We start from the raw sequence: 70034 nt of genomic DNA, 5'->3' as shown, positions 1-70034 counted from the left end.
ACACAACAATCCACCTATTGTGTCTTCAGTGCTCACTAATTAAAACATCTTCCCTGCTGTTCCATGCATTTAACCCAGAAAAGTCTTTGCTATTGATTCTCAGATGAACACTCCAATTTCTGCTGGACCCAAAGACAGTAAGGTGATATTGATCTGTTTTCACGCTAATCTTCCAACTTTTCCAAGGTGAAAAATAGACCAATGGTTGCCAATCAAGAAACGAAATTATGTGACGTTGATCTCATCAAGTCATTTGTGGGGTCTTGCTTCTTTTTGGCGAGTGTTTGTGTCTGCTGCCGGTCCCATCCTGCACCTTTCAGATGGTCGTCTCTTACCGGGTTCAGCTCTCCTGACTGTCATCATGTCCACACGTCCACAAATAAGTATGATCAGTAAGTCCACTATCAGTAAGAGCTTCCCTCACCACCCATCTCCAGACTGAACACCTCACATCACCACCAGCACTTACCCAGAGAAGGTCCCACTGAACAGCTCACACCAGGCTTTCAAGCTGCGTATCAGCACGTTTCATCATGTGTGAGGGACACTCGTCAGGAGATCACTCTGGGCCTGTGTGTTTCCCTCTCCCTCAGATGGAGCGAGGCTCCACACAGGTCCGCCGAAGGATCGGATGGTCCAGAGCAGCTCTCACAGGCCTGTGGTATCGGTGTCAAAATCCCATGGTGATACGAAACACTGAGTTTTTAAGCGTTGGCCTGCGGGTAGAATCGCATGAGCCTGCAGACCATCACAATGCCAATAAGCTGACATAGGAAGGGATCGCACCAGAGATATTGTCCTGTAAGTGGTTTGGTTAAAATACAGCCTTCTTGGTGTGTGGAAAGGGTGTGCTCAGCATAATTACTAATTCCAGCCACTCGTGTGAGGGCTTCCCGCATCATCACACTGAGCATCCACTGGAGTTCACAAATGACTCGACTAAAACAGGATCAGTTAGCCATCCATCTATTTTCTGAATTCGCTTGTCCTATTCAGGATCATAGCAAGGGGGGGAGGGCTGGAGCCTATTCAAAAAGTTATAGATGCAAGGCAGAGAATCACCCAAGATGGGGTGTTAACCCATCTCAAGGCACACCTGCACACCATTAACAACCTGGTCCCAGAGGTGCTTACCTCTGTGCCAACCCAGTGTCAGTTATAAGCCTTTGAAATGGAAGATGACTCATGTACGGACTCTGCTTGTTTGGACTGAGACCTCTGCCCGGCTACTGGACGAGCACATGTGCAGGTATATGGTTTCCCTCACTGCCCGTACGTGACGTACGACCCTACGAACGACGCGGCAGCATTCCCATAATACAGAAACGGCCGGGAAGGTTGGTCGGGCCTAATTAGCGTTGATGAATTTAGTCTTCAACAAAAGCTGACACGACAAAGGTCCTGATGACATTTTAAAGGAGGGTTATGCCTTCTGCCGTCAGCCCTGCGTTCGCTCACTCTGCCCCAAGCATCCTGGGCGAGTCAGAGGGCTGAGCCGCAGACAAAGGGGAGGACAGCAAGCTGGACGGCATGGAGGCTTCTGGTAACAGTGGACCGATATTGATGTCCACATTGTCAAAATATCTGATGGACACAATACCAGTAACATGCATGCATGTTAAGCCAGCCTGTTTGTTAATTGCAGCTTATCCATATAATAAAAAGCATTTTATTAAGATTGCACGTGACCCCACCGGAGTACAGCATACAGTACCTGTTGATGTAAGTCAGATATTCTGGCGTCTGCTGCTGCGATGTCTCCCGTAAGGAGCCTTGGCAGGAACATCCCGGCACATGGCAGTATGGGGGGGGGGGGAGGCGCAGAGGGAGAGGAGGGATCACAGGAGCTGGGTCCAAGCATCTTAACCCACAGCTAAGGTGTGTGTGTGTGTGTGTGTGTGTGTGTGTGCGCACACGCATTTGGAGCCCACCACATACAGTGTCTGCACAAACCTGCTACTCCCCCCCCATCCCCCATCAGCCAGCCCCCGCCTCTAAGCCCGCTGTCCTCAGTGCCACTCAGACGTGTTATTAGACGGCAAATTGAAGTTGACTGCACACGCTTTCAGAAAAGAAGCACAAAAAAAAAAACAGAAAATGAAAAACAGCGTCGCAAAGGAAGGGTGCCAATTTTATAGGAGTGAGTCACAACAGTGGGGGGAGGGGAGTTCGAGGGGTTTAACCCCTTTTCTGCTGGGGGACGAGTCTGGCTCCTATGATCACTGCCTTCCCTCTCCCAGTGCGAGCGGCAGTAACGTGAGAACTAATCCACATGAAGAGTTATAAATAAAATGATGCCATATTCACCGGGTATAATTAATTTGGTGCAGGGCATAGTTATACAAGTGAGATGAGATTAAAAAAACTGAAATAAATAAAGGAAACTGGAGACATCATGGGAAAAAAATAATTTGTATCTTAATTACTGCATGTGACTTCTTAAACAGAATATAAAGAATATAATGAAAAGATGTGATATATCCCACCTGACTGAATGGGGAAGTGACATCACACCCCACCAGTGCTGCTCCATGAGCTCAAGGCAGCACCCATAGGGGGCGCTCTCCTGATTGAATGGGGATGTAACGTCACGCCCCGCCAGTGCTGCTCCATGAGCCCAAGGCAGCACCCATAGGGGGCGCTCTCCTGATTGAATGGGGATGTAACGTCACGCCCCGCCAGTGCTGCTCCATGAGCCCAAGGCAGCACCCATAGGGGGCGCTCTCTTGGCTGAGGTGATGTCTTTTTTAATCAACAGAAGTATATAAATAAATAACAGTCAGTCATTAAGAGGGAACAGAGTTGACCAAACGTACATAAAAAGCTTTCGGGATTTCCTGCGTTTGACATCATTTCCATCGAAGGGCGCGCTGAGGTTTGCTGCTTGCTGGCTGCAGATCACTGTAAACTGTAACTAAGACACCCTTCTGACATCGCCATTAACCCTGACCTTGACCATATTTAAATCAATCCAATTAAACCTGCACGCCCAGTACGTGCGGTGACCGGACCGCGGTGGTTCTGGTGGCGCCCACCTGCCTCGGTCTCTGAGAGCGGCAGCAGACCTTTCCGGATCACGCGCGGCCTTTCAGGGCCAGGTCTCCCGGCCTGGGATCACAGGCATCTGTGACCTCTGACCTTTCGATGCCCCTGTAGCTGGAGTCCAGCTCCTCGTGGCGACTACGTCACCGAGTCACTGCTCTTCCGTTGCTGTGTATGTGTACATTAGGAATAATTGTTTCGGCTATAAAAAGCAGTTTGCTCTGTCACAGCGGCTGGTTTTCAGAGAATCACTAGCAGGACATGATGTTCCTATTTCTCAGAATCCCACCGCTTTCGAACTTCGCATGTCAGCATTAAAGCACAATAGGCACGTGCTCTTTTAGACACTAACACACGACTCTACTGATCTTCTGAGACACAATAAATGGCATAAATAGTAATTATTATTATGGCACAAGCAGGCTGATGTGCTCTTGCTGAACCTTCAGGACTAAATGTTCCTGCCAACCTGTTATGACGTGGTGCCCATGGGCCCACCGGCAACAGCAGACTGTCCTCAGCGCTTTGCTGCAATCGCAGAACTCTGGGCTGGAGACCAATACTAAGTAATCTCCACATTCATTGACACAGTGGCAGGGCACCCAATTCCATCAGCAAACATTGGGTGAGAAGTGTCTCACCAGTACATCAGCATCACTGTCACCCTCGAGAATATGCCTGAGTGCTTTGTGTGTCGATGCTGTATTCCTGGAGATGAAGAAGAGTAGGACACAGGCTACCAAGGAAGTCATGGTCACAGCCTATCCAGATCTTCTGAACAATTCTGTTTAATAGTTGCACTACTACTGCCCCATATGGACTTACAAGGCCCTGACAGGAAAAAAGAAGCATGCTATTTATTGTTTTCCGTTATATAAAGCTGTAAATAAATAATTTTGACTCCTTGTGTAAAATGATGAGTCGAAGCAGGCGGGCAGGTGAGATTGCGCTTCCGACTGAGAGACGAGCTTTGGCAGAAGGGTCCTGATGTTGGAAAAAATGCAGCCTTCAGCACAGCATCCAGGGCTGCTATTAATGCCAAAACCCGAACATCCTGCTAATTGTGTCCTAACACAGTGGCCTTGGAAAAGCATTTTCAACAAGATGCAATTAGCTGTTTAAAAGCATCCATCTTAAAGATTTTTCTCCCACAAACGACACTGCGCTCTCCTCCTCCTTCTCAGAGGAGACTGAGAATGCAGTTATTTTGGTCCAATAAAACTCTTTGCTTACAGCAAGACAAAGAGTTCCCTGGATAGGCTGTTTCCCCAGCTCGTCATGACTTGTGCTTTGATTTTGGAAAGTATCTCAGTAGATGTTTCGAAGTTTTACTGAAACAGAAAGATTAAAGAACAAGCAGGAAGTATGCGGGGCCCGATGATTCACTGGGCAGCTCTGTTCACCCTCTGGCACCGGGAGTCCGCATGTTCTCCCCTGTCATCAGGGTTTCTTCCCACAATCCTCTGACACAATAACGGGTCTCTGGTGTCTCTGAAGTGCCCTGTCTGTACCCTGCAGTGTCCTGGGTTTCCCGCTGCCCTTATGCTGCCGGGGACAGGCTTGGGGTCCACATGACCCTGTGCAGCTGAAAGGGAACATATCACTCACTCAGTCTCTTCAAACAAGGTTGACCCTGTTTATGCAGAGAGACCTAAGTGCAAATTATTTCCAGAATTTTCCATAAATATTTTCAGACCACGGTTGACCAAGAGTAACTGAGACCGTGGATAAGGGGGGACCGCGGTACACTGGCAGTTGCTGCAGCTGTAATCGCTTCTACCCTAATTTGACTTCCCTTTCCTCTTCGGAGAGCGGCAGCGTGTAACACAGGGGATGACAAATGAAGGGCAGATTTGTGGGGGAGGGGTTGCATTTTCAGGGGTGACGGGGTGGGGACACGGGGGGGCGAGGCCACATCAGACACAACCCAACAACAAATAAACTACATATGAAAAATATTGGACCTGTTTTGGCAGGTGTGATAAATCGAAGCAGTTTTATGATTAGCACTGGGACTTTGATCAGGGTTTACTGGGAGCAAAGCTAAGCCGAAGATGGGAATGAGAACTGGTGAACCGACTCACCTTCAGTAATGGCACGATCACCAGATCAGCCTTCATGCTATTGCTGAGTCCGGGCACGTAGATAACACATGTGAGATCTTTGCAGACTCAGGTACAGATAAACTCAGGGCCATTATAAGAATTTGGAGAGAATTGCCAAACATAGTATTTGTTTAGTGTAGTGTGTAAAACAGAATAGCAGTTCTTAATTCATCCCTGTGAGGAAATTGGATAGTTTTCACGAGACTCACGGACACACACATACATACGGGTGACAGCAAGAGTTGGGGTCCGATCACAGGGCAAACTGGTGTCTCTGGAGTAGATGGGATTAAGGGCCTTGCTCAAGGGCCCAACATTAAGATGATTTCCCTCAGCTACAGGATTCAAACTCATAACCTAATAGACATGGGCACAGATCCCACATCCACTCAGCTACATACCAGCCCAAACCCTCGGAACGTTTAGCTTGCACTCTGTGACAACGGATGCAAGGATCTACGGAGATGACCCCATGAATTTTCTGGCCCCATAAGAAAATTGAAAGCTTACATCATCACAACAGTGCGGGCTTTGTGAAACAGTGAACGGTGGGGGCAAAATCACCACGAGTGTCCAACCCCACACTGGAGCACAGTCTGTGTGGGAATACCGGAACCTGGACTGTGAGAAAAGTGGTGCTAGCAGTATGACAGAGGACGCGTGCACAGACCGAGGCAGGTCGGACGTCTTGGGAGGAGCAGCGGGACCAGTTTGGACCAGTTTAGACCAGTGTCTAGCAACTGTGCTCTGCGTGGCTCCATGTGAAGCTCTTTCCTGTACTGTGAGAAAGTGACTGCTGACAGCACATGGCAAACAGTGAATCTGCAGTGAGGACAGAACGGGAAGAACGGCAGCAGTTTGACTCAGTGAAAATCCCATACTGGCTGCTTTTCTGTCTAATTTCATGGTTGTCAAGCTAACAACTCACTATCGATCCAGTCCAGTAATACCCCTCCCCCGAAACACCCACATGGGCTGGAACCAGACCTCATTTGCTCTAGTCACTTCTCCAACCTCACTGGTTTTAAATTGTCCCCTTTAGTAGTTCCCATGCCTCGTTTTGTATTCTTCCTTCTTTAAGTAAAGAGTGACCCCTGTTCCTGCTTCAACATCCGTGTGATTAGTGTCTGATAGTGTGGTTAGTGTCTGATGTTCCTTTGGAGAAATACTCATGAACTTCAAATAAAATCCAAGAACGCTAAATTAAAAGTGAATAATTAATAAATGAAGTGACCTTCCTTGCCGCTGCATTCTCTGAAAGCTTTGTGCTTTTTTTGTGTGCCTGCTTGTGCAAGATGTTCCCACGACAGTGGGATTGCGTATCTACTGCCCTCTAATGTAGACCTCCAGGCATTGCACTCCGGTCCTGCCCTACCTCCAGACTGCCAGGCCCTGCCACACAGTAACAGCACAATCTGGACGTCTGTTGCTTCCGTCAGTCGCATGCCGCCACTCGGCGGCTGACGCAAAGCCAGCTAGACCTCAGCACCTTGCCAGACAGAAGCTGTGAGCTTAGGCTCTTTTCTCAGCTTGCTTATCTTGGAACTGCCCGCATCTGTTGCTCTGGCCAGGGATCAGGCGGACATCGGTGCTGCCGCTTAGGGGTGGGGGAAGACTGAGACACACGACGACCCTGGGGGGGGGGGCAAACCCCCAAACAAAGAGACGAGGAAACCGACGAGGATTCGACGTGCAAGTAACGGAAGGCAGATCCCGACGTTGACAGTTACATAACGCAAGTCACTGAAGAGCTTATGGCTGTTTAAGAATAACGTATTCGCAATATTACATGCTAAATAACAGACATAACGGTGATGTTCCCAAGAGGATCTGAACTGCTTTTATACACATGCTGAGCTGAGTCTCCAGCTTTTTGAACAAAGTACAGATGTGAAGGTGTTGGGGTCTCACTGCTACCGACGTCACTGTCACTTACCCCCTGAACGTGAGCGTCATTGGGCCATATCTCTGTAGCCTGCAAGGTCCTGGCTCATTGTTTAGTCCAATGGCAGCAGTGACCTGCATACATGGCCGGTGCTCAGGAAATTCACGGCGTTCAGATCGCCCTACTGAACAGATGCTTGCGTTTCATGTAACACGCAGTGACCAAACCTGGTGCTATGATGACAGCTGTGGACTCACATGTTACTCACTATTATCCCAGGGAGAGTGAGAGTGAAGATCAGGACATAATTACACTGACTGGCTCCTCGGAGCCATGGTCCTGGGGGGCAGCGTGCAGCTGTACCACCGACAAGCCATTTAATTAGGTTCCTCGGAAAATGCCTTCTCATATCGGGCTCAGGTTAACTGAAACATCTATATTACTCGCTCATCGTAAATAATTAAGCAGGCCCCTGTCTTGATAGCACAGGCACGCACACAAAAGAGCCAGCCGCCCGCCCGCTAGTCCCACCTGCCCCCCCACTTCCATTATATCCTATCATCTCTTGGAATCCTTTGGAAAAACAATGACATCATAATAGGGTGCAGGGAAGTTGACGCCGTACCCACCAGTCGCCATGGAGACAGCCCGCGTTATTCATTTAGTCATGGCACAAAAAACTTGGGGCAAACTACATGGGCAGGACAAAAATTCAACACACATGGGTGTGACCGGCCCAGCTCAGCTGTGGAGACTCACATATCTATTCTAAGAATGTTTTTTTTTTAATATTTTTCCAGGGGCCACTTTGGACATAACTCCAGAGGTCAGATTCCTTCACAATAAAAAGATATTACTTACTGCACTGTTTCCACTGAAGTGTCCGTCCTCAGCATAGAGTCCTTCTGGTGCCACAAATAAATGAAGATAAAGGGTCAGAAGATGGATGTATGACCAAATATGTGGTGGAGGGATTGGTTCTGTCATCCTGATTCAATTTGGAATGAAGAAAAGAGCCTTAGATTACAGCTGGATCAGAGCCCAGTTCACAGTACAGTATCAAGGGAGGACTCATAAAGACACGGAGGCAAAAGTTAAAGGTCATCTCGATAAATATGGAGTGACTGATGCAAAAAAGGAGAAGATATGAGCAGGCCTCACGCTGGGGAGAAAGGCCTTTCTAACCTCGCGCCTGCAGCCACAGGGACAGGGCAAGACCTGCAGGAGCAGGGAGCCACCGTTGCTCTGTCAACCCTGGATGACGCGCGAGACCCCCGGCCGATGGCGCAAAGGACAGAAACATCTCAGATCATCTGCTGCACTTAGTGGAATCAAGTCAACCATTTCCTTTGATGATGAAACACATAACCCTGGATCTTGGGGGGGGGGGTCACCTCCACCTCATTCATATAATTTGAAATAATAATATATAGGTAAGAAGTGCTACAGGTAAGGTAATAACAGTATAATGCAGCATCAACGTTGTCTGTTGCCGTCCCAGGAGTCTCCGCCTGGCTACTCCAGTGTCCTTGACGCATTTTGTAGAGCGAGTGACTCAATATGGCGTGTAGCACTGCACCGGTCACTCAGGAAAGGAGAAAGGTCCAGAAGCCTGCGTGGCATAAACAGACCATGTCGCTATGCCAACCAGCTGCGGAATGGTTGGCTAGGGGGCTATTCTGTAAAATGACATCACTCTGTAAGGCGCCCTGCTGGATTCTCAGCTGCCGTGGTCTCAATGGGCTCGAGTGAAACAGAACACCTAGCGGATGAGGTGCCTTTTATTGCTGGGAAGTGAGGGGGAGCCGTGTGAGATCACCAAGTGCAGACACACGGGGGAGAATTACATCAACGTCTCCTCACCTGTGCATCCGCACTCACACGACACCAAACAGCTTCATCGCTATAATGCAATTAAAACAACTCATTTTTATGTAGCTGAACCAAATGGCAAAGGGATTGGTCTTCATTAAGACTTAACAGCAGCTGGACTGAGATACCGGAGTCAGATACGGTCAAGCACATTGACCCCAAGAATATTCCACACTAATGTCCCACAACACAGAGGCCCAGTTTGCATAGAGAGGATTTTGAGCCAATCCTGGGGCACAGGGCTGGGGAAGACCTTGGACAGGATACCAGTCCATCGTAGGGCACGAACACACACACATGCCAACGAACCAAAAAGCACGTCTCAAAGGACTCATTTTAGAAAAACGCAGTCCATGGCATTTCCGTGATACGGATGACAGGATGCTGCCAGACAACAAGAAGACAGGAGAGACGGCCACATCACCCACGGCGACTGTCCACCTGCGGAGGTCACACTAGCCGGAAGCTTAACGACCCTAATTAAGCAGGGAATCGCTGTTATCAGGTCGAGCCCTGAGGGAAGTTAGAACTGGGTTGCTTTATTCTCAATGAGGGTCAGAAATGGGGCTGCTTAAATGGTCAAGCTGACCTTAGATTAATATGGCGTAGACTCACCACTCATCGAGACAGTACGCTTTTCTTTATTAAGTAAAATTTGTGCTAGTACACAAGACCTGTGCTGGCATTTATTACAGAACTGCTTTGTTGAGTTCTCTGCACTGTTCCTCCAACATGCCTGACTGACAACAGACGCCAGCTGTTTGTCCTGATGCTTTAAAATTTAATTTCCTCACTTTTAAAGCTGACTGGTCTCCAATCCAGAACACATCCGGCAACACTAGGCCCTGTGTGTGAAATGCGAGAACTCTGCAACAGAACATGCTTTCAAATGTCAAGTTCTCACCTCACATCACTCCTACAGACTCCTGACAGGGATGTGTGGTATACTGCCCTTGTTTGGCTGATCAGTGTATAACCAGATATCAATACCTTCACATCAGTATACTAACCAGAAATTGACCAGTAAACCAATAACCTTTTCAAGAATTCATTATAAAAGCCTGAACTCCTCCACACTTGGCAGTACTAAGCACTCATCACAGGTAAGAAACCAAAGAGAAAAAAAAAAGATACCTGAAATACAAATCTTGCAGAGATCATTATAAAGCTGAACATGACTATCACCAACTGCCACCTCATACAGACCTGTGGAAAGATTACTGCATACCTTTTGTTGCAGCACCCCCTAATGGACAGTAAAGGGTAATGGAGCCACAAGTCTTTTCATTCATATTGTCAGGATTGTTGATTCATTTCATTACCAGAAGTTAGTGAAATGAGGTATGTAGGTAAAACCCCTACACTTAAAACAAAAATAAAAAGCCAGAAGCAACTGAAAATGAACCAGTGAAAGCAGCAGCTACCAAAATGCCTCCCAGCCCAGGAAGTCCTGACCTGAACCCAACTTACACAAACCATATAAAACCCATGTGCACATAAGGGAGGCCTCGAGAAAAATTCAGTTGAACCCACCCCAATTCAGGCCAGAAGCACACAGCTTAACCATGCAAAAGAAAAAGGAAAAAGACAATTGGCTTTTCAAAATGTTTATTTTTTTCCCCCAAAAGTGGCTCATCACCACAGATATTGCAAACACTTGGCAAGCCTGGACTTGTCCAAAGCCAAAATCATTAAGTCCAGACGGAGACCTGCAACTAAGGGGGGGGACGGACAGGGGTTCAATGACACATAGGCAAATCACCCCCCCGAAACACAAAAGAGCATGAGACGCTTATAACAGGCTAATCCATTTGGATTTGTCTTCCCTGGACATGTCATTACAATCACAGCGATGGCCCAATGCGGAAATTACAGAGCAGGGTAGGGATTCGGCACGCTGCACACAGCACGTACATGCCGACTCACACAGTAACACCCAGCACTAACCGCACTGAGAACAGTCCTCCCAGTCCCCCCGGCAGCACTGTCAGGGGAACAGTCACCTGCAAGAGGCCGACATGACAACATTACAACTGTGCACTGTTGAAGATGGTTACCGATCCATTTTCCAAGGAGTGACCCACATGGGTGGCTGGAAAGGCTGGATGCCGAACTGTACCCTCTTCAGGACAGAAAGGAGAGCAGCCAGGGTGCAATCGGACACCAGGGGGTCATTCAGATTGTCCAGTATGAACGGTCCAAGTCTGAAATGAACTCAACCTGAAGGGACACTACACATTGATTTATACAGAGCAGACAGGCTAAAGAGAATGTTCTGCTACCCCCCACCCAGAACAATTTCCACACCTGAAACGGCCAGCACACCACTGGTCTCCGTCACCACATGCCAGAACGCCTAGGCTGGATCTGACAGCTTTACCTGCAGGCCACTGGGTGGCAGAGCAGAGTCGGACTCAGTCGGCCGGCTGGCAGCGAAGCCTGCAGGCGGATGAGCGAAGAGCGCCCTCTGCAGGCAGCGCCAGGTGCGTTGCTGTGGGACAGGGAAAACCCAACTGTGAATCCCGAAACTCAATTCTTTTACAAATGGTGGCGGATGTCTCTTCTGAAAAGCAAGTGACAGTGGTATACGGTCGATTTGATTACACCGTACAAAGCATGGACAAAAGCTATTCAAGTTCTGAACGAGACTACATAAATTTCTCACATAAAAATCAAGTGCCATCATATGGAACCGACATCTCTGGGCATTATAACAGCATTCGCACACCTTTGTACAAAGTCAACTCGTTTTCGGTCTTTGAAACGTCTCAAGGCGAGTCTGCGTAGGCCGCGAGCATGACGTCGAAGTCCCTCTCCTGGAAGTCCAGGGTACTCTCGTACCCGCGGTCAGGGGAGGCGTGCAGGCCCCACGAAGGCAGCGGATCGTTGCCCGTCTCCTCAAGGTCGCGCAGGAGGTCCTGGTAGGCGATGCGCATTAGGTACTGCGTCGTGTTCCGGGGAGCCATAAAGCCGGGGGTTAGCTCCTCACTGGGCCACCCGCCTTCCGCGTCCGTGCCGAAGCTTCTAGAAGTGTCGACAGATCTCCGCTTCCGGCCGAAAACTCTGCATCTCCGAGGCTCAGCCCTCATGATATGGACCCTCCGGCGAACCCATGCTACGGGGGGAGCCGGACGGCGCCTCCCGGGGCCCCGCTTGGCAAACTTCACTGACCTCCGACATGGGCGATCATCAATGCTTACGAAAATCTTACGAGCTTCCATGATGTCCATACACATTTCACCTAGAAAATAAGCACTAGTGAAAAATCCGACCATCTAAAGCGGAGACAAAACTTTAAAAACGAGACTTTAAACCAAAAATTCCAAAACAGATTACCGATGGATACGATAACCACTCCACGCGGCAAGCTGGGAAAATGCGGTGTCCAGACGCGGAACGAACGTATTCAGTTGTGGAAAAAGGGCGGGTACCGGAAACTCTGCAAACTGCCAGCGACAACCACCAATCAGATTATGGATCGTTCAACGACCCACCGCCTAACCCGGAAGTGCTTTTCACACTCTCACCCTACCTCCACTCTGCTTCCGTCTTCTTGTTCATTTTGGCTCAGATCGGAACGCTCCCTATGACCGAAATAGTGCACTATATAGTGCTGTTCGGATCCCCAACGGCAAGTCTCATTCCCTGTATAGTGCACTATAAAATACCCGCAAGGAGACGTCTGCTGTCAACTGATCGCACCTGATTTAAACAAGATGGCGCAAGAGGGCAACTTTATATATAAATGTAAGCACATTTTAAAAAATATTTTAAAAAGTAACCCATGTTGATACTAACGATATCTGCAAAGACTGAACATTGGATTTCAATTTTAAATAATAAAAAATAAGTAAATGTATAAGTAATATTAAGTATGTTTAAATAATTTAGTCTTGCACATTCATATTTACTTGAGCTGCTTTTTTCCGCTTATGTTTTCACCCCAATTCGCATTTCTCAGCTCAGATGCCAGCATGAAACGTCTTGTGATACGGTGTCCAACACCGTCTCCCTGTTGCATTAATTTTCTCTGTAACTAACTACCCAGAACAGACGTTCTTGAGAGTGAAAGATTTCGAGCAGCCCTCGCGTTTCCCCTTTATCCGTCGAAAAAAAAAAATGACCATACAAACAGTAAATCTGCATGACAAAAGAAAGCTATATTACACACAAAACAAGCAGTTAACAGCCATTTTTAACGCGTCGCCATTTGCTAGGGATCTTCCTTAAACTTCCCTAAAGACTGGAGACTGCTTGGATGTAAGAATCCAGAATCTTCACCTAGTGCACTTCGGTGGCAGAGTGTGCACTTCGGGGATGGGCGTGGGCCAGCCGTGGGGCATCCGCGTGAAAGCGCAGAAAAATGCACCATATGATTATATAACTATATATATAATAAAATTATATATTAGCGGAGAGGTTTGGTTATGTTCGCCTTTATTTTAATATAAGTATTGTGCTTGTTGCTTGTAGAGAGCTGGAATACGATTTCTAATTTAAATGATTGGTTTTCTAACAGTGACAGACGAGGACACTGCGAAGTTAATCAAACTGCGCGCAGCAAATGACGCTCTTTTCACCGGCAAGAGAAATGCTGCCAAGTTTGGCTGGAGGTACAAGAAATACTCAGTGATCAGATATTGTTTTCGCCATCGTTGTAAAACAAAGTTTAAAACGAACAAAAGTCAAAACTGCATATTTTTTTTGTAGTCGTAAGTTATAAAAAAAAAAGAATCACTAGAGTATAATAAATACAGTTTTCCAGAACCACCGCAGTACCATTACGCATCTATAAAATATCTTTATTGTTAACGTGCTTGATGGCGATGATATCTTATTTGTATGATGCTCCTGTTCTAGAGCAATACTAAAGGAACTGGGCCTGCAGGGAAAGATGAGGGCTGACCAGGCGGCGAAAAAGTGGGAGAACCTGAAGAAGAAATACAAGGTGATGCATTCATGTGCTGCAGGTCTCGAGCTGTTTGTGAGCGAGCGAGCGCCCGACCATCTGGTGCTGTTTGTGCGCGAGCGCGCGCTCGGTCATCTAGTATTGTTTGTGTGCGAGCGCGCGCTCTGTCATCCGGTATTGTTTGTCTGCAAGCGCGCTCTCGGTATTTCGGTGGTGTAAATGTGTGCAAGCGCGCGTTCGATCATCTGGTATTGTTTGTGTAAGAGCGCAACGTTTGCTGCTTTGTGCCCAGGACCTAAAGTACCCCCCAGTGGGCCACGGTATACAGACTGCAGAGGTCACCTCCTCACCTTGGCAGTGGTTTCACCTCATGAATGAAGCTATGGAGGGCAGGCTTGCCGGGAGTGCCCCAGTCCTGGCGGCCATTTCGTGCAGCACTGACGATGAAGACATGTTTGCCATGCCAATCAGGAAGATACGGAAGGTGGAGGAAAAGAGCGAAATTCTGGAGTTCTTGGCGGATGCAGCACAGGAGGCGATAGTGACAGATGAGAAGGATGGACTGGTCATGGAAAACAGATTAATAGAGATGGACAGTGAGAAGCTGGCCCTTGAAAGAGAGAGGGTGGGAATAGAGAGGGCGGGGTTAGAGGCAGAGAGGGCGGGGTTAGAGAGGGAGAGGGTGGGGCTTGACAGAGAACAAGCCATCCTGGATCGGGAGCGTGCAGCACTGGAGAGGGAGAAGGCGGCACTGGAGAGAGAGAGTGCTGTAATAGAACGGCAAAGAGCACAGCTGGAGAAAGCACGATCGGCATTGGACAGGGACCGGGCTGCCCTGGAAAGGGACAGGGGTGCGCTGGAGAGGGACAGGGCTGAGCTACAGCGGGACTTAGCAGCACTGAAGAGTGGCTCGGTGGAGGAGCAAAGCAGCACAGCTCCGACAGGTCTGGACATGGATTCTGGGAACAGGAGAGAAAGATTCCTGGTCCTGTTTGAACAGCTCATAAAGAAACTGTGAAAACAGAACAACAGAACTCCAGGTGTTGTTTTTAATACGTGAAAAGTACATAAGCAACTCACAATATGAGGAATTGCAGAGTATGAACACATGCCGTTTCAGCCTGTGATGCTTTACTTGACAGACACTTGGCAGCCATTGAAACATGACTCTCCTGCTTCACATCAGTCTTTCAGCACCTGGCAACACTAGTTACTTAACAAGTGAAAAGTGAAAGTCTGTTTACCTGCTGTATTTATTACAGGGAAGAGTTAAGACAGTCACTCAAATACTATTATGTCCCATTCAATGAGGAATTACAAATGAAGATTGATGAGTTTTGTCTTTCTGCTGGAAACTTTTAATCCAAAGTGACTCATTAAAGCCATCACTGTAATAATTCCGTGTTGGCATTTCGCTTAAGGGTATGACTGCGAGACCTTTCTCAGTTTATATAAGCACAATGTTGGCAGCTCGCCCAGATGAAAGTCAGCTGTTTCCCCGCTGGATGGTGAACCCTGAAAGTGTTGTCTTTTAACTAGGGCTGTTAAAATTAACGGGTTAACGCGGATTAATCCATCATCATGATTAATCTGATAAAAAATTTTAATGCAATTAACCCATCTGCAGCGCAGAATGATTCAAAATCACTGAAATGTCTCTGTCAACCCATTTCGGGTAGTTTTAGTGCGTTCCATTTCCCCTCGGAACTTGTATTCCGAGTCGGATTCCGGAGTTTTGAAGCCGGAAGTGACTATATGCGCTCCCGTTTGTCGGACATCCGAGAAATATCTCGGAGCAGCACAGAGGATCCCGAGTTCAGAATCCAAGATGGCCGCGCCCTTTATCAACAGAAGGGAAAGTTGTAGTCTTATACTGTTTAAGCACTACTTCTCATTTGTGGCTCATTAAATCGGTCGCACACGCTATACCGTCCAACTTATCTGTGGATGTGTTGCTACGGAGTTTTATATGTAAAGCACCGCACGTAATGTGTTATCAACTGATATTGCTAACAATGGCAATTAACTGGGACAGAATTGGACTTCATGATTAGTTGGATTATTTGTCGGATTTACGGTAGTTCGTGCTAATTGTAAGCGAACGAAGATAAAGACCATTTAAACTGAGGTACCTTAAATCTGACAAGTTGTCCGGCTAAGCAAAAAATCTTGCTTTTTGATATGGGTCCATGGTATTGCACTTCTGTGGCAGATGGAATGCATCCGACTCATGTTCAAGATGTTCAATAAACATGTTAAGTGCATATATATTCCCTTTTTTCTTGAGTCTGTTTGCTCATGCAAAATTAAATGTGATTAATATAGATAAAAAATTAATGATATTTAATCATGATTAATCAAAATTAATCCACAGGAACCCTGTGATTAATCTGATTAAAAATTTTAATCATTTGACAGCACTACTTTTAACCAGTTCACCACCAGCTTCATATTGAATTTGTAATCGTGAAGTGACGTTTCACCTTGCACTCCAGAGTTCTAAATGACCACCGGTCACTAATAGTGCCGGTCTCTCTCAGACCACCAGCTGACGGTGAATTATTCAGACGTGTAGAGACCACACAAACATAGAGATCGTTTATTGACACCACTCATATTGTATATTATATTATACAGGCATTTATAGTGTTTTAAAATGTTGTGCTGTAATGTGTCGAAATGCCACATTAAATGTTAAGAACATCTCTGAAAATATTTTATATTTTGTGCATAAATGTGTCTTTTGCATTGTGTTCACCTTTCAGGGACATACTTTAAATTCCACTTTAATTTCAATATTCTACTGAAACCTACCCTTATACTGTCGTACCACTAGTAATCAAAGCCTGCTGTAGATAGAAGACATTTGAAATTAAAACAAAAAATGTGTGAAAAATAAAAGTGACCAAAAGTGATTCTTTGGTGTGTTTGTTTATCTGCATGTTTTGGGTAAGGAGAAAATTAACCAACAAGAATACATTATGTGTGTGTTTGTGTATAATCCTCCACAAACAACATTACAATATCATGTGTGTGTGTAGCCTGTGTGCTTTGCAACATACCATTTTTGGTCTGCATGTAAGTATCTACACCAGTCCACCCACTGGCAGGCGGGGTAGGCATACGTATGCCTGGGGGGTCCTGCTCAGATTTATGGGGTTCCCGTCCAATCGGATGTCCTCCAGGGCCCTTCGGATGTAGTTGAGATCCTTTAGGTTGCAGAAGGTGTCATCGAGCATCATCTGAATGTTATTGTTCTGGAAGAAGAATCATGTGGAAATGGTCTTGCACACCGTTCACCAGTAAATGACAAACCAAAGTCTATGTATATATTTTTTCAGACTTCTGTGCCATATTTGCATTAATCACATTAATGTATTAAGGGTGGGGGCGGGGCGGTGTCGCAGCAGGATAGCATGTGTTTGGAAAGTTACTGGTTTAAAGCTGTTAAACCCATAACACCCAGTTACTCCAGGGACTGGCTGACCCTGCTGTCTGAAATGTACGCCACTTTAGATAAAACTGTCTGATGAATAAATGTAAATACAGTCATCCCTCAGTGTTTGCAGAAGATTGGTTGCAGGACCCCCCGCGGATATCAAAATCCACAGATGCTCAAGACCCTTATATAAAATGGCATAGTGTTTGTGTATAAGCTACACACATCCTCCCATATACTTTGAATCACCTCTAGATTACTTATAATACCTGATACAATGTAAATGCTATAAATAGTTGTTGTACTGTATTGTTTAGGGAATAATGACAAGGAAAAATAAGTCTCTAACTGATACAGGTGGGAGGTTACAGCAGGGTATGTCTACACATCACTTTGTTCACGCGGATTCAGCGTACGGCTCGTATTTCTGTATGGTTATCTGCATTTCACCAAAATAATATATTTATCTAGAAAAGGTACATCAGACACTTCTGGTAAGAAAGTTCTAAGAATGATCACGCCATTGAAGCAAATCACTGCTCGCCACCTTGAAACCACAAGCCTTTATTGGCAAGTGATGCCACAAGGTGGTAGCACTGGGGCAAATTTAATTGTACACCACCACAAGATGGCAGCATTGAGTTATTTTATTGTAGTGCTACACACTGCCAGCAGATAGGATAGAGACGCCTCTATGCTGGCCGCTGTATATCAGGAATGAGAAAATCACAGGCGTACCTGTAAGTGCAGAGAACGGAGGCTCTCCGGCAGTGACATGGGGACGTAACCAATATTGTTGTAGGAGAGGTAGAGATTCTGCAGATTGTGCATATCCTAATGAAAGAATGATGCACAGGCTTTAACTAAAGAAGAGACAGCTGCACTGTTTTGACAACATCTGCATTTGTATAGATTTGAAAATACGTCCCATTTTTCCAGTATCTGGTGTGGTTGTGCTCACCTTGAAGGCCTCCTTGTGAATGCCCCTGCTGCCCAGCTTGTTGTGACTGGCATCGATTACAATCATGCTGGCGGGCAGGGCTGGCAGTTGTGCCAGCTTATTTTCTTCCAAAACCAGCTCCTCCAGGGCAGGGAGGCCGAGAAAGGCATCGTCGTCGATCCGTGAGATCTGGTTTCCGGTCAAATCAATCCTCTTCAGCATGTCTGCGGGGCAGCATAGCACAACATTTGATGCTTTGTTTTGCTGTTTTTGTTTATTTGTTCTTCTTGTGTGCTAATGCTTACTGCTTATATTTGTTAAAGCTCTCATTGGACGCTCTTCTTGCCATGAAGCAAAACTGCTCTTAATACACCTCGAGTAAATCAGCAATAGACCAAAATAAGGAAGCAGCATTGGGAAAAAGATGATTATCTCTGGAACTCAAGACAATAATCAAGTTCAACCCTTGAGAACAGTTATAGCTCCCCCTAGTGGCCGCTGGTGAGCCAGCAAGCCAATAGCCATACTCATGTGAGCGAAGTCATTCTTCTTGATGCTGGAGATCTTGTTATAGCGTGCATAGAAGTGCGTGGTATCCTTTGGCAGCTCTGGAATGGCCTCCAGCTTGGCATCGTCACAGTAGACGGAGCTGCCAAGGCAGACACACAGCAGGCAGGTAGGAGCCCCGGGGGGCGGGACTGTGGGGGACAAGGTGCCATGAGGGGTGATAATCAGGCATGGTTCAATACAACGGACCTTGGGCTGAGGCACACAAACACTCCACCGAGATGCTACTGCAGACCACTTGGCCTGAATTAACATATCACATTTCAGCTACAGTGTCTCAGACAGGATTGCAGAGGCCTGTAGTTTTAAAAATAGGTTTCAAAAATCCATTTTGTAGCTGGAAAGTATTGGACTGGTACACAGTCAGCCTGGATATAGGGTCAGACGGGTAGGCATCGACTCAGATAAAGTAGCATGATAGACTCCAGACTGATGCTGACCTCCACTTATTTCTGGGCCAGCCGGAGCTCCAGACCCCCCGGAGCTGTGGGTGGTGGGGAAAGGCCTCAGTGGCAGCTCGTCTTCCTCCTCCCCTTCGTCGAAAGATGCCTCGCGACTCAGCCCCAGGGGGGGCAGCGTGCCAATCTCCACCTGCAGGCAAGAGGGCCACACAGTGACATGTTTGATGTGATCAGGGTGGCCGGCTCCTCAGTGCTTGGGAGTATGCGATGGGTCCAGCGGTACATCTCCAATCCTTGATCTGCTCAGTATCAATGTACAGTTAATCTTGAAAATGGGCATTCTCAATAAGCAGAGACTCGTTGCAATACTTTCATAAATGATTACAAATCTCACTAACCGCTCCTCTCTGAAAACCCAGGTCTCAGCCTGAAGATCTACCTCGAGAACTCACTTCCAGAATAATTTGCTCCTGTACTACCACCACCAACCACACGGGGCTGCTCAAAGAATGTGCTTGGCTTGAGCGACGGCTGCTAGGCTGCAGTCTCTCTTCCAGGGATGGTCCTTGTGGGACCAAGACACTCATGGTAGATGTGCACTTTGTGTTTCACATTACTCAGCCTGCCAGCGCGATCACCTACGCTCCACCGATGCTCCAGGCTAAACTCCGGCTGCCCAAGTATCAGTGCCGATGCATTTCCAGCATGAACAAGGACAGCAATCTAGGAGGCAGCTTCAACTTCTCTGTTTAAAAGTGTAAAAAAAGCTCTGTAGGTGACTGCATACATGATACAAGTAAAGGTCAGTGATGGACATATTTGGGATACTGACTGGCGTCCAAAACTAGGTAGGTCTTTCATGATAAATAGAACCCTGCCCCGGAGAGAAAAAAGCCCGCCATCTCAGGAGACCCCAAAACAAACAAACAAAAAACTTGAAATATACATCCCCAGTTAAACACACCAATGACCAGGATACATGAACTTATTCTATGCAAAGTGTTGGAATGACCCACACATTTGGACTTGTGTCAGTCCGTCCTCGAGTTCTTCACAGTGTTTCGCTAACTCCATCCATCTCCCGCTTCGGTTCAGGCTGAATCTGCTATCATCATCATGGTTTACCTCAAGAGGCAAAGGATGGCTAAACATTTAGCCTCTGCGGGTTTTGCTTTTGGCCAGTATCATTTCAGCAGTGATATTTCGGCATTTTTGCTGAAAATTACAGACATGGTGTGTGCATGAGACTGGGGATCGTTCTCCCATCCTTCAGATCTTGCCATCGATGGTCTGAATTCTCCTGAATTTGGAATGGAAACAAACTACAGACGGAAACTTGAGACGGAAAAGCACCTCGCTGCAGGAGGAAATCTCCACTGGCTTTGCATTCCCTCAGTCACAGAGAGAAGAGAGAGCGAGGTAAGGTCCCAATGAGCACTCGAAAATGCCAGAAAACTGGAGCGAGTGAGCCTCAGCATTCCTCAGCTACTGACCTCATCGTCCACTGCCCTCTGTGCTTAAAGCAGCAAGAGGTTATTCCTTCTGGCTCTGAAATCTACGCAATAGGGATCAGCTAGTCCATTTTGTCTCATATCTGAACATGATAAGCACCAACTATCCCATGGGTCTGTCAACTGTAAGTCCTGGAGATGGGAAATTCCAACAGCTTCTGCACATGAGGAGTATATCTTCTATATCTGCAGTGAACAATGCCAGAGGTTGCTATTCCATTTCAAAACTTAAAGGGAAAAGAATGAATTCATCTGCCTTAGTGACGGAGGTGAGCTGCTGCAGCTTCTTCTCAGCTGGACTTAACTAAGACAGGCTATTATCTCTGTCTCTGGACAAGTCCTGTCCCAGCTGCACTGAAATCAGATTTTTTCACTCTTTTGGGTGCATATTCCAAGAGCGCAAGTGACCAGCCCACGCAAACAGGAGAAGAAGCCGGAGTCATCTGTGTTATGAAAACTATCGTTACTGAGCCCAGTCTGGCCTGTACTTTCCAGTCTGCTCTGGGATGAAGGGCACTGGTAGCTCCATTGTGTCATCTTCTCCTGGCTCCTTGCTCCCCAACAGTGAATCTTGTTTGCTTCAAAAGTTTCGCTTGCCGAGGGGAAGGAGCCACAGAACGGGTTTAGCTTCCCACCGCATGGGGAGCCTGCTCACTTACTCCCATTCCAGCTATTCTGGAGCACGCATTCTTATGGTTAATCACCGACTCACACACATACATATTGTGTGTATCTTACACGTTTGTGCACAATGATTGCCTCCTTTAAGTTACATCAGCAGCTTGTAAATCCATATGGTTTAATATTGATTTGAATACAAACAGCATAGAGGTTCACAAGGACTTGTCTGAGGTCAAACAAAGGCTGGGAGACCAGGCCTGATTTTTCCACATATGCACGTAGTTAGGGTTGCTGTATTTGGTGCAACAAAAAAGAGGATGTGTCCGGAGAGCACATTCACCGACCAATCAGGTAGCACGTCTTATGAATATGAATGAGTTTTCCCTATCCACCCTGTAAAATGAAAATTTGCATCCAGGGCAACCCCTACATATGGTAACCTTACAGTTAACTGTCATTTTACAATCTACAAACAATTGACACTATATTTGGTTATACACGTCTTTTTCAACAAAAGCTAGAAATCGCTAAACTAAAGTTTGTTTAACTTCAAGCAAACAATGTGATTCACTGTTCACACGAAAACAAAAATAGTGTCAAAGTGCCAATGGTTTCTGGAAGCTGACATCACTCGTGAGCAGTGTGACACATAGGCATGTGCATATCATTTAATTTTTAAAGTAATCGTGTGCATGAGCCGTGCAAACACTGTGGTAATACTGAGTGGCTGCTTTATATTGAAAATTGTTGCTCTAGAGGAAAAGTGGACCAGGAGAAACATGATGGTTCACAGAGTTCGTGGCATATCATGTAAACAAGCAAATAAGCACAGGTCTCATACCTCAGGTTCGCCAGTGATAACGTCAATGCCATAATCGTATAAGTCTTCATTCAGTAGGTTTGGGTCTGTACCGTAGTTATCATAGACGTCAAGATCCAACAGCCTGGACTGCATGGAAGGAAAGGCCGCAAGTGTCTTCAGGATGAAGAACCCACACACGATGTACTCCAAAGTCTTCATCGTCCAGCACTTCCTGCGAGAGGCACACACATCTGTCATGGGTCTGACAGAGTAGCGCTTTAATATCACTAGAACAGACCCTTTTTTAGCATTATTTCGCATTTCTTTGGGTTGGAGTGCAGAAGTACTTAACTGAATGTAAAATGCACGGACTGATTCATAAACCTAAACATTTAACATTATTCTCCAAGATGCTCTCTGTTAAATGAGCTTTTCACATGAGCACCCTGTAGATATAAGGTGCAGTTCCTTTGCCAACATGTGATTTAAGTAGTTAAAGGCTTCAGGGTCACTACACATTCCATTAAACGTTTCCTTTGTCTCAGATTTGAAGATGATAAGAACTGGCTATCCTACTGGTCTCTGAGCTGAATGTCACAGGGATTGGCTATTCCATATAAAGCAATTATCAGTACCTGTGCAATTAAATGTGATAAAATTACATTTCAGGAAATGCGGTGGCACTTACTCTACATTCGCCACTTCCTTATGAGAACCAGTGACATGTTCATTTCTGTTTAACTTATGAGTTACCTGCTTTCTCTAACAACACTTAAGCTGATGCTGATGACAAGCTCATGTAGCTTTTCAAGGTTTTGCTAACGCAGGAGGGATGCTTTACTGCCCTGCGGTGCCTGTGTTGTGAGCTGGCCTGTGATCCACCTGAACTCCTTGAGGGGATCTCATTTTTTGTTTTAATTTCAAGTCTCCCCCATGGCAAAAGGGTCAGAGTTTATCTGCTGGGATAGCAGTAGGAATGCAGGAACTTATCCTTGACTGTTGAGCTTCTGACTTTGCCTCTGTAGGCACTTATCTTGGCCAAACATGTTTCAGTCACGTTCTGCAGACTGTTGAACTGAAATATCTTTTTCACACAATTCCTAAGATGAAGACAAAGGCCCAGAGATTCAAGCAGACTGCAGACATGTATAAGCCCATCCAAGGCATGCAATGCCAGAAGAGACAACAGGACAAGAATCCCTCTAGACATGGCCAATCAGGGCAAGTCCCAACATAATAGCATCCACTATTTGCCCTATGATGTGAAAGGCCAGAGTTCATTAAGCAGGAATGCTTTATCTGAGCAAGGAAGGAAGTGGCTATAAGCTTTCACCTTGGAGGATAAACACTAAGAGCATTATCAGGATAAATGCTAAAAGTGGTATCAAGATAAGTGCTTAAGGTGCGTTCAGGATAAAGGCTAAGACTGCTGTCAGGATAAGCACTAAGAGTGGTATCAGGATAAATAATAAGAATGCTGCAGGATAAGCGCTGAGTGCTATCAGGATAAATGATGAGTGCTGTCAGGATAAGTTCTAAGGTTGGGTTGCACCAACATGGATTAAATTAATCCTGGTTTAGTAAATCTAGGTTTAAACTGATTTTTAATTAATCAGAGATGCATTGCATTAATCAGAGATGCACTTCTTTATTTTAAAACTGGATTAGTTAAACCAGTTTAAACTATGAATTAAATAGGATTAATTCAGGTTCAGTGTACGCCATGATGGATACCGGGGAAACGTAAACAACTTCACGATGCATCCTAGGCTAAATAAATATGGCCTTAAATAGAGTGAACGCAAATGTCTCATGGACTTTTAAAAAATAAAAGCTTTTTCATTGAGTTATGCTGATTTACTTTTCACACACAATTTTACATTAATTGAGCAGTAGTCCTTTTGATTACGAAAAAGTTCCCCATTCTCACCACTTGGGTTAGTAATCAAAATAAGCATGGGAGATGCAGAAAGTTCATAGGATAAACTTTATGTATAATTTCGTATGAAACTACACCACCATGGCAAAATAGTGGAGGTTAAAAAAATGGCATTTTGTTAGTTATTTGTTTGTTATAGGGTGGAACAATTATGATCAAAATGGAACACACTGGTTTAGTAATTTTTTACTTATATGACCCATGCCATGTTCATGATTCTTATTGATCGATCTTTCATTTTCCACAGAATAAAAAACGGTGTAAAAAACGTTATCCCGCCTATAAGCGCTGGCAAGTTTAACCGCCTGCACCGGCAATATTAGATAAAAGTATATTGGTTAGCGATCAAATTTTCTGATGGTGGAAATGTGGAAATGCAAGCAAAAATGTATTAATTGATCCATTAAATGTAATTGGGGTACAAAAATAATTCCATTTCTTTCATTTTTGCTCCACTACATCTCTTTTTCTGCATTTTTGCGCAACTTCCATGTTAGCTCCAGTGTTTATCGACAAGCTATGGCAGTGTGAAAGTGCTTATGTCTGCAGACTGTGGTCCTGTGAACTCCAAAAAGATCCCCGTCAATCATCTGAAAACTCCCTGTTGCATAAAAACGCAAAGCTACTTGAAGCTTGAGAAATGGAGGTACCGCAGAGTTCCTCTGATTTCTATGCATAATAGCTGGTCCAACCTTCTCCAAAGGTTTAGATTGAACCCGGATTAGTTGTAAACTAAATTTAAACTAGGTTTAAAGCTAAGTGCAAGAGGATTAGTTGATAAATCTTCTTTTAATCCAGTTTAATAGTTAAACCATGTTGGTGCAATCCAGCCTAAGAGTGCTATCAGGATAAATGCTAAGAGTGCTAAAGGAGAAACTCTAGCAGTGCTATCAGATTAAATGCTAAGAGTGCTGTCAGGATACATGCTAAGAGTGTTTTCAGCATAAACACTAAGCGTGCTATCAGGTTAAACACTAAGAGTGCTGTCAGGATAAATGCTAAGAGTGTTTTCAGCATAAACACTAAGCGTGCTATCAGGTTAAACACTAAGAGTGCTGTCAGGATAAATGCTAAGAGTGCTACCAGGATAAACTCTAGCAGTGCTATCAGATTAAATGCTAAGAGTGCTATCATTATAAATGCTAAGAATGCTATCAGGATAAATGCTAAGAGTACTATCAGGATAAACTCTAGGAATGCTATTGGGGTAAATACCAAGAGAGCTATCAGGAAAAATGCTAAGAGTGCTATCAGGATACAAATTAAGAGTGCTGTCATGATAAACACTAAGTGTGCTCTCAGGATTAATGTGTAGAGTGCTATCAAGATCAAGCGTTAAGAGTGCTATCAAGATAGAGACTAAGACTGTAGCCTCAAATGCATTCTGTTATGGATCCTGCAGGACCACAGCCTTTAACTGCATCTATAAATATTTACCCCTCCCCGATTGGTGGTATCATTGAACTGTGTGGATGGAAACTTCCACCAGGAATGACTCAACAAAGCTCGGTTAAACCAAAATTTAGGAGCAGTGATGCAGACGGAATCCCTTCCTTCATTCATGGTCTTAGCCCTGTATCATGGTCAGAGGTAGAAGATCAGTCTCCTCCATCCCACTGGTAACAGCACCGACTGAGCAAAGAGAAACACGAGAAGAGAAACGCCAGCACTGTGTGGGGGCAGTGGAGGAACCGGAGGGCCGGGGAGAAGGAGGAAGGGGTCCATCTTATCCGCTGTGGACTGACAGAGGGCCCTTTATGAAGGTCCGTTCCTACCTCGGCCCAGATGGCTAATGTTCTGTTGAGGCATGTGGGTAGGAGGGCAGGAGGGAGCGAGACTCCGTGAGGAGGCTGCCCCGGCACGTCTACACGTGCATATATGTAGACATGCAGACGCACCCACACACAGACACACATCTCTGACTGAAGCCTCTGAGGTTTCTGGTGCTATTAGTTTTGGGAGCCCAAGTGAAGACAAACAGTGGCGATTTCCGAGCTGTGCTTCTGTGCCAAGTGCTACATGTTGTGTGTGCAACCCTCCATACCCTGAAGGCCTTGCAGGCCTCTACACTGACGGGCCACAAAGGTCCCTAAAAGGTCCGCTTCATCTGACCTCCTCTTGCAGATTTTTTCAGGACGCCAAGAGTGGTATACCATCGGAGACTGGCCTGCTACTGGTGGAGCTATGTTCATCTCCATAAGGCCATAAACTGTGCGGTCAGTCACAGTGCAGTCAGTCACAGTGCCAGAGCACAAGTATGCTGTGTGCTGTGTAATGAAAGAGCATCTGTGTGTGTCCAGATTCTACCCAGTGCTTTATTTGGCCCCCATAACCGTATCAGACGGCAAATCATTTCACTTTTAAATTTTTCAAACAGGTTTCGCTTTTTACTCAAGATGATCTCCTTCACAAATCCTTCATGTTATGCTGATAAACTTTTAAATCCTCCAAACTCATGTAGTTCCTATTAACAAAAATCAAACATCATCTTATAAGGTAATTTCATGTGTTATTAAAGCCTACCATGTACTCTTTGTAATATCAACCGAATCCCAAGGACAGTTCCTTACTTTGAAGACAATCTTCATGTTTTTTAGAAAATAGACCACTGGACGAAAACCATTAGAACTTGCAAATAAAAATAGAATTGATATAGTATCAGAGGGAGATGATATGACTGTAGAAGTCTTTTGTAAATATGGAGATTCAAATAAGTGTAACAGTCCAATTAAAATTATGAAAGCCAATCAGGAACCGATTATAAGAAATGATCAACTTATCAGCCAGCCTATCAATCACCAACACATACAACTAATAATTATCAGAAAATAAATTGCATTTGGAAATTTGGAAGTCAATTGAGCTCATTTAAAGCACCTCAAAAGAGTCTAAAGAGGATGTATGGAATCTGTAAACGCTCACCTCTGTCTCCTTCTCTTCCAGAATGTTCCCAACTGCCAAGCTGGAGAGCTGTGGGATGGGGGTCTGGCCAACAGAGAGGAGAGGACTTGCTGGGCGAGGTGTGTGTGTGTATAAATACCCGGGCAGACCTGTGTGTGTGTATCAGTAGGCGCTCAGGCTGACCCTGGAGAGTGTGTGTGTGTGTGTATCAGGATACACTCAGGCAGACCCTGGAGAGTGTGTTATATATTCAGCTGTGGGTGAGGTTATTTGGGAGCACTGATTGACCTGTGAATGTGTGTATATTGTGCACTTTGGCTTATTCTTGTATGTGTTTTGATCTTTGGGTCCAATGAGTATGAGCGTATGTCTGACCTGGGCATGTGTGTGTCTATCTGTGTGTGTGCAGTGCATCTTGTATGTGTTCAGTGCTTCCTGTGTGTGTTTACGTTTAGTGCATTCTGTGTGTGATCATGTTCAGTGCACCCTGTATGTGTTCAGTGCATTCTCTGTGTTTAGTGCATCCTGTGTATGTTTCTGTACAGTACATCCTGTTTATATTCAGTGCTTCCTGCGCATGTTCAGTGCATGCTGTGTGGTTTCAATGCATCCTGTGTCTTCAGTGTATCTTGTCTATGTGTGTGTTTGTGTGTGTGTGCGTGCGTGTGTGTATTTCTCGATACACAGCCACAGCACTGACACAGACCAGAGAGGAGTTGTCACCCCATCCGTTCCTCATCCCGACTCACCAAGCCTTAAAACCAGAAACATGCAAATGCAGCGGCTGCCCATCCCAGCAGAGAAACTTTCTTTAATCATAACAAAGGGTCCAGTCTTTTCCACCCAGTGTGGCGTAATCAGGCTTAAGCATGAAATATTTGTCTTCCTCTTCCTGAAGTGAAAGTACAACATGTGTGGCACACAATGACAGCTCTGTACGGGGCTGCTGGGGCAGGGAGGGGGGGATCTGGGAAGGGGAACATTACTCCCACAATGGGCCAGAAAGCAGACCCAGGCAGTGTCAGCGCAGCCATGAGCACTGGGACTGAAATGCTCTTGCGTGCTGGACGTCTGGGGCCCCCCGTAGTCACCCCTAAGGTTATCCTGAGAACAACTGTACCTGCTGCTTCTGGTGGTCCCTCAAGGCACCTTCAGCTTTGGTACCTGTCGGCAAGAAACGAGTGAAATCAGTAAGAAAAATAATAAATGTATTCAGTCCAGCAATGAATTATGGTTGAACCAGTTGACATTCTGACATTGTACTTGACCTTGTAGGCTAATATTATAGTTGACCTTAGAGGCTTCTATAAATTTTAACTTGAGAACAAAGCTCTCTGGTACTTTTAGAAATTTTTAGAAAGAAGGCTTAGTTTTAACAGTGATAGGAAGCAGGACGGTGGCTATAGTTACACCAGTTAAGCCAATTATGATGGAAAGAGTTAAAACTTGCAACAATATTGCAGACACAACATAAGTTTTATATTTTTTCAATATCCCGAAGATAACAGGAGTTAGGAAAAAACAGCTAGAATGAAAAAAACACCTCTGACATTCCAAGACTAACAGGCTACCTGCTGCCCCCAGGCATGCTGGGAGTTTGTGAGTGTAGCGATGATTTCTCCAAGCCTGACCGACAGTGTGGCCAGCTGGTCGTCCTGACACCTGTGATTTGGCTGTCTGTCAGAAACACAGCACGCGATGCTAATCTGACTTCAAAGAGGGGGGGGGGGCACCTCGTGAATCAGCCCAGGACCTGAGGACTGATCACTGCTGACAGCAGGAATGAGCCCTGGCTACCGACCTCCTCGTTTTGGCCTGGGGCCACCCCTCTGTCAGGGGCACACCAGTCGCGGTGCTTCTGCGCTAATGCTAACGGTACACTAATGCTGACAGTATCCTCAGGGAATCCACGTGAAAATATCATGCTCTCCAGACCTCTGGTGTAATATCACCTCATTTGGAGTACAAAAGGGAAATGTCGTCCCAACGTTCGGCTAAATTACTGGTCGGGCTGCCGTTGGTAATCACTGTTAGCGCCTGGCACCCTATTGAGTGTGAGCAGCGAAGACTGTCTGTCCTCCTGTGTGTTGTCCTGTCTGTTGTCATATATTGTATGTGGCAGTGTATCTGCACCATTCAAAAATAAGTACAGACGCTCCTCTACTTACGAATGAGATACGTTCCGAATGGCCGTTCGTAACTTGAAATGTTTATTATTCAGCATCATTTTAAGGGTATACGCAAGTTCAACGAACTCACAGACAGGAAACAGGAGCCCAATGAACACAATTTGGACTTACAGTCCTCTTCGTTCGTATGTCTGAAAGTTCGTAAGTTGAAAGTTCGTAAGTAGGGGAGTGTCTGTAATCACAAGTACAACATGTGTAAATGACAGATAAATGTTCTGGTATCCTGCACATTATCATCCCACCTCTCCCAGGAAGTTCCAGTCCTGCAAATTGACAGCAGCTCCCTGACACCCGTGAATGATGCGGAATGTTCCGGAAATCTGTCCTCCCGCTATTCAGTGGCGGTAAAATCAGCCAGAAAGAAAAATCCAGCAAATTTTCAGCCACGCTGTCATGCCAGTCAATGAATTTTACTACCAATGTGCCCCCCCACCCCCCCATGCTATTCCGGTATTTCCTGATGGAAATTTGCCTTGGGGGAGGATGGGGTACTTTTGAACAAAAAAAACCATAGTATATGCAAAAAACCATAAATACTGCACTATATGGTATAACTGTAATACCGCCCAGGCCTAGCCTACACCCCCCTCCCCCGGTTGTCCCTCATCGGCCACCCTGAAATCAGTATATCCCTATGCCTTCGATGGGACATCTGCCACCGTCATCCTTACCAATGCAGTTCTATGCTTTACACACCAGAGCTTCTGTCCCGAGGACTCAGAACGCAGTGTCTGAGCACCAAGATGCCAGAAAGATCTTTTTTCTAGGCTGAAGTGACTAATCTGCCTTTCTGAGCGATGGGATTAGAGACAGGATGCTGGCTGGACCTTAGACCAGCCAACAGGATCGGAGCCCCACAGTCCTGCTTAAACCTGCAGTGGCAGACAAGCAGCAGCTGTTCTGTAAGGTGGTGATGCTGACAGCGGCATTGGTTCTGTCTGTGCTCTGTCAATGCTCTGTCTGTGCTGTCTGTGCTCTGTCAATGCTCTGTCTGTGCTGTCTGTGCTCTGTCAATGCTCTGTCTGTGCTGTCTGTGCTCTGTCAATGCTCTGTCTGTGCTGTCTGTGCTCTGTCAATGCTCTGTCTGTGCTGTCTGTGCTCTGTCTGTGCTGTCTGTGCTCTGTCGATGCTCTGACTCTGTTGATGCTCTGACTGTGCAGTCTGTGCCCTGTCGATGCTCTGACTGTGCAGTCTGTGCCCTGTTGATGCTTTGTCTGTGCTCTGTCTGTGCTGTCTGTGCTCTGTCCATGCTGTCTATGCACTTTTTGTGCTGTCTGGGCTTTGTCTTTGCTAACAGCCCTCTGTCTATGAAGTCTGTGCTCTGTTGATGCTTTGTCTGTGCTCTGTCTGTGCGGCCTGTGCTCTGTCGATGCTCTGACTGTGCAGTCTGTGCTCTGTCCATGCTGTCTATGCTCTGTTTGTGCTGTCTGGGCTTTGTCTTTGCTAACCGCCCTCTGTCTGTGAAGTCTGTGCTCTATACTTTGTCTGTGCTGTCTGTGCTCTATGCTCTGTCTCTGCTCTGTCTGTGGAGTCTGTGCTCTGTCTGTACTGTCTGTGCTCTACGCTCTGACTGTGCTCTGCCTGTGCTGTCTGCACCCCATCTAGAGGTGGGTTTGTGAAGTGGGTCACTGGATGTCAGGTCCTCATTAGCACATAAGCTGAGGGTAATCTCAAACCGATTAAAAGTTGAAAAAGCAAAGCCCAACCGAGCAGCTTAATGCAGGGCTGCCAAACACATCTGGCGTGACAATCACGCTTTCAGATGCTCACGCAAGAAATCATATGGCAAATCTGTATTATTTCATTATAACCCTACATCTAAAACATTGTGGCAGTTCGCAACCCCTACAGACTATTTACAAGGTAATGAAACTCTTACATACAGGTAAATGTATGTGCATTTTTGTGCAGCCTTGTCTTAAACTGAAAATCTCACTCCAACCAGCTGACTGAAGCTGGCAAACCTGTTAATGAGTCTGGAATTGAAATGTGAATGGGAGGCTTGAATACACATTAAATAAGGTGAACAGGATACTTTGTGGGGCAGCATAAGAGAAAAACAATTTTAGAGACACAAGATAAATTGAGTCAAAAATATAAAAGTAATGCAGTGTGATGTTTTACGGTGTCAGCAGTGATATATGAACAAGTTGTAATGCAAAAAATCTGTGTTCATAACTTAAGATGGATTGGAGAACAAAACAACAGATCACACAGTTCACATGTGGTTTTTATTCATTTGTTTGAGAGACTGAATTACAGTAACAAGACTGCAGTATTTATCAAATAGCCATCCCCATATGTAAAGTCACCCTAAACAGATAATTATATATTCACAAGGCAACAAGTACATGCCAGACATTTACATAAACAGTTTTGTAACCTGTCTGTATTCATTTAGAATATTTATTTATAACCCGCAGACATTTGGCTGTGAAGTGTGTTATTTTTTTCCCCCACAAATGTAACCAAATGTGAGTCGTTACGCACAAAAGATAAAAGAGTGAAACACGTGAAGTAAAACCAGATGACCAAAAGACATGAGGAATCTTTGTGCTGGATGCATTTTAGCTCAGTCTGCTTAAGTGACTTTGATTAGCATCGTTGCACTGTCACGTTGGTGTATAACCACAGCCCTGGGGCATCGCTATGAGCCCCAATTCTGTGGAGATTCCCTTTACATACACGCGGAATAACATCAAATAACAGCAGCACTTTCCAGAACCGTGTCCAAGGCCCAGCTTGCTACTGAAACATCAAATACAGCTTCAGCAGCGAGTCGTGTTTAGTTATTCCGTCACCCTTTTCAGTTATCCAGCTATCCCTTGGTCCTTTTTTTTTCTTAGCAGAAAATCTCAGAAAAAAATGTTGCTGTAAATCATGACAGCTGTAAAGCCGAATAATGAAAAAAGAACGATGAAAAAGCAAATTGTCTTCTCTAACCCTGTGAGATTTGCACAGTCCTCCATGCATGTATATGAAAATCACTCGAAATATTACTTTCCTAGTTTAAAACTGTCCTCACCTATAGCACCCCCCCCCCCCACACACACACACACACACATGTGACAATGGAAGGTTTTGTGTGGGATTAAATATATGAAAAAGTGACCTGGGACACAGAACTCAGGAGGAAAAGGGGAGAAGTGAAGACACAGTAAAGGAAAGAGCGCAGTAAGGGAAAGAGTGCAGCAGAAGTGGAAAATTCAGGTTCAGAAAGTACAAATCCAGACTAAGGTTTTGTTTCAACCAACCAGTTAAGTATAAAGAGTCACAGTCACAGAGTACTCAGCTGGTTGGTTGAAACAAAATCTTGGTCTGGATTTCTACTTTCTGGACCTGAACTTTCCACCTCTGGAGCGCAGTAATGCAAAGAGCACAGGAAGAAGAACGCTGCAGGCTTGGCCAAAGGCACCTGGACAGCATGGCCGCGCATCATCACCACTGATGAAGGTCAGTATGGAGGATCCCAGTCCTATCTACAGGGTGTAAACAGAAGTCAGGGAAAGCGGATGACCTTTGACCTGTGGGGTCTGCCATTTTCCTGTCCAGCCCGACGTGGCCCTTATATAATCACAGCTGTGAGGAGACGGAAGCAGATCAGGAGGTCCAGGGGGATGGGCGGCTGCACGTCGTTGCCGTCAAGGCGGAGGTATCGCAGCCGCGGGATCTGGTCCTCAGTGTAGCTGTCTGGGGCATCGGTGGGACCAGGGCAGATGCTGGTCCCATTCACACCTAAGGCATGGAAAAGCATTTAGCTCGCTAACAGCACCTTAGCAAGAGGGATGGTCAAACATGGAGCACTTAAAACCAAGGTTAATATACATCAGTGAGAAAACACTGCTAAGGTGTCATTTTCTATCCATCATAGGTGGGCTATGAACCCCAAACCCCAGAGCTGTGAGGTAATAGTGCTATTAAATGTGCCACCCTTAAGCAACTGTATTCCTTAGCTTAAATGTCATGTTCTCCCAGTATTTGTGCAGGTTTCCTTTGAGTACTCCATGCAAAAACACACAGACAGATAAGATTGTGTATGGCCTGTGACGAACTGACATCCTGTCCAGGATGTGCCCTGCCTTGTGTCATCCGATTCCTAGGATGAACTTCAAGATCTCCCTGAGGTGTATTGGACAAGTGCTTATGGAAATGGAAGGCTAGATGTCCGCAGGGTCATATGGTGTTTCACAACATGCGTGCTTGGCCATACTTGAGTTCTCATATACCCGTTTTGCGTCATCTTCCATTGCCGAAGACCAGTTCTAATACTCAAGAACAGAAGTATGGGATTAGAAGTACAGGATAGTAAATATCCCCCCATGTCATTCTTGCCCTGCCCCAAATATCAAGGATACATCAGTTGCATCCTCGCCAAACAAGACCAGTCCCATGATTCATTGTGTCCAATTTGAATTTTAATTAGGCTGTCCCCAACCAATCAGCACTCACTTTTGATCAGGTTGTGGCTGAGATGCAGCTGCTCCAAGCTTGCTGGGATTTGGGGCACCTCAGTCAGCTGATTGTGTGACAGCTGCAGGTCAAGGATGCTGGACATTTTGAAGATGTCCTTGGGTAGCCCGCCGTTAGCAAGCTTGTTGCGGTTCAGCCGGAGAAAGGCGATCTTGGGTAGGCCGTTAAAGTAGCCGGCGGGGATCTTCTCTATGCTGTTGCTGTCCAGGAAAATCTGGATGGTTGTGGCGGGCAGGCGGGGCGGCATGTTCCTCAAGCTGTTCTTAGCCAGGTTGATCTGGACCAGGCTGGTGAGCCCCTTCAGGTTGGCCTCCATCACAGCGTCATCCTGCAGCTGGTTGGCATGGAGATCCAGCAGCGCCAGGCGGCTCAGTTTGGCAAACACACCTGGGGGGATCTTAGAGATGCGGTTTCGGGAAAGGCGGAGCTGCTCTAAGTTGGGGGGCAGTGGAGTGGGAACCCTGGTCATCAGGTTGTCCTCCATGTAGAGGTACAGGAGGGCTGGTAGACCCTCCAGTGCCCCTTCCTTTAAACCCTCACTGGTGATCTTGTTGTGGTTAAGGTTGAGCCACCGCAGCTGGGTGGCGTTGCTGAAGGCTTCCTTCAAGATGGTCTCGATCTGGTTGTTCTGCAGGTACAGGTAGCGGGTGTGTGGTGGGATTGTGGGGATGCTCTTCAGGTCTTTGCCGTCACAGTACATGGCGCTGGGGATGCTGGGCGGGCAGTGGCACTCTTTGGGGCAGACCCTCATCTGCTCCAGGTAGTCCTCATATGGCAGGTCCTGGGCACGGCCCGTGTGGGCCGTCAGCAGAGCAGAAACCGCAAGCAGAAGAACCAGCATCTCTGCATACAAGCCTGTTGGGAGCAGAAACACACATGGTCTGCTGAATTAGCACCTGTCCTGTACGCTAAATGATGAACCTGTTGCTCTATTGTTAAGTCCACTTTAGAGCTTAACTGCCTTTAAATATTGAGCCGCACTCTCACACTGTCCAGGGACAGCTTTGCTCTTATCCCCTGAGATGGTCAAGGGACACTGGTTCACAGTTTGCCTTGGGTATCTTCTCAATGCTGCCTAGGAGGGCAGAAGGCAGAAGAGATGTGTCACCTACCTCTGGAAGGTGTATGCTCATTATTGGCATCACCTACATAACCGAAACTGCTGAAAGAGCAGGCATACAGATTAGCAGACAAACCATTCGCCAAGGAAAAGTAGCATCACAAAGGACTTATGGGGAGTGCGGTCAGACTGATTCACATGATATGACTTTGAGATGCAGTCGGGTGCCCCAGGCTGTTACGGATCAACGCCTGGGCCTCATTTTAATGACATGATGGTTTCTGTGGCTGAACCCGGGAAAAGTGAGAGTTTCAACCTGTAGAGGAAGGAAAGAGTCAAGAACGGGAAATTCATTTCTTCAGATCCACATCTGCTGCCCAGTGATATTCCTAAGGGTTGCTTCTCCTAGTCATCTGGACCCAATTTTGTCTAGGTTTTCATTTTCTGGCCCCTGGCTGGGGTCAGAAAGAGACACAGGGCTGTTGGCAGACAGCAGTCCAGCAGCCTGGTCTACAGGTTTCTGCACCCAGAACTTTCACATTGGCCATGATTCTGTAAGTCCTTCTGGAAAGACATTCTTGCAACAACAAAGATTCGGATCATATGGAAAGGTCCAGAATATACATACAGATGGGAGCATAATAGGAAAATTTTTCATATAACAGCTTATGAGTAAGACAGATAATGGTGTAACAATGGGAGTGGACTGGATAGAATTGGACTGCAGCATTGCCATGGATTCTTAGATATTTCCGAAAAAATAATAATGGCGGAACTGGATGAATACATGGATCAGCAGCTAACCAAACGAAACGAAAGCTGGTGAGTGAATCGGTCCCAATAACCGATGCAAAATGCTACACAATTAGTTTTGAAATTCTTGAAAACTTTTGTAACCTCCAATACCTCTGAGAGACGCTCGTAATTAATATCTCCGTGAATACTCTTTTGGTGCTTCTTGATCAAACCTGCCAGCCGTGATCCTTATACACCCACACACGCCATCTGACAACCAAGAACATTTACCATCAACACATCACTTTGTCTAAAAATACACAAACACACACTCACAAACACAAAGGCCCACCCTTCACACATCATCTTAAATGCACGTTTTGGCTGTAAACGCACCTCTGGTCCAGTGGCTCCTGTATCAGTCCTGAGAAACTGTCCCCGTGGCAGAAGTGGCGCCCCCTAGCCTGTGTTTGTAGCAGATGCTGAGCTCTAGGTGTCCCCTGAGCTAATCACAATCACCTCAACCTGAGTGGCACCATGCCATCACACTCAGTCAGTGTCTGCCGTACCCCGGCACAGGGCGTCTCATGTCACCATCCTCCTCTTTTGGAGTTTTGTCCAGTCGCCTTTACCCCCACCCCACCCACCCCCCCTGCTCCACTCTGCCTCATTTCCTGCCCCTTCAAGTGAAAATGAAAAGATCATGGGTCCAGCTGCCCAAAATCCATTTCATTTTAAAGGGGCGAGGCTCTTGTTTGCTTACAAAAGCATTTTTTCCTGTTTTCAGGGCATTTGTAACGCAGCCACCAGATAAGGCATTGATGTAGCAAAGCTGATAGCTACAAAAAGAGCTTCTATCAGCTACAGTTGGCTGATTAACTTAAATCACCCAAGTCAAGACACAGGACACAACCGACAATCTGTAGGGCTGCATTTATCATGTCGAGCTCCCCGGGACTAGCTCAGTCCGAGCTGGGGACTCCTGTCCGTGCTTGGCTCTGTCATCGCAGAAGCTGCCTCAGGAAACGAGACCTGTCTGGACAGGCCGGTGGAATGACAGCTGGAGCATTTTGCCGGCTCTGACAAAGAGAAGTGCAGGACATCGGTCCAGGTGTCACTTCTCAGAGGTTTAAGAGTGACTAGGTGGCTAGGGGACAAGGCAGATATCACCATCTAATGTCTTTAGGTGGCTAGGGGACAAGGCTGGTATCATCATCTAATGTCTTTAGGTGGCTTGGGGACAAGGCAGATATCACCATCTAATGTCTTTAGGTGGCTTGGGGACAGGGCTGGTATCACCATCTAATGTCTTTAGGTGGCTTGGGGACAGGGCTGGTATCACCATCTAATGTCTTTAGGTGGCTAGGGAACAGGGCTGGTATCACCATCTAATGTCTTTAGGTGGCTTGGGGACAGGGCTGGTATCACCATCTAATGTCTTTAGGTGGCTAGGGGACAGGGCTGGTATCACCATCTAATGTCTTTAGGTGGCTAGTAGTCAAGGCTGGTATCACCATCTAATGTCTTTAGGTGGCTTGGGGACAGGGCTGGTATCACCATCTAATGTCTTTAGGTGGCTAGGAGTCAAGGCTGGTATCACCATCTAATGTCTTTAGCTGGCTAGGGGACAGGGCTGGTATCACCATCTAATGTCTTTAGGTGGCTTGGGGACAGGGCTGGTATCACCATCTAATGCCTTTAGGTGGCTTGGGGACAGGGCTGGTATCACCATCTAATGTCTTTAGCTGGCTAGGGGACAGGGCTGGTATCACCATCTAATGTCTTTAGGTGGCTTGGGGACAGGGCTGGTATCACCATCTAATGCCTTTAGATAGCCATTACTCCAGTCTAACTAATAAAGGGACCATAATCTCTTGTTGTTTATTAGAGTGTGTACCTCACCTGGCCAGAATTAAGCTATAATAACCACATTGGTGTTGCTCTGTAACACGGCGTAAACATTATCAGTGCTGGGAAAATGACAGCCACCTCTAACTGCAAGACCCCCACCCTGCACCTCTTTCGCAGCTAACTCAGTGATTCCCTGCAGCAGCCCCCAGCGTTTGATTTAGAATGGTAGGTGGGGTCTGACAGGTACAGTACGGAAGAAGATATGCTGTACATATGTCTTTAGCAGGACATGCTTCAGCATTGCTTGGAAATACAATGCGGCCGGGGAATTCTTTCAGTATTTACACAGTCAGAGGGACGCTGACCAAACGTGTCCGAGTGCGAGTCTCCTCAGCTCCATAGTTAAATAAGCAAGGAGTTCACGGTTTGGGTAAACGCTACAGAAAACAAAAGCTGGGCTCCAGCTCTCTGGCTAAGGAGGAACACATGTTGAAGGAATATGATGACTACGGTTTCCTGGAAAAGGCTCGGCAACCAAGCCAAGTATGTTAATTACATCAAGCGTTTCACGGGGGGGTGCTGGAGTCGGCCCTGCACGGTGACTTTGCCGAACTCTCCATCCTCGAGTCTCCTGTGCGCAACCTGAGCTGGTGCTCCTCTAAATGCAACGACATCCAACATATGTCTCCAGAACCTGGTCTTCTCTAGAATTACAAAGCTCTAAATGCATCTGCACCCAACATGTGTCTTCCAATCCAAGCCTTCTCTAGAATTACAAACCTCTAAACAAATTGAACCTATGCTTTCAAAACTTGGACACGCACTCATCAAGTAAGCAAATCCTTTTGGTTAGTTTCTATGTACTCTTCCTGGATCTGTCGCTGTCTGAATACCATAGGGTGACTGCGAGAGTCACCTGCTCGATGCTGATTTGCCGAGACTGGACCCAAACGGCTTTGGGTTCCCGCCAAGCCCCACAGCTGCTTTTGAATCTCGCCTGAATTGAGGAGGTGACGGCTAAGCGACGCGCATGCAAATACATCCACAGAAGAGGAACGTTCTAGAGAGGAACCTGAGGAGCCAGTAGACGAACAAAAAATAATACTATAGCCATCACTGCTTAACGCACAGCCAGAAGACGACCCAAGAGTGGTCCGACACAGCCCAGCTCCCCCTACAAAAACCTCACATGGGGTTACCTGGTTTCCTAATGTGTCTGGGCATGAGCTGGAGGGTCTTGTGGCAGCAGCGGGATCCCGTCCAGAGCTGACTCCCATCCACACAGGAAGAGCTTATCAGACTTGTGTTGTTGCTTCCATGAACTCCCCTAGGGTTGTACCTTTCCACGTACACTGCTTATGAACGTGGTGGGTGGGGGGATGGGCTTGCGCTGGCTAAACTGATGTTTTTTGTGCCCCCCCCCTTCTCTATACAGAAAAGGCCCCCCCAGTTCTCACCATTGACACCCCACCCCAACACAGGTAACCCTTTCAGTCTTATGAAATACCAGTCATTCCACCCCATCCCAGAATGATGTTTTTATGGTCAATGAGAGACAGCACCCCCCCCCCCCCAGGGTGCTAATTATCTTCAGCAGCCATTCAGTGTGGGACAGGAGCTGGGGTGGGGGTGGTGGGTTGTCGGATCGAGGAAATGCTTTTCTTTTGTTGAAACATTTAGCATTAAGCTAATGAGGTTGATGTGGATGTGAGGGCCTGGGGGGAGGGGTGGGGGGGTTAGTCTGCAGACAAACAATTTGCTGGGGGGTCAGTGCTGGAAGATGGCGAGGTGTTATTCTTCCTGAAGCTGGAGCCTTCTCCAGTTGTCCAATGGAACGGCTGCTTTTCTCCACCCTGGGTCACGGTGTGTGATGGGCTCTCCTCTCCACTGCTGGCCGGCCTTTCTGGGGCAGATGAAAAGCAGACTGAGGACCCCAGGGCCTTTCGGGGTGGGACTGTGGGGGATTGAACATTCTTCAGGCAGATGGAGCAGAAAGGCAGACTGCGAGGGGCATGGGGAGGGGGGGCAGGCTGGCTGTCCGCCTCACACGGGGGGGGGGGGGGGCGGGGGGGCGGGACGTGTGGGTTTAGGGGGCATAAAGGAGACAGTCACAGTGCATCTGCACGCAAACACGCTCACAGTTTATATCCACTGCTCAGAACGAGGGGATTAGACTCAGCCTCATGAGCATGATTGTTATTGTCAGATGATAAGAATGTGGCACACATTGAATTTTTCACCTGCTAGACAGGCCAGCCAACAGGAAGTGACCTCCGACTTCACTTCTTGTGCGAATACTTTCATACCGTTGCTTTATTTGATCCTCCCTCAGAAGCAGCCTGGCGTGCCGTGCCCTCCCGGAAGACGATACAGCCCGCTAGCATCTGCGCACACAAAGTGGACGCTTGTATTGAGGCGGCTCCGTCGCCGAGGGGCTGTTTTTCAATTTCTGGTCCCTACATTCACATAAAGGCCTGGGTTATGCAACCCGGTGAAGTAGCGGGCAAACTGCAGAGTCCGGCCCAGAATCAGCAGAGCTTTGGAAATCATGGCTTACAGTCGAAATGTTTTGCGTCATCGGGTCAGCACAAAGTGAGTGTTTCTTCATGTGTAATGTACTAGTGTGATCATGATCCAAGTGTGATAAGGGGAGCATATTTGTGTCAAAATTCTCTCCACCTCCAGGATTGTGGTGTGATGCTCCACCCTTGATAAAAAAACATGTTCCACTGCACATATCCACTGAAACAAGACTCAGTCGCAGGAGGAAAAGCAAGGTTAGTTACACATGCCAAACCCCACGACGGTGTTGACTTAGCCCCTTCGTGAAAGTCATACTTCACGTTTCGGTTTACATTTGATTTGGCTCCAGCACCTTCGCTACGGCTGCACACAGATGTAACACAAACCCTACACGCCTCTTATGTCTGCGCAAGACCTCGTTGTTGCTCAAAGGATCCTGACAATGCCATTTTCACCTATCATGTGCGATTGACCATGCAGACAGAATGCCTTTCTGATTCCAAGCTTGCATTATTGAGGTCCTGTAAAAGAAACAAAAAAAGAGCAAAAAACAAAAAGTAGCTGTTGGGCACCATTTAGGACATTGCTCTCTCGGTTTCTCAACATATTATTCACGTTGAGCTCTGTGAAGATCGTGCTGCCCTCTGTAACTTATCCAAAGTAACAGACTAACTAGGCCCACCTGTTTGAATACTTTAAACAATCAGGCCTGATTGTCAGGGTGGTCATGCCTTAACCTCTGGAAAACTTCTGGAAAAAATGAAGCATTTATTGCAATCAGTCTATAAAAGGTGAGTTACATAAATTTGCCAAGCTGATTGTTTTGTAAATCAGTTTTATTTATATAGTTTTATACTGTTACAGCAAATTCTTTCATGAGCCAGTCAAACCTCACAACATGACAAACCGTGGAACCCGAGACTTCAAATACCAGCGTTTTATCACACGAGGTTTTGATATGCAAGTAACGGAATAGTTGTATAAATGTTAACAGCTGCTACAGAACGAGTGAATGGAATATTCTTGACCAGAAGCATTTAGCACAGAACGACAAAATGCCAAGACATCAAGAATAATTCTGAACAATTTCACTCAACAGTTTTATTCAGTGTCCATCTTGACAGAAATAAAGAAATCATGGGCAGGAGCGTTATGGGATTTTGATGACTGATGTTTTTCTATAAGGTTTTACAATAGCTCATTTTTAAAGTAAGGAAACTTCATCAATTTCCCTTTCCAGTATATGGCACACATGAACGGGACTGTTTCCTTACCTGCAGGTCTGTTTTAAGTACAGCATTGGGCTGTGTACCATATAAAATATGAAAGTATTAAAAACAAGGAAAAAGGGAACAAAAGAGGCACCAGACTCTTCAAAAACATTATATATATTGCATAGCTATTCTGCATTAAACAATAACAGCTTGTCATGAAACAATATGTACTTTATCTAAAGATCTAGGGTTTATGTGTGTACTAGCTTTTAAGTTAAAAGTACTTAGGACAGAGCATGATGTTATTGCTTTGTGTAAAGCATACGTTGTTAATACTGTTATGATTGGTGCAATTTATGTGCAGTAAAAGCCTATTGTAGGCTTTGTAGGGAAACTACCAAAGAATGCCTGTGTCATTGCAAAACTGTCGGTCATAAACAATGGACAGTAGAGAATAGCAAGGGATATTGTGGTTTAGCGTCAGCATTACTATATTCTGAAAGCTGCTTGTTTGTGATAACTGATAAAGTGTTTCATTTGAATGTACCAGATGGTTTACAGTGGGAATTCTGGATGCCGGCTAAATATCTGAGAAGTCAAAACACACAAACAAATGATGATTCATTTGCCCTTCATTGTCCCATTATCTGGTTCATTGTGAGACTAACTGGGGAGGGGGTGGGAGGTGGTTTAAATTAAACAAAATTCCATGGGTGTGTCATTCAACTGAGGCTGCATTCCTATGTTTGTAGCTATAGAATTCAGGGTTAGGGTTAGGGTTAGGGTTAGCAGGGGACTGTAGCAGGAAAATATATTTCTTTACAACAAGAGAATTCCTAAGTTTACATCCAGGAAATTCAAAGGATCACAGGCGGGCAAGGATTGTAGTTAGAGAATCCTTAGGTTTGTGACCACAGGACTCCCAGGTTCGTAGCTAGAAAATTCATAATTTTATAAGGAGAGCAATTCTAGATTTAAAGGCCAAAGGTTTGTAGCTGGAGAGACAGGGGAGTGTACCTTCATTCATAGCTAAAGTCGAGAGAGGATAGGGAGCAGGATGAAGGCATGTAAAGGTCTCTATTCGAAGACAATCTCGGTGGCCTGACGCAGGCAGTTGCTCGTGTCAAACGGCATGTCCTGGTGGGTGATCTGGTTCATGTCCAGGCGGAGGTGTTTCAGACGGGAGTAGTTCAGGGGTCCGGTGAACTTGCAGAAGCTGCTTAGCTCAAATTCTGGAGAACAAACAGACCCATGACAGTAGTCTCTACTAGAAAAATGTGATGACTCTTAGCATTGTTAAGCTAGATAGGCTACCAAGCAAAATTTAATATTGTGTTGAGCATTCTTCTAAATCACTTATCTGCATTCAAGTGACATTAGAGATATCTATTCATTATAAATAATCAAGCCATTAAACTCTACCCATAAAATATAGTGTGTTTACCTGTTTAAAATGGGTTAAATGTGCATCTGGGAGGGCACTAAGTCATGTTACCGAGGGATGTACAAATGAATTCAGAACATTGCCAGAAGAAAGAAACTCACTGTTGATCTCGTTGACCTGCAGATAAAGCTGTTCCAGGTTTTCATGGACCTCAGGGATGGACTGGAGCTTGTTGAAGGAGAGGTCCAGCTCGATGAGAGATGAGACATTGAAGACACCCGCGGGGATCCCTGTGTTGGTCAGCTGGTTGTGGGAGACACGGAGATACTTCAGGGCTGGCAACTTCTGCAGGTAGCCACTGCTGATGCTGTCAATGTTGTTGTAATCAGCATATAAGATCTCCAGGGTATTTGGCAGCCCTGCAGGCAGCTTCTTGAGCTTATTTTTGCTGACGTCCACCGAGATCAGGGATTTGAGGCCCTTGAAGGTCCCAGCAAGGCCCTCAGTGGTCAGCTCATTGCCGTGCAGGTCCACATTGGTGAGATTTTCCAAGCCCGTGAGAGTGTTGGCAGGGAACTTGGTCATCTTGTTCTCGATCATCTTCAGCTCATTCAGACTCTTCGCAAGTGGCCCCACGGGCTCCGTCAGCTGGTTGTAGCTGAAGAACAGCTTCTCCAGCTTGACCAGTTTATCGATGGAGCCCTTGGCGATCTTGTTGCTGGGGATCTGGTTATGGTCTAGGACGAGCCAGCGGAGGTCAGTGGCATTGTCGAAGACGCCCGCCTTGATTTCCTCAATCTGGTTGTTCTGCAGGTAGAGGTACTTGATGCCTGAGGGCACGATGGGGATGAAGCGGAGTTTGCGGCCATCGCAGTACATGGCACTGGGGAACATGATGGGACACTCGCATTCCTGTGCGCAGTTGGGCCCCGACGGACCCAGTAAGGATGAGGGCTGGTAGTAGTCATACTCCCCATAGTACTGGCACAGGGCTCCACCAGCCAGCGCTGCCAACATGCACACAAGGAGCATGGTCATCCTTCTGTCCAAGGGATCTAAAGCTGATCTGTCCCAGACACAAACACAACAGAGACATTCCATTTAGTTTCATAACAAACAACTTAGACCATGACAGTTATGGTGACTGGTAGGATATCCCTACACTGAGTGGGCGTAACTTCCCAGGGGCTGTTGTGAAACTATGCTGAGTGATGTGGACAGTGTTCAGTGTCAGTAGACAGTGTCAGTAGACAGTGTCAGTAGACAGTGCCAGTGGACAATGTCAGTGTCAGTAGACAGTGTCAGTGGACAGTGTCAGTGTCAGTGTCAGTGGACAGTGTTCAGTGTCAGTAGACAGTGTCAGTGGACAGTGTTCAGTGTCAGTAGACAGTGCCAGTAGACAGTGCCAGTGGACAATGTCAGTGTCAGTAGACAGCGTCAGTGGACAGTGTCAGTGTCAGTAGACAGTGTCAGTGAACAAAGTCAAAGGACTATAATAGGAAATGGAAGGGCCACCTGAGAAGCCTAATGTCACGTCATTTCCAGAAAATCTCAAAACTCATGCTGCAGTAAATCCACTGGCAAAACAGAACCTACTTAGCATTACCTGAGTGACGGTTTGTCTGCTTATAAGAATGATGTGTCCCCCTTTCATCATTAAGTATAATAACCACAATATATAAATATTTGCTGGAAAGCTCAGTATCTATAAGCTGAATTCTCCAGTTGCATTTATGCTATTGCACAGCAACATCAAAAAACAGTAAAACGGATTCATGGAAATATCAGATACACAGGTAAAGCAGCCTGAATCAGCCGCCAGGGTTGTGGGTGTCAACAATCAGTATTTCCACCACCCTGGACTGTACATGACAGGGATAGAGTCTACGCAAATCAGACAGAGGCGGAGCACATGGAGGGATGAGGAGATTCGCTCATTTGTCTAGAAGTATGTAGTCAGTCTGCGCCAAACCCTTCCCAAACCTCACAGCAATTAAGAACCCTAAAAGCATGATGTCCATATATCTCAAATTTGCAGAAATTCATTGGCTGCTCCACTGTCAGACTTTCACTGCGGACTCTGTGTATAATGTCCTACAGACCAACAGTCTGCATGAACTCCAGTATCTGCTAAGGTGATTAAAGCCAGATGGCTTTCTGCAGCAGACCATGTGAGAAGGTGATTATGAGTAAAAATGAAAAACACATCTTTAATCGGAGCTTCCTCTCATTCACTGTGATGCACAATCACACCAGTGACGGCACTATTAAAGCCAAGCTGACATGAAGAACTCTCTTTGTAACTAACCATGCATCCAGCCAAAGAGATATGGGACAGATTGTCCAGGGAGATGCTCAGTCTATCTGCAAGACCCTCTACGGCACCACCGGACACTCAGAGAATGAGAACGCTGCCATATTGCATCTTATATGAGTGATGGTTAACGCCAAATAATGGTTTGACTGCAGCTAGAGTAACAGCGCTGAGCCTCAACAAGGAGGAATTCAGTATGTTTCAGGTGAGGCTTAAGGAGCAGAAAGGGGAAGGGAAGAGAGCGGGACAGTAAATGGAGAGAAGCAAGCAGCATGCGCTCAGGCTCAGGCTTACCTTAATGTGGCGATGTGGGCCAGGAGGGTGCAGCCCCTAGTTAGCTGCAGGTAAAGCTGAGTTCTTTCAGGAGAACAGGGTCTCTGGAGGAAGGGAGAGAGAGGGGGAGAGACAGGGAGCCAGGGTGAACAAGAGAGAGAGAGACAGAGAGAGAGAGAGAGAGAGAGAGCGTGGGCTTCTGACAGACAGATGGAAAGAGAGAAAGGCGAAGGGAAAGACTTTGCCAGACCTCTGTGGTCCTGGAACTGAGAGAATGCAGCAGGCAGACTGGAGAGTCACTCTGGACTGTAAAACAGGGATATGGGCAACGCAGGCTGAGCTACGAAGTCCGCGAGAGTCATCACCCTCTCTGATGAGATACAGGTGTTTCCTGACGGGCTCAGCGGGAGTCCTATCAGGCTGGGGAGTCGCAAACCATGGGCTCATCGGCATATATACCTGTCTGGTCAGAGAGAGCGCCCCCCTCAATTATGCCGTCCCACATGTGTTTTTGCTATAAGTCTCCCGCCAACCTCAGAAATGCAAATATATACGTATTGTTTATGAACTCCAAACATATGGTTTTATGTTAGACAAAAGTGCTTAAAGAATACTTGATTAAAAGAAATGAAAAAAGAAAACATCTGGAAGAGGTCCTCTTTAAAAAAAAGAAACTTGGGAAAACAGTGATTTGGGAAAACAGTGATTTAAAACGTCTGGGAGGCAGCTGCCTCTGATTAAACAGAATAAAATTGCACCAAATGTGGGATGTTCTTGGGAGAAAGCAGCAAAAACTCAGCCAAGCACAATTTACATAAGTCTTTATTCCACACCCCTCTGTTTTCAGGACATGGTGCCTTCCATCACGGAACATGGTATGACCCGTGTCCAACTTCTTGCAGATGCTGGGGATAAATCAGAGGCCTCTCACATCAAAAAGGTCTGCTCTGACTCTACTGCGTGACTTTGAAGCCTGCAGCATTTAATTACGCGTATGAATGGTCAAAATGCAGTTTTCCATTTTGAAAAAAGTTGACACCCCCCTCATTCATCCCATCCTTGCTCTGTTCCATTTTCCTGCCTCCCAGAGTTTGGGCTAAAGTGCAGAAGATACTCTCAAATTTCATTGACAAACTGTTCAGGGGCCAAATTTCCAGATATGTAGTAATATGTACCCCACCACATAATAGCTCGACAGTTTTACTTACACAAAAATGTTCTGAGGGCAGAAGTAAAAATGATTAGTTCAGAGATATAACCAATCAGGTTGTAGAGGAGGTGGGTCCAAGCAACTAGAGGAGGCAGGACCAACCAATCAGATGTCTTGGCCCCACCTGCTCTACTTGCTTGGACCCACCTCTGCTACAATCTGATTGGTTATCTCTCCGAACCAATCATTTTACCTTCTGCTCTCAGAATGTTTTTGTGTAAGTAAATCTCTCACTAGCCACATAATACTCCACAAATACACAATTTTTGGCACAATTACATTTTTTTCATAGTAGTTTTAACACCATATTGCAGCTATAATCATGTGAATATTGATTTTTATGTCAACATTTTTACCTACTATAGAGACCAAAGGTTTCCACAAGTTACATATCATTGGTCAGTTATTGTGTCAGTTTAAGTGGATGTCCAATCAGACTTACCTATGATTTCTCCTTGGTCCACCTGTGATTATGGGTCACCTTTTTCCTCTTTAAATTACATGGCCTACAGTGTGTAAACATGAAAGACCAGAATATCCTCTCTTCTCTAAACATAATTCTGTGCTGACTTCCCTGAATTACAATTTCAGCAAATACCACTGTCTACTGTCCACTGCACCATCATCTCAATGACTGTACATCTATCATCAAAGACCTCCCTGCTGGTAAGAGGTGCACTCTACTAGTCAGCTTTAAGTTGCCCTCCTCAGACCGGTGCTTTTTATACCTGGCAATCTGTGCTGGTGTTGCTTTTTGCCTAAGCACGTCATTGAATGAATTAAACCTAAGGGGGTTTCTCATTACCAAGAACGCAAAAGTTGTACTTGTAGTCTTGGCAATAGCGGTCTTGCAGTCTTGCCTCCCAAGAATGAACTTAGGACCCAATGAATGATGGGATTGTTCTCATTTGGTGAGGATACAGCCGATGTATTCTTGATATCTGGGGCATGGCAAGAACGACATCCGGGGATCTTTACCATCCTCTGTACCTATGTTCTTAGTATTGGAAGTGGTCTTCAGCAATGGAGGATGATGTAGGACGGGTACACAAGTAGTCAAGTATGCACATTGAGAAGAATCCACTTTGCCTTTAACCTCTGTGCTGTAGTAGCTATAAAGTGAAAAAGTCCAAAAAATACCTGTAAACACTGCAGCACAGTCCCGATTGGAGATCCCTGACTTGTGATTCAAATACAGAGTAGAGATGCGTGGGGCAATTGTGTTTCCTTCTTGTGTTCCTCTGTTCCATCTTGCTCTCCATAAGACACACAGACGCACCTACAGGTGAGAGCAAGCTGGCAAAGTATGTCAGAGCCGTAACATATGGAGTCCATTGGAACGGAGCAAATGCCAGATAAACTACGTCATAAAAGCTGTTTTTAAACTTCTGAATCTTCTTTGACTACATAACCTACTGGCAATCAGGGAAGCCATCTTTCCGTTCGTTTCCGCTTGTTTTTTTTGGTCGTTAGAGACAAAAAGCCTAAAACGGAGTACAATCCGACACTTACCATGTCCGTATTTTCCTGTGGGACACGCTGAGGAATTTGTGACTCCATGTTTAGATGAGCTGTGCCCTCAGTGGCTGTAAACATATGAAACCGAATTCATAACGATGCCGGGTTTCTGCTAAAGTCTAACTTTCCCATTTTCTCAATTACCCTTATACATTGCCAAGGAAATTCATTGATATGTTAATGTATTTCTGGTAACTGTGACTTTATTTGTCTGTTAATTAGGTTTACAAGTTTGATTTCCTACTGATATTCTGTCCTTAGATTTTCTGTTGTTCAGGTAGCTTTAATAAGCAATTATTACAATTTATACATTTAAATTAGTAGTAATCAAATAACTCATATTTTAATAGTAGTTTATACATGCATCTTAAAATCTGCAGGATTCTGGTCTGTAATGATGAGAGGGTTCGTCTATAAAAACCTGACAAAAATTCAGCCACAGTCGCTTACAAATTAATTTTCCACTTACTGCTTATTTCTACCTCTTGTGACATTTACGCATCTGGTCTGGGGGGGTAGAGGCCCACAGCGTCGAACCACAGCAGCCCTGCAGCCGAGGGAGAAGCAGAGAAGTTTCCATTTTGTTATGCAATGTGAATTTTCCACGGCCCCCATCCTCTCCACCGCTGGCTTTTCTGTGGCAATGACTGGACGTGCTGTCCTTTGAAGGTACCATAAAGACATTGGATCAAGTGTCTAATTTTAGAAAAAACAATAACTTTTTTCAATAAATTCCCGAGGAATACTTTACATTTTTTGAGATTTTTCTATTGGTTGGAACTGGTTTCGTATTTTTAATTATGTTTTTTCTTACTGCTGTTATAGAAAAGTGCCTGTTCCTCTCCTCAAGTCTGTTAGTCTGTTAACCCCAAATAAAGCTCCCTTCCCCCCCAGCCCGTGTGTCATGTGGAGAAGTTGGCCTTCACGACTGAAGCAAGCCTAAAAAACATGAATAACATTTAGCCTGATCTAGGATCAGTCGGGCAGCATGGCGGCTCAGTTGACAGCACTGTGGCCTCGTACCTGCATCTGATCCCGGTTGTTCCTGTGGGTGTCCCCCTTAGTCCAAAAGTATGCAGATTTGGCAATTTACAGTCCTAAACTGCCCATAGTGCGTGGATTCTGTGATTGACCTGCTGTTCCCTGCTTTGCACGCTGCACATCTTTGAACATGCTCCAGGGCCCAGGTTCGCCATGACCCTGTACTGTAGAAGGGATGAATTGAACTTCATTGACCATTTGCATTTATGATAAGGTATATTCTAGTTAAACATGCAATTACTCAAATGAAAGGCTGCAGTGTTACGTTTGCACCAACTGGAGTTCTCGTGGCATGTGGCTGTCCATGCTGAAGCCCGTGGAAAAACACAGTTGCTCATCATCTGCAGGTTTCACTCTGCACCAGGGGGCCCACGCTGCTTCAGAAGGTGGTGCGTTTTTTTCCAGGGAGCTGGCCAGTCTTCCCAGTGCGTGACTGAGCGTGCTCGTGTACTGTCTTTGCAAGTTTTCTCATGTGGATCACCGGTCACGCTGGTCACCTGCGGCCATCTTTGGTGTACCCCACCTGCACGACAAGCTCTCGTAGCTACACATACCCAACTCCACCTGCAGATGGATCACAGACTTCCTGACCAACAGGAAGCAACATGTGAAGATGGGGAAACATATTTCTATCTCTCTGACCATCAGCACCGGATCGCCGCAAGGCTGCGTCCTTTCTCCCCTCCTATTCTCCCTCTACACAAACAGCTGCACCTCCATCCACCCGTCTGTCAAGCTCCTGAAATTTGCAGATGACACCACCCTCATCGGACTCATCTCTGATGGGGACGAGTCTGCCTACAGACAGGAGATTGATCGCCTGGTGTCCTGGTGCAATGGGAATAACCTTGAGCTCAACGCCCTGAAGACCTGTGGAGATGATTGTGGACTTCAGGAAAAGCTCTGCCCCACCTCTACCCGTCTTCCTGCTCGGCTCACCAGTCACCCCTGGGGAGTATTTCCGCTTCCTGGGCACCACGATCAGCAAGTCCTTAAGTGGGAGATGAACATCTGTTCTCTCACCAAAAAAGCTCAACAGAGAATGTTCTTCCTGAGGCAGCTGAAGAAAGACTAATCTACCAAAGACTATGACGGTGCACTTCTACACTGCCATCATTGAGTCCATCCTCATCATCGTCTGATACCCTGCTGCCACTGCCAAGGACAAGAGCAGACTAAAGCGCATCATCCACTCTGCTGGGAAGACGATCGGCTGCAACCTTCCATCTTTACAGGACCTGTACGAGTCCAGGTCCTTGAAAAGAGCAGGAAGGATTATGGCCGATTCCTCTCACCCTGGTCACAAACTCCTTCATACTCTCCCCTCTGGCAGAAGGTTGCGGTCCATTGGGACCAAAACATCACGCCATAGGAACAGTTTCTTCCCCAACATGGCCCGCCTCATCAATAAGGCCAGGAACACTCGCTCAAATACTATTTCCCCATCCTAGCACAAGCATGCACTCTATATACACTTTGTATATATTTCCACTGCTGTATCATATTCCATGTACAATAACTATTTATTTTAGTACTTGTACATACTCTATGTATATATATTTATATATTAACCACCTCACCTCTCGAAGTCTGGCACCAACCACCAAATTCTGGCACCAACAAGCAAATTCCTTGTATGTGTGAACGTACTTGGCAATAAACTCGATTCTGATTCTGATTCTGTTGAGAATGCTGGTCACTGGTGGCCATCTTTTGCATACCCCAGCTGTCGAGAATGCTGCTCACCGGCGGCCATCTTTGATGTACCCCAGCTGTCGAGAATGCTGGTCACCAGCGGCCATCATCGGCGTATCCCAGCTGTTGAGAATGTCGGCCATTTACGGGAACGGACTCCGGTGACTGTGATGTCAGCACGTCTCCAGACTTGTCCATCATTTTGAGGCACATTTCAGGATAAAGAGGGAGGTGTATTCCTGTGGTGTGAGCTTTCTGCCCCAATCACTGCTGCCGTCCTTCATTGCCCCTCCTGCGTTTTGACCCTAATCACCCCCTCCCCAGATAATGCCCCCCATCCCCACATTCCCCTCCTGCCCCTCAAACATGACATTCCCCCTTAACATTTATAACTTAAAGGCTGGCATAAGCATGACCCTGACTGGTCTGAAGCTTTTGCCAGAGCCTCCCATGTGTGTCGGGACCAACCCAGAGGCTGTTGCTGTAGTCAGCATTCCGTTCCACCCTTTTCCTTCTGCTTTGTTCTCCTGAACACCATAAATTACTCCATTTACCTCTTGAGCTGCTGTCTGCTGCCTTTACCCTTCATGTCACATCCCAGGAGTGTTTGCACCATTTCACCCTGTATTCTTTATAAATCAGCATTCATTTCACCCAGCTGGACATTGTGCTGAAGATGTTGAGAAAGCACTGCCCAGTAGTGTCCCCCCCCCCCCCCCCCCCCCCACGGCCCACAATGTACAGTACCTACAATATAGTGACAGACACAGCACATCATCGAACACACCCTCCTGCACAGATGGTAGGAAGCAGGTAGGGGAACAATGAATACGGCAGAAAGATGTGGTCAAGAGAACTTTGTAATAAACAGGGTGTGTGCACCATAAGGGGGCACTAGAGAGCACCATTGGCAGGGACACTGATGAGTTGCTCTGATAAAGACAGCATTGCTTGTTGGCTTCCAGGCTCCCAAACAAGCACTTTTGTTCTGTCTGTTACAAGGCAACGGGTTCCTTGCCCATTATAGGTGCCAGTAGTCAATATGATCAATATGGTCTCCTGGGGACCTTACGGATGGAGTGCCACCTGGACTTTCTGATCTTCTGGCCTCTGAAAGTCACGCTCCTTGCTGTGAATACTGATACAGTCCTTCCTGTTGCTGGGTGTCCTCTTTCACTCTTACCTTCTGCAGGCATTGCGATATTCTCCAATACACCAACTCTTCTCTCAATGTTCACAGAATAAGATGGTTTTGGTCTGGTCATTAGTCACAGTATTAGTCACGCATAAAAATGTTTGGAGATCTCTGTTTTTCCGGAAAAGCTCAGTCCGGTCCTCCTCGACACGCCTGCCAATCGCAGGGCTCCTGGGCACAGCAGACTGCCCGTCTGTGAGACCATAAACGCTCAGCTCGGATTCCACAACATTCAAATTCCCCATTTAAAGAGGGGCAGGAGCTCAAATGGATCCATGATTTATGTTGTCTTGGCGGCTGGTCATTCCCACACTGGATTCCCTTTGTCCAATTTCCACTCCTCCTGAAGGCTCCTCCACTTTCTCCAGCTTCACTCAGATCTGTGTACTTTTTGATTTTGTATAACCACAGAAGCACTGCTGCATGCACCCATGAGCACCTTCCACACAAACTACATCATGAACATCATAAGACCGCTGTCACCATGGACACAACATGGCTGCCGTCATTGTGGATATAAGCTCAATGGCTGCTATGGGTGAAGTTCATAGATGAATTCAACGCTGAATCCCTACCTCAACAATACATATATTCAATCCTGTCTGAAGGTTTTCAGTTCAAAACTTGCACAGGACTAAGCTGAGTATTTCTCAGGCACATCTAACATATCTTGACTCTTTATACTGCAGTGATTATCCATTAAACAGAGCAGAACACTCCGCTAGCCCTGCAGCACTGGGGGGGGAGACCCCGTCTGCTGGCTGTTTGTGACGATCCCCCACTCTACACAGATAATCATGAGCCACAGGTGGGCTCGAGACTCTCCAAGGTGCCAAAAATGGTGTTTTATTGCTGTTACTTTATGTAAATGGTTTGCACGACGAAGAACATCCTGGAGATTAATAGAAGATGAGACAGAACAAGGCAGGAGTGCTTTGAGTTTATATAGAAATAAGAGAGGGTGCTGACACATACATACAGTAGAGTGACACAGGGATAAGAAACTGGTATGTGCACATCTGTGCTTAAGTGTGTCATAATTTCCGTATTATTATTTGCATCCTCTAAAGCATTCACATGTGTTATAAACAGACACTTTGTAGATGTTTATTAAAGCAATCAGAAACACTTAATAAACCTTTGGCCTTCGAGACTCCAGGCTCTGCTGTTGTGGCGGTGAAATCCTGTTTTTCAAAGCGGAAATCTCAGAAACAGAGGTTTCATTCACATGAAATGTATTTTTAAAGCTCCAATGTCTTGATTTTCCATCTACTTCCAAGACGCCAATGAGTGGAATGCTGATTTCAGCCAGGAAATCTTCTGCCTCCCTTCTCCCTTCGACTTTTCTAGAAACACTCTGCCTGTCTACCTGAGCCTTGTTCCTTCCTCGGAAGGAGATACTGCAGCACCCTCTTGTGGCGGGGCGACAAACTGCCTCCACTCGTCAGATTCAAATTTCCAGCCTGTGCCAGAGAATTAAGCTCAAAAATGCTGATTTTGTTGTATTCTTTATTAGATTTGGGACGCCCACGCCGGAGTCCCTGCTCTGTAAGTTCACCTTTATTGCTGATATAGTTTGTTTGCCCTAGGGTAAGTGCTTGTACTTCAAAGCAATGAAAGGTTTCATACAGCATGTATGTACAGCATCTACACATGGAACATTCACATGGACAGGATCCTGGGGGGGGGCATGGCCAGCCACCCACATCCTCCACTCGTTTTCAAAATGAGAAAAAAAAACAAACAAACAGACAAAGCACATGATCATCTGTGACTCAAAGACCATGGGTGCATAATAAACACAGCAAAGCATGCAAGTAGGTCTTTGGGTAAGGTTTTCATTAAAATGTATATACGGTTTATTCTACATTTCTGCCTGGTGTTAATTCATTTCTGGCATCATACGGTCTCTCTGAGATATGCCGGAAGATTTTGTTTTAAATGCTTAAACATTTCCCCTTACATTTATTCCCCAAAAAAAGCAAAATAAAAAACAAAAATGCAAAGCAATGATGGCTTGTTCTCCTTCCTTACTTTGACTACGATATGGAAAGAAAATCACACGTTTGGTGTTTATTCTGCATTGATATCACACCACTGGAAAGCTACTGTCATATACAGAAAGGAAACAGTCCTTTAGTACATTCTAGTTTGCCACTTATGGTCTACGGTTTTTCGGAGACGTCAGTTAATCTTTTACCATGCCTGCTCAACAGGAAAATGGGCCCAATTTTCAGAGGAATATTAAGAACAAGGCGTGGGATCAAGGCAAGGGCGTTATGGACGATTCTTTATCAGCTAAATTCAAAAACAAAACAATAACATATCAGTGTTAAATGAAATTTCTGCAATTCCTATGCAAGGTGTGGTTGTTGTAAAAATGTTAAGAAATCCTCTTTTATAAAACCGCTTCTCAAAAGCAAAGAAGATATTTGTTTGTGTTCTTTAGCTGCTGAGGTAACAGCTGAGATTCATGAGCTTTGTTGTGTGTTCTGGAAATTTCTCGGGAATAGTGTTATTTTAAGGCAGCTGTTTTGTTTCTGAGATTAACAAAAGTCATGTAGGTGGTGTTATCTCTGTAGTACATAGAAAGGTTGGGGCTGGGTGTTGCTCAGACTGGAGTTTGTGTGTAATGTGTTACTGTTATGTTCATTGAGCTGGGAGGTGCATATTAGGGGGGTACTGTTGTGGTGCTGCATTCTATTTCTTCCTGTAGTTGCCCAGCTGGATGGCGGAGCGGTCGAAGACGCAGCGGAAGGTGACGGGCGGCACCTCCCAGTAGGGCACGGGGTTGCTGAACAGGCTGATACCAGAGTACATGGCTTTCTTGGTGTTGTAGCTGGGGGGACAGAAGTCTTCGGGCCCCACCGCTGCAATCTTGTTGCTATGGAGATAGATCACCTGTGGGGCAGGGGTGATGGAGAGAGGGGAGAGGGGTTATGGGAGCAGACTATTGCAATGAAACAGGCGGGGTTTCTTTTAATAAAAAAAACACATGTATACTTCATGATTTATTGGCTAATTTTGCTTAATTTATTTTAGAATTTTATAATATATTTATTTCGCCTAAATTTTCATTAACATTATATTCTGTAGTGATATAAAATAAACAGACGATAGCATTGTTTCCCTGTCCCATCCTTGGGGACCCACAGCCTCACGTTTTTTCTCCCTCTGAGCTCCCTGTCAGACAGTGTACATCTTTGCTCCCTCGCAGCTTGCAAAAGCGTGGACTCTTTGTTGGTCCCCAAGGACCGGATTGGGAAACACTGGCCAATTGTATGAGATGCTATTAGTGAGCAATGCTTCAAGCAGCAGCCGACCTGGATGTACTTGTGTTCAGGCAGGCCTGGGGGCACAGAGGTCAGCACGTTGTAATCTAGGTGCAGCTCTCGCAGGTGGGGCACCATGGACAGGGTGCCATTCTCCACAACACTGATCTCGTTGTAGCTCAGACCGAGCCTGGAGAGACAAGGACACACGCGACAGGAGCATTTAGGAGGCCGAACGGCACACGGCTATAGCCAAAGCACCAAAGATTCTGTTTTATTCAGTCTGTTACTGCTTAGTTAAATGCTATTATGGAATAGCTGTAAAAATGAAAAGCTCTGGATCTTAGCTCTCCTTCATCCAAGCTCCCCACTCAATAAACCACTAATGGACCTGGGGATTTTTTTTTTCTTATGCAAACAGCACATGGCTCGTTTGTTTTGGCCATGCTGGTACTAGCCGTTGGCAGTGTCCTACGTCTGCTTGGGGACAGCAAGTTCTCTTACTTGGCCAGGTTCTTCAGTCCCTTCAGCCTGTCCGCCTGCACCTTGGTGATCTTGTTCCCATCCAGATGGAGCTCTGATAGGGAGGTGGGGAGGCCTAACAGACAGCACAGCAGAAAATGGTTGATACAAGAAAGATTTCAATCTCATAGCCTTATCCTGCAAGTAAACTTATCCTAAATAACTCGGAGGCCTTTTTGGCGCTGTTATCAGTGACTCCTTAACCTCTAAGCATGAACAGAGTCTTCTCTTCTCAAAGAACGTTTGACATGTGAAAGATTTTTGCACACAGCCGGGAACTGTCAGGCCCCGCCCACTTCGCCTGTCCTACCGCATGTTTCCTGTATAGGCATGGCAGGTTTGGGGATTAGTTCAACCTGTTGTTCTGCCCTCCTGTTAAGCACCCAAAGCTGTCTTCTGTTGTATCCCTTGGTAGTCCTGTATATAAGTGCTCCCCAGTCCAGCCATAGTTACCTGTTGTCCCTTCAGTATTTGCATGTGTCTACAAATAAAAGCCCTCCCAAGGGTACCTTGCATTAGCAGCAAGCTTTAGGGTTGTTCTTCTCTTGCCTGGCGCTACAATAACTGTTAACTTCAGCCCATTGTTTATTTGTCAGCTGATCTTCCATTACGGAATGGGATCCAGTTAACTTAAAATCGAGTTTAGCTGAGCAAAAGGAGACACCTCCTACCTTTGGGGACCTCAGTGATGTTGGTGTCTGCAATGCGGATGTAGGAGACGCGTTTCAGGTCCGAGAAAGCGCCGCTCTCGATGCCTGAGCTCTTCAGAGGGTTGGAGCCAAGCTCTGGAAAACAACAGTGTTGTGTTAAATTGTTATATTCAGTTTATTCATGCTTTATTAATCAATAGAGGACTCATTTAGGTGGTTATCCCCCTGCTGATGGAGGTTCCCTCTTCTCAGTGCTCTGTCGTCTGGTCGCTATGGTTTTATGGGAGGCCCATGTTCTGCTGCTTCTGGTATCTGATCCATTTTGGTTGGAGTCAGTGAAGCAGGAAGCTGTCAGGGTCGGGTTCGGTGGCCGTCTGGCCCTGTTCCATGTGTCTTTTCCCCATTTGACCAGCAGTTCCTGTTGGCCATCCCCTTTGGTGTTCCCCTATTATGTTTTCCTGATCTGTGGGCCACCGTGTACCTGTATGGGTTGAACGTGCAGCTCAGAAGCTGACATTCCTCTGGTCATGAGTTTGAGGCTGCCTCTCCCTTATGTTATACTTTCGTTTTTATTTTATTCTCTGGCATCTGTTTGGTTGGTTTGTCTTGTTAATGGTCACTCTGCCCGTGCCTTGTTTAGTATGTTTTGTTTTACTTGTTCCTTGACTCCTCCCAATATTGTTAGCGCTCTGTGTGGTTGCTATTCGCTAATTGTAATTTATTCCACCTGTTTCTTGATATCCTATGCTTTTACTGATTGTGTCACGCCCCTGGGGGGCGGAACCCCGCAAGTGACGCCGATTAACGCTAATCAAACCACAGGACAAAAGAACCTATTGAACAGAAGGACATTGCGAAGTATTGAGCCAATGTCTTACAGCCATACCGAGCGATCTACTTGTCTTCCGTCTGCCCTGCCTTCCCGGATCTGCCTGTCTTACCTGTATCTGTACCTCACCTGTTTGCCTTCCCTCCCCAGCGTCCTCGTCATACCTGATCCTCCAGTCCCGACGTCCTCCGCCTTCCTCTTCGTCGTTCCCCTTCGTGCCCTGTGCCTGTGCTTCAGTGTTGGACAGCTCTACCTGGTACCGACTCTCGCCCACGTCTACCGACTACGATTCTCACCTGCCGATTCTGAGTTCCTTCTACCTTTCCCCTCCCCTGAGCACCGCCTCGGCGTTGCCGCTGTTTTCATAATAAATTGATCGTTTCCCTGCATTTCTGGATCCTTGTCCGTCTGTTCCCCTCTCTGCCTGACAGATTGGTTCATTTTAGTTATGACCCACACCTGCACCTTGTTAGCCCTTGTTAGCTGTGTATTTAAGTGTCTTCTTATTATGTTACTTGTTGGTTCATTGTGGCTGATTTCCACGTATAGCTGTTACCCTGTGTTGTTTCCCGGTTAGTAGTACCCCCTGTTATGTATTGTAGTTTTACTATGTCCCTTCCCACCTTTAGTATTTGTTCCCGGTGTTGCTCCCTACCTTGATTTCTGTTTTATCAGCTGGTTTTGACCCCTCATGGTTCCTTATTTTTGTTATCTCTCTTTCTGTTCGTTTGTTAATAAACCCCTGGTTTATTTGAATCACCACGTGGGTCGTCCCTCCTTTCAACATGCCCCACCATATCAGAATCTTGATAACCTTCAAGCTACCGAACTTCCACAGAGAGTTTTAATCTACTGCACAGTGGCCTCTTGAATACTCAGGATCAGTGGCAAAACATAAAGACCCGGTCTGCACGCAAGGCCCTGTACATACAAACAAATTCAGAAACTATGCTAAGGGCTTTTAACTTCCAGCTGAATGTAATATTTCTTCCCCGTGTCCCGTTTTTGTTTCTGCATTGAGCTTTTTCAGTCTGTTATTTCACATCTGATTCAACGTTTCCATTCTGTTTGAAATCAGGGCCCCCACACAATATCATGGCCTATATCTGGGGAATCGGGGCCTGCAGCTGTGTAGATACCGTGTGGTGTGATGAGGAGCCAGGCTGTGTGCTGGAGATTCAAGCCGTGCTCTTAGAAGATACCCCTTATGCTTTTAATTCCCTGTTTGTACCCACAATGATGATCATTTATGACCCCTCGAGGGCGACATCCATACCCATGACGATGACCTGGGCCATTCCCTGGAAGGAGGCCTTCTTGATTTTGGCAATAAGGTTTTCATGGATGCGCAGCTCCTGCAGGCTCTTGGGCATGTTGGTGGGCATCTCCTTCAGCAGGTTTTTGGACAGGTAGAGCCTCTGCAATTTGCCCAGGGGCATGAAGGCTTTGGCATGGATGGTGGTGATGAGGTTGTTCACCAGGATCAGAGCCTTTCAGGGGAAGTAAAGGGTGAAAAGTCAAAGTGAGACAGACAGATACCCAGAGTGCATCAGTTCCAGTGAGGACGTCAGGATTTCCAGTTGGGTTTTTAATGCAGCCAGCTTGGAAGCGCAGTCAACACATGAGAATATGACCCATGTAAATAAAGTGATTTGGTTTCATAAATAAGTCTCAATGACCTTCTATTACAACTTGTTTATGCTGTTCAGACGTATCACTGCTTATAAAGTAACCTGCAAATATACTAATGGTTCTATGAATTTCTAGGGTGTCCAAATGCTATGGGTATGGGGACACACTCACGGGTTGTTTCATTTGGTGACCTTCACTATTGACTGAAATAAAAACACACACCGTACTCTGCTTCCCTAATCGCTTCCAGACATGAAGAAATCTGAGGAATGCTCCCTCTCAAGAGGGCGATTTCTGCACAATGGAAAGAGTATGAAGACCCAGACAGAAGTGCCACAGGACGGAGCTGGTCCCATGATGTCTAAACAAACATTTTGCTGGATGAGTTTTAAGATGGCGGTGGTTTCACGCTAAAGGTGAACCTCTGGCACACGCTGGTGAAAGGCTCACAAACATCGTCAAGGAGGACTTGGGGGCATTGCTCTTCAGATGCTTTCCCAAGGTGCTGGAGAGCACATTGTTTTTTCTACTGGAACATTCCAGAAAAGCATTTCTGGGTACAATTTAGTTGAAATAGTTTGGCGTGCGCTGAATGCAACAAACTTAATAAGAATCTGGAAAAAATGACTGAGGTTTAGAATTCAAATTAAGTTTGCTTGCAGCTTACTCCCAAACTAAAGCATACATCTTCTTAATCAAGGTTCACCGATTTTATCAATGTTTCGTGTTCTTTACAAAATGAATGCGTACATTTACAATGAGCATCGTCAGGTACAAAAACTGAAAAATGCGATTTTGAGACATTAAGATGTGTGAAGACATATTGCATGAGGAAAGGTTTGCATGACATGCAGGAAAAAGTGCAAATCTCACGTGGAGGCCTTTGAGAGTCTTAAAATCATTCTCGCGAATTTCAGCGATCTTGTTGTTCTGCAGGTCAAGCAGAGTTGTTTCTCCAGGGAGGTTTTCTGGAATGTTTTTCAAGCCTGGAAGTTAAACACACAGATACATTCGATTAGGTCTTACCTCAGCTATCTTAGACACATTAAGCTTAATGAAATACTCCTGGAGTCTGAGCTTCCATAATCACGGCTGTGATCAATCACAATCAGCTCTCCTGTTTCCTGTCATTTGACACCAAAATTTTTTTTGCACAATGATTGACTTTCAACAGAAGTCCCATTACGTAGCAATACACTTATTTGGCATTTAATGACACTATTGCAATCTTTACCTGAATAATCCGTTTTCAGAATGAGTGGATGGATTTGATATTACCAAAATGATGTTTATAATTGGGAAGGGGGGTTTTTGGGTGTGTAAAGGGAAATTATTTAAGATATGTATTCCATGACGTATGTCATTTGGAAAAGGCTGCAGAGCCCCTGTTATCCTCTGTTGGATAATTAATTGGAAGATTAATGGATGGATGGATTAGATTGAACAGTGCATAGCCGTTTAAACTTCTTTATTATTAATATTTTAAATTTGTATTCAATGAGACTATTACTTAATTTTTAGTTTTTACTGATCCTGGTGTTAAACATATGGAAGAGTATTAGGGCCACCATGAAAATATTATTTGAATTCTGACTTTTTTTCTAAACTCAGAATTCTGAGATTAAAGTCAGAATTCAAATAATATTTTCATGGTGGCCCTAATCCTCTTCTGTATAAACATGACAAGAATGAGAAGCTAACAAAGCGATTTTGGTGTGTTTAGTCAGGCAGAAAACAGAGCTGAAAGTTGAGACCTTTCCGAGAGTTTAAAATGAGAAGTGTTTTGGGAGTTTTGGAGAATTTGGCAACATTTTTTTTACAGTTCTGTAGAGTTCCAGAGAGGTTTGCAGTGTTTTCTAAAGATTTGGAGAGTTTCAAAATGTTTGGGAGTGTTTTTATTAAAAGTTCTGGAGAGTTTCGGAGCAGCTTGGAGAGTTTCAGAGACCGGCAAAGAAAAAATGTCTGCGCTGGAGACACTAGACTGCGTTGCATTGCCCTAAATGCCCCATCTTCCTCACAGCTGGTTGTGGTTAGTCTTCTCCCAAAGCACTGGGGGGAGGAGGGGAGACTACAGAGCCCAAGCGAGGGCTCTGACGTGGAGGATCAACAGCTCCGTGGAAGAATGGAGAGCAGCAGCAGAAAAGCATCTCCATGGTAGAACATCCAGCAAGACGGAGGGCTACAGAAACCGGGGTGTGACAGTGCATGGGTGCAATTTAACTGGCTGCAAAGACAGCAAGCAGGTCAGCGGCATTGCTACAGGAGGCTCTCACACGTGGCGAGACCCCGCACAGAGCACGCTCAGTCTGCACCTAGCAATGCAGTGGGGCATTCGAGTCGAGTTGCAGGTGGCCTGATGATCCACCTGTACACATGTAACATCGTGAACATCCACATCTTTTATAGATTTATTCTGTAAACTCACTGCCTGTATTTCCCAGATGACTTTTTTTCTATTCCTGACTGGATAAAAAATAGCTTTTATTATGCATCATATCTTTTTGTTATAAGGGCTTTGAGTACAAGTAAAAATAGATGTTAATGAAAAACTACAATCACGGTAAACTAAAACCTGATTTTATGATGAAATGTCGCTGAAGGGTATGGAGATGCCAGAATTAGCTCATCTTACAATATGGCAGCAATTTTGACAAGCGCTCCAGTGCTGTCAGACAGCACGACCCAGAGAACTGGCGCTTTAATTGTGAGTAAAAGGCAGCCAAGGTTGATATAATGCCAAAGAAAGAAGGGGTCTGGCTTCGCACTGCCGTAAGCATGTTGCTCTACCCAGCATCCCAGTGACTGTACTTCCACTTCGTCAAGACATACCTGCACACAAGGTTATATCCATCAAAATTAGCTTAGCTAAGTATGACTTCCTGCCCCCCGTTCCCCCCCTCCCCCCAAATTAGCCTATTGTTTCCAAAGCCTCCAACTACATAACCGCTCTTGCCATGACTCTGCGAGACGCTGGGCCATTTCAGCTGCTCTCGCCATTTCCAATCACTGCAGACAGAGTGCTGGACAAAAAGTCCATGGAAAAAGTGACACCAGAATGCTTATATGTCTGGAATTATAGCAGCGGTTGGGTAATGTAAGGCATGAGAGCTAAGCTGTATTATTGACGTTCTGGGATGAGTTTTTGTCTTTTTTGAAACTCTTTTTAGCATGTAACAGTTGACTGAGCATTCATATCAGGTCATGGATGCCCACCCTACCCAACTTAAACCCCCTACACTCAGAGTGCTTGGAACAAGCTTGGGCTCCAGACCAATGAGCTCAACTTCAAATGTGTGAACCCAACTGTACTCCACTCTGGGACCCTTCCCATTGGCTCTTCCCCACTCCTGGAGTGCTCTCATTGGTGGATTCAGTGAGGTAATGGAAGACTTTCTCTGAAAATGACCCTCCTTGTCAGTCTGCCTGATTTATATCCAGACTGCACTTCAAAATCTTATTTTTATTTTTTCCCTGAGTGTTTCAAAGATAATGCCAGAATTTAAAAAAAAGTAACCCTAATGAATACTTTGCACTCTCTCACAATGGCAAATTGTGAACTGTAGGGCAAAGCAGCTGGATTAGGGTCCTTTTGTTTGTTTACTAGGAGATAAACACGTCACATATGGGGGGTGGAGATAGTGGACAGGAAAACATATGGTTGGCTGCTGTAATTAGAGACTGGCTGATTGATCAGCAAGATTTATGGGAAAATACTATTTTTCATGAGCAACAATGAGAGGAAAATGAGGCTGGCTTTCCCTCAAATTTTCTCTTCCTGAAAAACAATGATGAAAGTGAAAAAAAAAGATTTGTGGTGGAAATCTCAGCATCAACAGGGCCACTTTGGTCCACACCATGTGAAAACACTTAGCGCCTGTTTAATAATCCTGACATTTTAATGAAACGGGCAAGATGACAAAGGATGAGGAGACTGTTTTTCTGGAGAATATTCATGAGGAATGAAAATCTTGGCTTTACCTGCCAATATTGAAGTCAAGCAAGATAAAGCTTATCTGAGGAAATGTGCATTGCGAATAGGACTAGACCCGGTGTCTCCAACTCCGGTCCTGGAGAGCTACTGTCCAGTAGGTTTTCTATTCTACCTGACTTTTGATGAGCCACACCTGCTCCTGGTATTTACCTGAGAACAGGTATGGGTCATCAGAAGCCAGGTATGATAGAAAACCTACTGGACAGTAGCTCTCCAGGACCGGAGTTGGATACCTCTGGACTAGACCATCATCCACTACCAAAGGAACTTCTGATTTTCATGATCTGTGTTCATTTTAAATTGTAATAGTCTGAACTTTCTACAGCAATTCTTTTTATTTTGAGGAATAACCTGGTTGTGAAGCACAGACACGCCCTCCCCCCTGGGGCATCGTCTTCTTACCTAGATCAGAGCACTGCACCACCCGCAGGTGGCACTGGCATCTGAAAGGGCAGATGGGTCCATCTGGGCCTGGGATGGGACTAAAAATTGGGGGCTTTTTGGTCACTGGCACCAATCCAGAACCTCCTTCCTCCTCCATCATGAAGTCCAGGAAGCCTGTCTGCTTAAAGGGCAGAGCCCAACAGCATGTGACCAGGAACAAGTAGATGAAAGCTGACTTCATGGTGCCGCCAGACGTCAACTGGGCCTAGAGGAGTCACACGGTATGAGTAAGATCCCAGCTAACAGCATTGAAATGGCACACAAATACACCCCAAATAACTGGGGGCAATAAAATGCTGTAAAATCACACATAAAATACAACTGGTTTGCCTTATGAGTTTTAGCAGTACTTTGTTAACTGGCTGCAATAGTGTCTACTTGACTGCTCACATGCTTTCTTCAGAGAACTTCCAGAATGCCTGATAATCACAGGATGAGATTCCTACTGCGGGACACAAATGTTTACGCAGAGACTTCAGTGTTGTGTTTTACTGCATCCAATGAATTTATCTCAACAACAGTTGGTTACAGATGGTTTTTGTCTGCTAGGGCCCTGTTAGTATCTTCAAAGCTGTAGAGTTGAGACAGGATACGGCCTGTTCATTCCTGCTGACTCACTAACAGCTACATGAAGACAGTCAATAAAATTATAAAATATCCCGTCGAGCTCAGGTTTTGTCTAAAGTTCAGCCTCGGCAGAGAGGTCTTTGAAGACTAGCTGAGGTGGCTCACACCCATACAATTATGTATGGAGGGAAGACTCAATGGCCGGCTGCTGTCTCCTAACTCAAAGCTGAGGTTGGCAGCGCTGACACTCGCCTGTTTGGTGGTGAGCATATTGCCGGTTTGGCAATGCCTGTGTTTTGTTTCATGGACCAGGCTATGTTTTCTGGGTCACGTCGGGTTCAGGGACACATAGTTCCCCGTATGTCTACACGCCACCAAATTACAGGTCAGCGTTGCTGTAGCCAGCCCAATGACAACAACGGCACTGACTCAGAATTATAGCTGAGGACACAGCTGAAACTGGACGGGCAGCCTGAGCACTGGGCGTGTTCTGCTATGTTTCGACTTGGGCCTACAGCATTATAACTCGAAATCATTCATCTTGGCACTGTTTTATCCCCAAAATGAGCTGAGACAGAAACTGACACCAGGGAGTAACTTTCTTCTTGTGTGAAATGAATGTGTACATTTCAGTGTGTCATCATAATTCCATGATGTCCTCCTAATAACTGTAATCTTTCACCTCTAGTATCATTTTCCTGTCTGCAAAAGTTGTCGCCTGAGAACAGTGTTCATTCAAAACAAATATGGGGAAAAAAACTTTTATGTGAAATGTGAAAAGTGGCCACATCATATTTTGAGAGCTTCTGTGCCATCACATGCATGACCACACCCATTGCTTGCATGACCACACCCATCACATGCATGACCACACCCATTGCATGCATGACCACACCCATCGCATGCATGACCACACCCATCGCATGCATGACCTCACCCATTGCTTGCATGCCTGTATGCACTGCATACATACCAGCATCCATCGCATGCATGCCTACGCCTGTCGCATCTATGTCTGTACCCATCACACACATGTCCACACCTATCGCATACATGCTTCCAGCCATCACAGGCATGCCCACACCCATTTCATGCATGCCTGCGCCAACGATTCCACATCATTAGGGGTAGGCTTGGGGCCACAGTTAGGGCTGAGACTAGGAATCTAAGCCACAGCAGAGGAATGGGAGTGCAGTTGTGCAATTGGATAGCCCACATTCGAGTGCTCACACTGGTGCAGGGGCGTGCCTGGGACCGGGCTATTAGGCTGAAGCCCCGTATATTTTTTCTATAGCCCTAAACCTTTTGAATGGTGGGGTGATGGCATAGCTTAGCATTGCTATCATAAACTTTTGATGAGTTTGACCATCAAATCCTATCCAGAGCAATTCCCTGGCCTCTCCCTCCCTACTCTCCTTACTTCTGCAGGGCTACTGTCTCATTTTGATTCTCCCCACATGCACACACACACACGCATACTCACCTCGACTACGTTCCCTGATCTCTTTAGGTTTTTCAAATACTTATTAGGACATGACAGGTAAAATTTCTGTTGACTTTTATCGTTAACTTCATTAATCTAAATGCTGAGTTATTTAACCATGTTGCAGTTAATCCGTAATAAGTTTGAAATCACCATAATTTGCTTTCAGGTGGATCAGCCAATTTACAGATAGCTAACTACGTTAGCTGGATAATGTTAGAGATAACTTCTCACCAAATTCAGAGCTGCAATGGGCACAGAACAAATGCAGTTTGAATGGAACAATTTTATACTTTTAAATCTTGAACTCTGAGTCCTCGATAGGTTTACAGGCTACGTTCCGGATCTCTCCTTAACCTAGAACTGCCCTTGCACTGATGTGCCGATGCAGGGGCTGTGCTGGGTCCACATTTGCTATGACACTCAACACCTCTTAACTGGAGTCAAGGCAGAATTTCAGCTGGTACCCACAGCTCTTCTCCTGGTAGGAGATGTGGTCATTGGTTTTGTGGCTGCAGGTTCCCTAGTTGGCTCACACCAGATCACCACAAGGGTCATCAATCAAAGTTGCAATTTGGAGCTTCTCACATTTCTCTTAGTCTGAGCTCTCTAAAACCCCAGAAGAAATATATTACTGTTCCATTAGGCTTCTGGCAGCGGCGAGGCCTCACAGGCACACCTGGAATGCGGCCTTTAACATGCCTCAACAGGACACCAAATCCACACAGTCAGCACTTTCAAACCCTTTGAGCTCTGACCATTCTGGATACGAAAGCAGCCCACAAACCAAACCATATTCAAGTTCTTGGATCGTTTGGCGGAAAGGCATGTTCCGTATTGCCATGTTGGCCAGAATTCATGGGACGCTTATTAGTATCTTGTCAAAGATGCCGTTGATGACCCAACATGAAAAACCGCTGGCGGGGGGGTGAACGTTGAGAGACTGCTGCCGCCCCGGCGTCGACCCAGCCCGGCTTCGCCTGCCAGATCTCTCCGATTCCTCTGAAGCCTGTAATTCATTTTTCCTTTGGGCTCTGAGGAGCTGAACATCACGAGGAAAGTGGAGTCTGGCTCTTGAGTAAAAGTTTCCAAATCTGAGAAAGTCCATGTGTTTCGGAGTCCCATGGCCAGCCGTTAAAGGGGGTCTTCACGACGGCTAACGTTCTCGCACTGATGATCTTCATTTTGCTCTGCAGATCTCTCCTCGGTGGGCCAGGGTGCTGCCACCTTCAGGCTCCCTCCCCTGCTACAGCCTCGTCTTGCTGACACCTTCCTCCTTCCTCAGCCGGGTTTTCCTCCTGCTCTCCATCTGCCTGACGCTGCGCCTCTTCGCCCCGTGAACTCTGCAGCCACAGGGAACCTCCTGATTTATCACTTCCTCCTTGTAAATGCTTAACATAAACATTCCTCTCTGTTTTTTGCCATTCTAGCCATCGACTGTTTTTTAGCCAGCGTGTCTGTTTTTAATCCTTCACCTTTCATCTCCCTCTAATGCTCATTTATTAGAAAGTGCTACAATGATGGTAAAGCCGCAGAAGGGTCTTCGCCCCAAAGACTTTACTAGAATAAAGAAAAAATCATGCTCTCAAGAACCACATTCATATGTTAATATTGAGGTTAAAATCTGTAAAGAGACACTTACAAAAGGTAAATTCATTATTTTGATGTATCTCTTGCCCATAACTTCACAATGAAGACAGTGATTAAAGTGACACTTTAATGTCCCACAAACATAGTGAGCTGATGGAGCCACAGAATGTGGGGACACTCTTCTGTGTGTTTGACTTTGCTCCCAAAATCCATGATGCTCACAAACCTTGCACCATTTTTGAGGTGATGCTTCAGCTACGTGCCTGAAAACCTCTGGGTGGCCTTAGATTATACAGTCAGCGCTAACTGGATTGAGGCTTTCCTCCAAGAAGCCACTCCCACTAATTACCACAGGGATTTGTGCATCTTCATTGGCCTAGATGGTCCACAGCTACTCCAATCTATGCAGAGCAAGGGGGTTCCACACATTCAATGAGCTTTCCCGGCGAAAGGGAAAACGTGCGCCTTTTAAAGGTGGCTGCACTCTCAGTTTCAGAGATCATAAATATGCTCATCCACCCAGTTTCCTTATCCAGGAGCCCCTAAGCTGACAATGACCAAAATGTCAGCATGAGGCGGTCACAGCAATGGGGAGGGGTGCCAACACAGCTGGAAACTGTCATGTCGCCAGTGTGTTTTTATGAGCTACGTTTCTGTTGACCTCTGCCAGCTCCCTCTCACATGTCTGTCGTCACCCCAGCTTATATCACTGAAAGTGATCTGGAGCCTGATCAAGAGTTTAATGCTCTGCTTCATCACTTTTTTGAAGCCTGGTTCAGGAAAGAGAAGCTTATTCTTGCTGCAGATCCAAGAATACCCAGTTACCGGCCATGTAACTAATCACCAGTTTCATTAACCGAAGGGGCTGCATGAACAATCCCACAAGCATGTGGTGTTTGCTCACATTCATCTCTGCCCACACTGTCCAGATACCCATTGCTGGTGTTTAAAATCTCCTACTGGAGCCCTGCTGATGTTCAGAAGTCCTGGATGGTCAGGCTTGAGGAGTTCAAGGCTGTCATATAGTCCATATAGTTCTGATGTTCTACGTAACCTTCTTAGTCACATCTGAATTATCTACACCCAAGGCTAGAGAAACTCTTCACCTCTTTCTCTTTTCTCAACCTCCCCGTCTCCTTAACTTATGGCCCCTCCTTTTCTCTTTCTCCCTTCCTGAATAAACGCCAACTTTAGGTATGACTCTTTCCAGAAAAATGTGCCTTTTTGACAGTGAACCAAAGTCTATGATTTTAAGCAGAGAAAGCCCCCCCCCCCAAACACCACTGGAGGCTTACAACTGCTGTAGTCACTGCTTCAAACTGTCATTTCTTCTTTCTTTTTTTTTTCCAGAAAGACAAAGTACAGATGTTGGAGTCCCAGAGCTGCAGCTCTTCACGGCCTGCCCTCCGCTTCGCTACAGAAAGTCAAGTTTAGCTGCAGTGAAGTTTAGCTGCAGTGGAGCGAAATGGTCAAGGTGAGGAACCGGGAGACGCCAGTGGAGGTAACGACCCGGTGAGACACACGGGAAGCTGGCAGTCTTTCTGAGCAGCCGGGGGCGGTGATAACGGGAGAGGTGTGGCAGCACGCAAGGACACGGGTGTTGCACGCTCATTCCCGTCTCCGAGCAGATCTCCAGCCACACCGCGGAAACAGCCGTGGGATGCACAAGCCGCAATTAATTAGTCGGGCCGCTACAGGACAAAGAAATCTCTGTCTTTTTTGTCCCCAAATGTCTGATCTGTAAGGCACTCAGAAAAGGAAAAAACAGCTAAACAGAAAAGGCTCGTAAAGTTAATGGGTTTTCCATGCAAGCAGAGTCCGAAGGGCACGGAGGGGAAAAGCCTGCAGCATTTTACAGTCAGGGTTGAGTCGCGTCCTGTGTGGGTCTGGAAGTGACCGCTGTTGACCCTCTCCATCCCATCTGCCCTAAAACACAGGGGTAGGGTGGCTCTCTAATGTCCCAGGCTGGGACTAAGCCCCACCTCAGCACCACCTTAACTTCATCCTGGCCTCCCATATTAGCCTGCCCCACCTCCCCCTACCCAGCCCCCTCCTCACCCATATCCCAAGATGCACTGGAACAATACGTGTCAGAATCTGCCTCAGAATCCATCTCCTCGCCTCTCACTGCACACCTGTGAGGCATTGGGACGCACCTGTGCACCTGCACCCCCACCTGCGCAAATCTGTATGGGGGGGGCGTCCCGCTAACTGCCTTAGCGACCTGCTCATCCTGTCACTACACCACGCGGCTTCCAGCGAACACGGCAGGGACACGGTTACGTTGTACACTCAGCATACGGCTGTTAACATGCTGCTTTAATTAAACATGCACATGCAAAAAGCCCAGTAGCTCACATATCAATAGCTGACACATCAGTCCTAGGCAACAGTGACAGAAGCAAAAGCGATACCTTCAAAGTGTTCCAATGCTCCTTCTGAGTATAGAAATTAAGACCTTTTGAGACTAGATCTGAGTGGTTTCTGACTCTTCTCACTCGCTGACTCTTGATTCCCGCTTTTGCACACCACCCCTCTTCCTGGCCGTTTCAGATGCCCTCCCAGCATCCCCCTCTCCCCCGTCGTGTCATGTGGGTTCCCCGAGGAGGAGGTGCGTACCTGGTGTCCTTGGTTAAAGCTGAGCGAGCACGTGTGTGTGTTTGTATGTGAGGGTCCTCTCCCAAATCCAGAGGGGGGATCGATCTCAGTGACGGCTCTGAAGCTGAGCTCTGAAAGGCCGGGGCGTAATTGCACCACAGTAGTGCACAGCCAAGACAAAGCAGGTGTGTGCTGTCACAGGAGAGTGGGAGGAGAGAGAGAGAGAGAGAAGGAGCAAGAGAGAGAGAGAGAGCAAGAAGGAGAGAGAGGGAGGGTCCAACTAAATGCTTTCTTCCCGGGATGAGACAATTGGTGGAAAACTCCCCTTTGGAAACCGAAAAAGGAAAAAAAAGGAAAGGGAAAAAGAGAGAGAGCAGGAGAAAGAGAGAGCAGGAGAAAGAAAGCAGCCTCAGTCAATGAACTCACACACACACTGCGTCATCTGGTATAGATCGGTGTGCCCCCCAAAAGCTATGCCACCCCTCTCTTCCCTGGGGTGGGGGGGGCATTGAATGTCTGTCTGTATCCTATCCTCTTTAAAGTGGGGCTCGGAGCTGACCCCTCCCCCCCCCTTGGAGCTGGTTTGCTTACACAAAGATGCCTTCAGGGGGTTTTGAGGGAAGTTTCATTGACCCACGCTGACCACCTAAAACATAGTTATGTTTCGGTGCAGAACTTCCCTCTATGCATGGTCATGGTCACCTCTGTTTGTGGCAGCGAGGTTAAAAATTTAAAATGAAGAATGGAGTTAAGTTTCATGTGAAACACAAGCTCTCCTCCCTATGTGGCTTTTTAATAACAATGGATGGGATTTACGTGGCATCAAAGGACCTTTAAAAGTCTCCCCAGA

At 46.0% G+C, this 70034-nt stretch overlaps 5 protein-coding genes across 12 annotated transcripts; 1 reads left to right on the top strand and 4 right to left on the bottom strand.

Moving 5' to 3' along the window:
• Positions 1–12452: 12452 nt before the first annotated feature.
• LOC111853825 (uncharacterized) lies at positions 12453–16728 on the top strand. Its single transcript, XM_023831170.2, has 4 exons — positions 12453–12651; positions 13424–13517; positions 13765–13852; positions 14106–16728. Exons 1-4 carry the CDS (start codon positions 12621–12623, stop codon positions 14829–14831), a joined length of 939 nt encoding a protein of 312 aa, XP_023686938.1. The 5' UTR covers positions 12453–12620; the 3' UTR covers positions 14832–16728.
• Positions 16399–27064, bottom strand: epyc (epiphycan). Its single transcript, XM_023831155.2, has 7 exons — positions 26956–27064; positions 22134–22326; positions 19200–19350; positions 18720–18890; positions 18214–18416; positions 17991–18086; positions 16399–17070 (listed from the first exon to the last, which is right to left on the bottom strand). The coding sequence occupies exons 2-7, from the start codon at positions 22311–22313 to the stop codon at positions 16900–16902; spliced, it is 972 nt and encodes a 323-aa protein (XP_023686923.1). The 5' UTR covers positions 22314–22326; positions 26956–27064; the 3' UTR covers positions 16399–16899.
• Positions 27065–31335: 4271 nt separating this feature from the next.
• On the bottom strand, positions 31336–38553 carry kera (keratocan). Of its 6 annotated transcripts, none has more exons than XM_023831118.1 (3): positions 38439–38553; positions 33573–34448; positions 31336–32858 (listed from the first exon to the last, which is right to left on the bottom strand). In XM_023831118.1, the coding sequence occupies exons 1-3, from the start codon at positions 38461–38463 to the stop codon at positions 32689–32691; spliced, it is 1071 nt and encodes a 356-aa protein (XP_023686886.1). In that variant the 5' UTR covers positions 38464–38553; the 3' UTR covers positions 31336–32688. The 6 variants fall into 6 exon arrangements, with proteins under 6 accessions (XP_023686886.1, XP_023686887.1, XP_023686889.1 ...); XM_023831119.1 differs by lacking the exon at positions 38439–38553 and adding an exon at positions 34581–35976; XM_023831121.1 differs by lacking the exon at positions 38439–38553 and adding an exon at positions 35560–35976.
• Positions 38554–40580: 2027 nt separating this feature from the next.
• lum (lumican) lies at positions 40581–48184 on the bottom strand. 2 transcript variants are annotated; one of them, XM_072709239.1, is made up of 5 exons: positions 48145–48184; positions 47670–47743; positions 44969–45051; positions 42522–43426; positions 40581–42208 (listed from the first exon to the last, which is right to left on the bottom strand). In XM_072709239.1, the coding sequence occupies exons 1-5, from the start codon at positions 48167–48169 to the stop codon at positions 42054–42056; spliced, it is 1242 nt and encodes a 413-aa protein (XP_072565340.1). In that variant the 5' UTR covers positions 48170–48184; the 3' UTR covers positions 40581–42053. The 2 variants fall into 2 exon arrangements, with proteins under 2 accessions (XP_072565340.1, XP_072565346.1); XM_072709245.1 differs by lacking the exons at positions 47670–47743; positions 48145–48184 and adding an exon at positions 45198–45368.
• Positions 48185–53098: 4914 nt separating this feature from the next.
• dcn (decorin) lies at positions 53099–69408 on the bottom strand. 2 transcript variants are annotated; one of them, XM_023831111.2, is made up of 8 exons: positions 69206–69408; positions 62905–63151; positions 59385–59497; positions 58156–58369; positions 56072–56185; positions 55383–55476; positions 54930–55068; positions 53099–54507 (listed from the first exon to the last, which is right to left on the bottom strand). In XM_023831111.2, the coding sequence occupies exons 2-8, from the start codon at positions 63125–63127 to the stop codon at positions 54307–54309; spliced, it is 1098 nt and encodes a 365-aa protein (XP_023686879.2). In that variant the 5' UTR covers positions 63128–63151; positions 69206–69408; the 3' UTR covers positions 53099–54306. The 2 variants fall into 2 exon arrangements, with proteins under 2 accessions (XP_023686879.2, XP_072565353.1); XM_072709252.1 differs by lacking the exon at positions 69206–69408 and adding an exon at positions 69001–69156.
• Between the last annotated feature and the right edge of the window lie 626 nt (positions 69409–70034).

Source organism: Paramormyrops kingsleyae, chromosome 1, assembly GCF_048594095.1.
Source record: "Paramormyrops kingsleyae isolate MSU_618 chromosome 1, PKINGS_0.4, whole genome shotgun sequence".
NCBI classification, from domain to species: Eukaryota; Metazoa; Chordata; class Actinopteri; order Osteoglossiformes; family Mormyridae; genus Paramormyrops; species Paramormyrops kingsleyae.
Note: the sequence above shows the minus strand (reverse complement) of the source record. Positions and strands in the feature narration are given on the sequence as shown.

Coding starts and splice junctions, on each gene's coding strand:
- epyc (XM_023831155.2), bottom strand. CDS start 22,313: ATGAAGACTTTGGAGTACATCGTGTGTGGGTTCTTCATCCTGAAGACA. Junction 19,351..22,133: donor TTATCACTGGCGAACCTGAG/GTATGAGACCTG, acceptor TCTTGCCTGCAG/GTGGAGATTGGCACGCTGCC. Junction 18,087..18,213: donor TTCACAAGGAGGCCTTCAAG/GTGAGCACAACC, acceptor TTCTTTCATTAG/GATATGCACAATCTGCAGAA.
- LOC111853825 (XM_023831170.2), top strand. CDS start 12,621: ATGGCGCAAGAGGGCAACTTTATATATAAAT. Junction 13,518..13,764: donor GCTGCCAAGTTTGGCTGGAG/GTACAAGAAATA, acceptor CTCCTGTTCTAG/AGCAATACTAAAGGAACTGG. Junction 13,853..14,105: donor ACCTGAAGAAGAAATACAAG/GTGATGCATTCA, acceptor CTTTGTGCCCAG/GACCTAAAGTACCCCCCAGT.
- lum (XM_072709239.1), bottom strand. CDS start 48,169: ATGTCACAAGAGGTAGAAATAAGCA. Junction 47,744..48,144: donor ACAAGAGGTAGAAATAAGCA/GTAAGTGGAAAA, acceptor ATATGTTTACAG/CCACTGAGGGCACAGCTCAT. Junction 42,209..42,521: donor GCAGGTCAACGAGATCAACA/GTGAGTTTCTTT, acceptor TTTGTTCTCCAG/AATTTGAGCTAAGCAGCTTC.
- dcn (XM_023831111.2), bottom strand. CDS start 63,127: ATGAAGTCAGCTTTCATCTACTTGTTCCTGGTCACATGCTGTTGGGCT. Junction 55,069..55,382: donor GGACTGAAGAACCTGGCCAA/GTAAGAGAACTT, acceptor TTGTCTCTCCAG/GCTCGGTCTGAGCTACAACG. Junction 54,508..54,929: donor CTGAACACAAGTACATCCAG/GTCGGCTGCTGC, acceptor CCTGCCCCACAG/GTGATCTATCTCCATAGCAA.
- kera (XM_023831118.1), bottom strand. CDS start 38,463: ATGCCCAGACACATTAGGAAACCAG. Junction 34,449..38,438: donor CAGACACATTAGGAAACCAG/GTAACCCCATGT, acceptor TGCTCCCAACAG/GCTTGTATGCAGAGATGCTG. Junction 32,859..33,572: donor CAGCCACAACCTGATCAAAA/GTGAGTGCTGAT, acceptor TCCATGCCTTAG/GTGTGAATGGGACCAGCATC.